The following is a 72,089-nucleotide window of genomic DNA, read 5'->3' on the forward strand; positions in this document are numbered from 1 at the left end:
TTTTAAACGTTATAATGTCAAATTGTTGGCAAAATTATATATGTGCATTATTTATTTTGGACTGTGCATTATGTACCATGATTTTTGCATTATGCTGTCTATATTAGGCATTAATACGAGTATTGTCTATGATGGTTAAGCAACTCAGTCAAGATTCAATATGGTTATTATTTGTTTTTTTGATGTGGGACATTATTGAGTGCATGCATTATTTGTTTGCTGTGGGACATTATTGACCAGATTATTGCAGGACCCTGTTTTGGCATATTTCAAAATTTGCTGTATAATAACTACTGTTTGATGATTGAGGTCTTGTTCTTGCAATCTGAGTCCATTATTTATGTTGTATTGTTGCATTATTTGGTTGGTGTGGTACATTATTGTAGTATGCGTGAAGGCTGAATGTTTATTTTCTAAATGTACATTACTGGGTTAATGTTATGCATTATTAGGTTGATGTTGTGCATTATTTAACTATTTCTATGCATTATATACATGTTTCATGCATCAAGCGTCTGCTGTTGTACATGGGTTAAAGAGTGAATGAAATACTTTTATGTTCATAACTAGCCTGAATTTGTACATTATGTAGCTAATTCTATGCATTATTTATCATGTTTTATGTATCGTTTGACTGCTGTTGTATATGAGTCTAAGAGTGAATGGAATATTTTTTATATGTTCATTACCTGAGTGATTTTGTTCATTATTTGGCTATTTGAATGCATTATTTATCCTGTTTTATGCATCATGTGACTGCTGTTGTACATGAGTCAAAGGGTGAATGGAATATTTGTATGTTCATTACTTGACCGGACCTGTACATTATTTATTTATTTTAGTGCATTATTTATCATGGTTTATGCTTTATGTGACTGTTGTTGGACATGAGACAATGGGTGATTGCAATATTCATGGGGCATTGTTGATTTATTCTGAACATTATTTGATTATTAAAATGCATTATGTATCAGTTTTTTGGCATTATTTTGATCCTTATGTACAAGAGTGCATAAGTGAATGCAGTATAACTATCCACATTATTTTATTCAGTTTGTACATTATGTAACTAATTGTATGTTATTATTCTGTATGTTGTACCACATCAAAGCAGCGAAGATTGGACATCGACGAGGCGGTCGATGATATACTGCCAGTAGGAATTGCCCAGAAATTCCGGGAGCGAGTATCAAAGGCCGGGACTAGTACAGCTTCGGAAGAGACGGAGGATAGGAAACCAAGGGGTAGGAACGTCGACCATCTGTATTGCCGACCGAGTTTCTGAATGGTATAAAGAGTTTAACTCCACGGCAGAAGGAAGCCGTCACGGAAATTGTACATGAGTGTAGGAGTGAATGCAATATTTGTACATTATTTAGCTATTTCTATGCATTATTTTTCATGTTTTATGCTTCATTAGATTGTTGTTGTACATGAGTCTAAGAATGAATGCAATATATGTATGTTCATTACTTGAGTGATTGTGTACATTATTTGGATATTTGAATGCATTATTTATCTTGTTTTTATGCATCACGTGGTTGCTGTTATACATACTAGCCCCTAGGATTGTTAAACCCTTAGGGAAAACAAGAAACGTGCGCCAAACTTCGAAACACAACACAACTTAAATTAAACGGGTCAGGATAAATATTAATTCCATATTACAAATAATGCATTACAGAAACTAAACTACGCATTATACTATACTAAATTGTACATTATGTATGTTTGTTTTAAAAAATACATGCATGTGCAACCCGAGATGAAATACTGCAGCTCGTGTATTTGGACAACGTTTTTTAGACTTAGAACATACTACACCCTAGCCCCTATGCTTGTTAAACCCTTAGGAAAAACAAGAAATGTGAGTAAAACATCGAAACACGACACTGTAAAAAAAACAAATATATCAGCTAATGCATACAAGCACAAACAAGCGCTTTTTGGAAACATTATCATTATTGTGTACGTACTATACCCTAGCCCCTAGCCTTATTAAACCCTTAGGGAAACACAAGAAACGTGTGCCAAACATCGTACCACGGTACATCTTATTCATATGCATTGCAGTTCATATACTTTGCATTATACAGTCATTAATATCCATTATTAGTAACAAATTGGTGCATTATTCGAATCGGTTTACATTTTGCAATTAATGTGTATGTACTATAGCCTTGCCCCTAATCTTATTAAACCCTTGGGAGAAACAAGAAAGATGTGCCAACATTGTAACACGGTACATCTTGTTCGTATGTATTGCATTTCACATATTGTGCATTATATGTTCAATTATATCCATTACTCGTTTACACTTGGTGCATTATTCGGTGGTTATTACAATTCATTATTACTGTCATCGTACTAAACCCTATCCCTTACATTTATTAAACCCTATCCCATAAACTTATTAAACCCTTAGGAGAAACAAGAAGGGTGTGCCAAAAAATGAAACACGGTGTACATCTTTAACGTATGCATTGCATTTCACATCTTGATCATTATATATTCAATAATATCCATTATTCATTACTATATGGTGCATTATTCGTATTTTGTTAATCTTCTAGCCTAGTCAAGTCTATATCTACACCCTCAAAATTTGATTCATACACGCGGTCCTCCATATTGGTTACGTTTCACACTCTATGTTACACACCTATCGCCCAGAATTGCAAACCTACACCATTAAACGAATCGTCTAGAACAACTAATAAGCATTGGGCGCAATGTTTAAACCAAATCGATACATTCAACTCACCAGCGCAACCTCTTCGCTTGTTTGCGCGTATCAAAGCCAACTGCGCGGGCGTATACCTCGTAAAAAGCAAAAGCGAATTCCAAGTATTGGAATTTCAGACCGACATGAGGCTTCAGCTCCGAAGAACATTCACGAACAACACTCACTATAGAGAAAAGCAAAAAAAATGGGTTAGCAAAAACGTACAATGCAGCAATCGAGTGTTCTGACAAGTAATGCAACATTTTCATAACTTTATTCGGTAAAATATGTAAATTTAAAAAATACGTGATTTATATATAGGTCAACCGCGCGCTATTTTACATCGTTGTTATTAATGTGTAAGTACTATACCCTAGCCCCTAGGCCTATTAAACCCTTGGGGTAAACAAGACACGTGTGGCAAACATCGAAACACGGCACATCAAAACACTAAATTCATGAGGCATACTCGCGGTCCATCATTAATTCCTCCAACGTATTATGCATTATACAGACAATAAATTTCATTATGCACTTTCAGTTGGTGCATTATATGTAACCGTGCACCTTTTTCATAACTTTATTCGGTAAAAAATTTTAATTACAAAAAAACGTGATTTATATATATAAGTACTATACCCTAGCCCATATGCTTATTAAACCCTTGGGGTAAACAAGTAACGTGTTCCAAACATCTAAACACGGCACATCAAAAACCTAAATGAATGAGGCATACTCGAGGTCCTTCATTACGTCCTCCAACGTTTTATGCATTATACAGACAGTAGATATCATTATGCATACTCATTTGGTGCATTATATGTATCCGTTTTTTTAGACGTAGCTACTAAACCCAAGCCCCTCAACTAATTAAACCCTTAGGATAAACAATAACCCTGTGCCAAAGAACGAAACACGGCACATCTTATTCGCATGCATTGCGGTTCACATATTGATCATTATATAGTCAATAATATCCATTACTCGTTACCATGTGGTGCATTATTCGTAGCGGTTTATAATTCGTTATTAATGTGAGAAAAGTACGGTCTCGTTTAACGCTGCGGTCGACGAACTGAACGTCCAGTTTCTCAAAACTGATGAACGAGTGACGGCGATTGGGTCTCAGCTCGAGACGTTCATCGCGGAAGTACGGGCGGCTCTTTCGTTCAAAAAATCAACCACCAAAACTGGATCCAACGACGACGACTCTTCTGACGGCTTGGGGTCACACACGGCGGTTACGGGCAGCACCGATTTCGATAACGAATCATTCTCTGGATTTCGAGAACAAATCACAGTAATTGAAGGATATAATTCACTGGTGTCGACAACGATATTGATGAATGAATTGATTGGCACAACGATTGCGTGAATATCTTCCTTCCACATTGAAGACGATTTTGAGATATTGTAAATAAGGAAACACGTGAATTAAGGGTGGAGAGAAACTGATCCAAATTTGATTTCCATTTTAGCCCTTTTTGGGTTTTTTAATCATTAAATTTAATGTTTTTACAAACAAATTTAGGCCATAGGATTTCGAAAATCAAGGGCTAAGATCAAGAAGAAAATAGGAGGAAATATGAGAAAAGGAAATGAATACATCCCTATATATATATATATGGATGTATTCATTTCATTTTTGTATATTTTATTCTATTGTTCTTTTTAATCTCAGCCCCACGATTTTGTCATCCGACGGTTAGATTGATGCAACGTGTCATTTAATAATGCAGATTTCAGTTGAATAATGCACACCGACTAATAATGCACCATTATAGTGTAATAATGCAGAAATTTAGTTGAATAATGCACATGCCTAGACAAATTCAACTATAGCCAAAAAAATAACGTAACTGCATAGTGTAAATTTACGTGGATATCAGTTACAACACATCACCCAAATTCCAATGGTCATTGTCTTCGGTTTATTAAAGAAATGCGTTATTAGTTAGTATTAGAGTTCTCCTAATCGTACGTTTTAACATTTAATCATATGTTTAGAGCCCCCATTATACATTTTTTCTTTAATCATATAATTTTTCAATTAAATGACATTTTCATAAATCTATATCTATATATATATATAAAAGGCGAGTTTTGGCAATATTTTGATATATTTAAAAGTTATGGGGTGAATTTGAATATTTATAAAAATATGTAATAATAGTTATAGGGTGGAATTTGTATGTGGCCGTTATAATTTCATCTTTTTATGTAATATTAGTAATAGTTAGAGTGTGGAAGTTTTACTTATAAATGTTTATGAATTTATATTTATGGGGCTGTTACAATTGTTGTGACTGACCCTTCTTTATTAGTTTGACAACGTGTTAAGCTGTTAGAATGTGCATTAGATGACTCCATTTATGAATATTTATTTAAATATTTTAATAAGTAATTGGCGGTTACAAATCTATAAATAGGATAAGGAGCACTTAAGAAATTTTGTAACCTCTATTCTCTTAATTTTATAACTTATGATGTTTTAATTCCATGATATTTTATATCCTAATTTTGTACCCATAAAAGCCATAGAGTTGTAGATGAATTACACATCAACAAAAACATTCTCCATTCTCTCTCAAACTCTCAACATTTTATTGTATATTTTAGGAACATTGTATTGCTCAATTTTTGGAACTCCATCAAGTTCACCGGTGCCTAGCGGGTTTGAGTTGTTATAGGAGGAAGTCGTTTCATCTTTGAGGATAATACGTCAATTCGAGAGCAATAGCCGTGATGTAATTTGTCTTGTGGAAAGAGAGTTTTCTTCGACTAGACGATAACCCGTAGATTTAGGAAAAGATTCAACCTTAGCTTGCCTATGTATCGCATATTGCTTTATTATCTCTGATTTTGTATCGCAGATTACTTTTGAAACCATATGCCGAGTTGTTTGCCTATGTAGTACAAATTGTTTGTCTAGACTATCATTTTAACTATGGTGTCATTATAGTGTAGGATGGAGGGAGTACAATGCAACCTCCTAGCTATAATTCTCAATTGTTGAACATCCAATAAAATTGAGAATATAATATGGAAGATGATGTTTCAGTTGGAGTGGGACGGAGATAGTAGTAATTGTTACTCGCTCCGTCCCCTATTAATTGACACTAATTTTCTTTTTCGTCTGTGTTTAATTAATTGGCACCCTTACTTTTACTATTATTTATAATATACTCTACATTTCACTATCTTTTTTCATCCACTTTCTACTACATTTCTTAAAACTCGTGTCAACTTGTGCCACTTAGTGGAGGACGGAGGAAGTGCGTGTTGACTTGTGAGAGGGATATAGAAATGGGAGTATCTAAGTCATTGCGAAGACCGGGTCAAGTCAACTGCCCAATCATGGATAAAACCAACACAAATGCATTCATAGCTAAAAAAGGTCATTATTAGTTACAAAGCTAAGGTCTTAGTTAATACTCCATCATCTATGTGACTATGTCTAGTTTCAACTTTCCTCCTCCACCTAATGAGAACGAAGGAAACACGGGCGCAGGTAAACCCATCATCTCATTCGCTACTTCAAATTCATCTTTATCCATCTCAAAACAAACAAATCATCTTCCCCTGCAGCTGTAGTCATCACCTTAGTAATCATATTAGTCATCGTCGTCGTCTCCTGCTACTGCGGCGTCAAGATGAAGCAGCGGATAGTGTCCGAGCTAAAGGCAGCAGTCGCCCCGCCAACCTCGTCGAGCCTCCAAGTCTGGGTGGCCGACGCCCCCACCATGGAAAGGTTCTTCCTCGATCTTGCTCGAGACCAGCCCTTCCGTTTCACCGCTCAGCAGATGTTCACCTTCACCGACAACTACTCCACCGTGCTTGGCTCCGGAGGCTTCGGAAAGGTGTACAAGGGGAAGTTCCCTTGGCGCAAGCAGCAGCATCGAGGGGCAGTTCATGGCGGAGGTGGGGACGATCGGGAGGACTCATCATATAAATTTGGTGAAGTTGTATGGATTTTGCTACGACCAGTTCATGAGCGCGCTCGTGTATGAGTTCATGGAGAACGGATCGCTGGACCGGCATTTGTTCAGCGAGACTCGGGAGCTGGAGTGGAAGAAGCTCCATGAGATCGCGATTGGGACGGCGAAGGGGATCGCATACTTGCACGAGGAGTGCCAGCAGAGGATCATTCACTATGATATAAAGCCCGGGAACGTGCTTCTTGACTCGAATTTCAACCCTAAGGTTGCGGATTTTGGACTAGCAAAGCTTTGCAACAGAGACGACACGCATGTGAGCATGACCGGTTGCAGGGGCACTCCAGGCTACCTGGCCCCGGAGTTTATGCTGAAGAATTTCCCCATAACCTACAAATGCGACGTGTACAGCTTTGGAATTCTTTTATTCGAGATAGTTGGGAGAAGGAGAAACGCGATGAGCAGGGGAGATTCAGAGAGTCTCAACTGGTTCCCGAAGAAGGTGTGGGAAGAGTACGAAAAAGGCGAGCTGATGGCGTTGGTGGAAGCTTGTGAGATTGAGGAGAAGGATAGGATAACGGCTGAGAGAGCGGGGAAGGTGGCGCTATGGTGCGTCCAAGACTCGCCAAATGCGAGGCCAACGATGAGCGCTGTGGTGAAGATGCTGGAAGGAGGAGTTGAAGTCATGCCACCTCCTAAACCGTTTAACTACCTGTTCCCGGTCGGGACCAGCGTGCTCAAACGGCCGAGTGGTTCCGGGAGCGAGTCTGAGTATTCGACAAGTGATACAGCAAACTCGTATTGGTACAAGGAGACCACCACTCCTACTATGTCCAGGTATGAAATACAAGTTGCCAGCACTTCATAGGCTGTGAGATACCTATATAAGTCATGAATCTCGTCAAATATTTCTATTTCTATGCTATCATTTCCAAGATCAAATATGATCACCTTTGAGTGTAGGATAAACAAATATGATCAATTGTTTTACATTGCAAAATTGAAAAAGTAAAATCTCACCTTTGAGGAACCCCTAACAAAGCTGTCCTACAAAACAAGGAACAAAATAAATTCAATTTCATTTCAAACTTCCCACACTAATCATTGCCAAGTTTTCACCAAAATGCCCTCATTTTAAAATCCACAACCACACACACCGAAATACGCATTCAGAAAGAGGAGTGCTGTGAAAAGGGCAAGCTCTGAGATGAAAAAGGGTTGGCGTTCCTGAAATGAAGGGCGATTCACAAATGAGGAGACTCTGTGGAAGACGCACTTAATCGGGCCGGGTCATTTTGGTTGTATTTTGTAAATGGGCCTTTCATAATTCCCTTATAAGCGCGGCCCAAACCTACAAAATCACTCAATGTTTATTTCATGAATGCATTAATCACGACACATTTCATTAAACAATTTTTATTTTTTATGCATATACATATATTAGCACTATTTTTGTATTTAATCCATAGCTAATAAGAAACACATTGAGAATATCACGTTGTCTAAATGATGAATAATAACATGACACATTATTTCATATGAGAACTTTAGATATTTCAAGCGTAGAAAGTGGTATATTGCTAACTCAATTGCTAACTACGATTAAATATTTAAATCAAGGGCCTAGATCATCGTCCCGGAATGTCAATACGATCAACAAAAAACGTCAATAAGGGTATTAAGGTCAATTTACAATAAATTAGTCGTAACTTACTTTTGAAAAATATCTCATAACTTTAAAACGCATATAACTTTCTCGAATTAAATTATTTTTTCGCACAACATATATCAAATTAAAGATAATTTCATAAGGATTCTAACGAGATCTCACTTGCATATGTTCCGATGTCAAAATTTGAATTTTTTTTTGAAAATTTTCATAAATTTCGTTAATAGCTTTATATCCATACACGACACATGATATGTCAATACAATGCTTGTACAATATCAATATGAAATAGTGCTGATATTATCATGTCTTTGTGTTGATGTATTTCATACACTGTATTGACATTGTATTTCTAAATCCTAAATTTGATAGTTGCTATTATATTTTTAATATTAAAAAATGAAAAATGAAATTATACATGGCAAATTGTAGACCACAAGATTTCTAAAATTATATGGTCTTAAATTAGTTTTAAATTAGTTATAGTTAGCAATTAAATGATGAGTTAGCAATTGATCACTCTTCTCTTAAGTGTTTGAATGATTTTGAAGCCCAGAAATAATACAATATGAAATAGATCTAAACTTATTCAAGTGTAAGCTATATGAATGATCCCAGTTTCATAGCATGTCTGAAACAACACTTCGCACAAAATCTCAAAAATCTTATCTTCCAATCTTTCATACTGAACTTCAATAGAAACAAGAAGGAAATTAGTTTGTTGAAATTTCACATTATGCTAAACACCTACAAGTCTTCTATTTACAAAGGTGGTACAAGTAGCGGTAGAGGATTGTATGGTCTACAATTAGAATGATATGTAGGGTTAGTAATGGTTTAAAACCTTCCATATTTAGAATTTGTCTAATTTTGGTGAACGACTCAAAATGATAAACTTAGTCTTTTTTTTTGTGGACGTTGGTAGTATGAAATACTCCCTCCGTCCACCAATATTCATCCCATTTTGCATTTTTTGGTCGTCCACCAATAAATGTCTCATTTGCTTTTTTACAACTTTTGTTAATAGATCTCATATTCCATTAACTTTATTTCACTCACATTTCACAATATAAAAGTAGGACCCACCTTCCACTAATATTTTTCATCCACTTAGTACATTTTTTAAAACTCATGCCCGATTAAACTTGATTGTAATTGTGGACGAAGGGAGTATTTAGTTTTATTATTATAATGAAAAATTCTACCTGCAAACCATAGATCTAAATGTTATTTCTCGTATTTAATTTGGACGAACCGATCAATGTGCACATATGGACCAATGTGCACACGTGGACCAACATCGTACTCAATTTTACTTTCCATCACCGTTAACCAAGATGTCATGGTATTAGGTGATAGAAACCTCGCATTAATTAACAAATTAAAGTAGCGTATAACCAACATCGTACTCAATGTCACTTGTAAATTTTAAAAGATAAATAATTACATAGATCTCACATGGTTAATCAAGCAAGAAGTTTTTATCTCATTGTGATCATTCAGGGGTTATACCACACTTCAGTCATCCATAATAGAAAGTGACTTCATATCAATACCACCAACTATTGACGATAAATTGTCCACGCCTATTTTAGTTGAAAATATCTATTACTTTTAACAAGGTACAAGTGAAAGATTTTCTTTAATCAGTAATATCCACCTATCTGCTTATAATGTAGAAAATGATTTTCTACGAACTTAATCAACAAATAATGATACATTACAAACACTGTGATAATTAAATTTCTTCTCTAATATTAGGAAAATAAGGAATTTACAAAATAAACCGCTAGAATTATGCTTCTTTGTGTTTTCCCTACATAAACTTTATGTAAAGACATATTACTTACCTAAGTCACCTAAACATGTAATACCCCACTCAAATTAACGCCATTAAATGTTTATAGAGTAAATAATTATATTAAAGCAAGTAGTATTTTAAACTCCTATGTTTAGTTGTATTAAAATCCTTGATGGGTTTTAATTGATAGTTAAGTGCCAATGTGAAACTAATTTTGACCAAGGACTTTATTGTGCAAGAAGATACGTGAAGCGATAAAATAATTGTCCATGTACATTTATAAATCAGATGGATATTAAATGTCTATTTACAAAATATAGTCATTTCACTTCAAATGAGAAATATACTAATTTTATTTAATTTATGATGTTACAAAAATGAGCTAAGTCTTCTTCACAAAGCTAGTATTCTATCTTCAGGAAACCCCAACTTCCTACAAATGATGGGACAAGTCGGAAAAGACAGTGCAATAATAATACAGTAGCAAAAACAACTCTTACCATCTTTAACCATAGTCAACATATGAATAGTGCGGCTCTATTCACTGAAAACGACCCGAAGTAATCACGTATGCATATCTACCTAATGGCAAAAGAATAGGAAGTGGGGAAGGGAGAAATAGTACCAAAATTTGTTATTTTACCAAATCCTACACCATCCCGGGAGCTCCGCCAACAAACACTCCCCTTAATTTTACCTTTGCAAAAATGTGATAAGATAAAAAAAAAGAATGATGATGTTGGGATATTAACCGATAAAAATGATGATGTTGAGAGAAACCATGAAGTAGAGAGAGAGTAAGAGAGAGTTTTAGCGAGGAGAGAGAGAAGGAGACACGGTGAGGGAAATAGAGAGGAATGGGATGTGCTGACTTAGATATGAGGACCCTCCCTTTTAACTTAGGTGGGCTTCTTTATTTAAAGGGTTGGACTTTCTATGGTTTTTGTTTTATGCTTGAACTAATATAAAGAAGCAGAAAAGTAAGCCCATTTCTTCTTGCAAATAAATCTTTTGGCTAAGATTTCTCTTGAATTAAGTTAAATAAGTGACTTTGTATGTTTTTTTTTTCAAGTAAATCCTCAAATTTATTAATTTAATTAATCTCGCGATTAATTAATGCCAATAATTAAATCTTCGAATTTAATTAAAGTGAATGGGTTTATGAAAGAGAGAAGAAAATAGGATGCATATCCTAGGAGCATATCATGCACTTTTATTTATTTCTCGACGCTAAATAGACTATTATCTTTTATTGGACAAGGTCCATCGCACGGAATTAAACTCCAAGAGAGTATATTGGTATACGGAGTCGAAAGCGTACGAGGTGAACTTTTCTATCCTACATACAAATGTGGATAAAAATATGAAGTATATTTGAGATAATATTTATTTATCCAAATGATGTTGTCTGGCCATAAAAGATGTTATTTTATGTAATGATGCCTATCTGTTTGGTTATACCGAATGTGCTATGCCAAATAAAGTAAGAATCGAATTCGGGTCCCAGCAAGGGGAGAGTCCCTACTCGGACTAGTGTACACGTGGACTGTGGGTCATCGGTAAGGTTGTCCGGTCCGGTGCTTGTGGAAAGTGGCCACTTTCCCGGCACATGAATGTTTAGGTGACCGTAGGAGAACACCATCTCTACGGCACAAGATGTTCAGATACGGCAAGAACAAAAAGACTTAGACTGTGCAGTCGAAAAATGATTTTAGAAAGCTCGGGTCTTTTTAATAAAACCCCTGAGTGTTACTGTGATAATGGCTTGACAATATTTTCAAATGTATAATTGTATTTTTCGGCAATGTGTTCACTGAGTACCTTTGTACTCAGCCATGTATGTATTTCTAAATGTGCAGGTTGGTGATGGAGTGGAGGGTGCTAATTAAACCAGACCTACTTATATTTTCATTCATTACTCTCGGAGGTTCGTGTCTTCATACATGGAACCGCGTTCAGTTCCTTCTGTTATGTATTGAAGCAAGTGAAATCCTTTTTGTCTCTAAAGACTCTAATAACTAGCTAGTATATTGCATGGTCCCCGATTCGAGTCATTGTGATCGAGCCATTCTATTCATGTATTCACTGTCTATACTCTACAGACAGAAATGTCAACCATTAAATCCTTCTTTTCATACTCAACTCACATTCTTAATATCCACCCCAGTCACGGTATATTGAACCTGCTATAATTAGCAAAGTTGGGTCGTGACAGAGTGGTATCAGAGCAGTTCTTTTCTTGTTTGAACCCGAGAGTCTTCTTTCAGCCATAGTCTAGACTTGTTTTGCTAGACTAACCCGGTAGCCTAATAAGGCTCAGCACTCCAACTCATCACGCTTAACCAAGAAAGAGGTAATTTCCTCTCCCAAGGTAAAGTTGATGATATTCGAACACGTGAGTAATAGAGATTTCTTGCTCTATTTGTGTGCATGATAGATGAATGAAGTAACTCGTACTCTTTAAAGTGAATCCTTGAATGAAGTAGTGTGTTTACTACATGGGCCTTAATAGTGATAACTACACCGTGCTGATAAATTCTGTCTAGGAGTCTGGATTTTAAGTGGGACAGACGTGACCCCTCCAGTTCTTCCTGATAATTTATTAGGAATGGAAATTCTATCAGGGGGATTGACGAATCAACTTGAGGAATTTCTGAATCGGTTCGTCACACTATTTAGAGATTTTATCTGCAATAGAAAGAATTCATTTCCGCCTTCCTGAGCGAGAAACAAATGATGAATAAAGTAAGTGAATGGCGTTGCTAGACATGCTTTAAGTGTTCTAGCCATGTGAATACTTCAAATCGATTATGATCTAAATGCAAGTACCACATATGATACCTTAGAGTATCACCCAAGCATTTTCCGATGCTTGAAAATAATAAATGATTAAGAATATAAGCCCTCTTAGATTTCTTCTATATGCAATATATGGTGAACGAGTGTTTTCTACAGATGACTAGTAAGGAAAGCGCTGAACGAAAACGTAACATCCCACGAGCTGCTCGCGTGATCGCAAGATACCGAAACTATGCTCCCAGTCCCAATGATGATTTAGGGGAATTCTTTTCACACTATCGCCGACTGTGGGTCGATGCCTATCAATACAGAGTAACCGGCTTTGATGGGATTTATCGATTGATCCTTCTACTACCAGTGGATTAGCAGTTATGGGCTGTAGGAATCGCTCACCGATACATTGGCTACATGGACCCCAGTTTGATCTAATAGGAGACCTTCTTGGATTCCTCGGGGAAGTCCATTATACGTAAATCGTATACGGTCAGGTTCCTCAAGGACCCGACGCTCGACCTGAAAGTCGAGTCCCAGTAATAGAAAAACAAGCAGCAAAGCAGCCTACTCCTCAATCTCAGAAGAAACCTTCAACAACCATCCAAATACGGCCAACAAAGAAAACGAATGAAGCAGGACCATCTCAAAGGAACATAGAGTTAATCATCGATTCATCATCATCATCATCATCGTCATCAACTTCATCCGATAGTGATAAGTCTATAGACATAGCGGCAAACATTCAACGACTCAAGGCTATATGCGAGGCACACCAACGGGGCAAGGCCACAGTTAAGTCGAAGCTAAAGAAGAATTCCTTCCCACGAGCCACTTACACTAGAATGTTGCTTTTACGGATCCTCGATAAACCACGCCCCTCCCTAGTTTGAGCAAGGACCAGCCCGCCATCGGAAGAGACCTCTGTGGGCAACATGAAGCGACCGAAGATGAAGCTAGACAAGAAGTATGCCTCCCCAAACCTTGCTGGTAGAAAGCCTAGACCACAGTCCCCTTGGATGGATCTCCTTGAACCAGAACCCAATGCACCCTCGAACTCCAAGCAAGAAACGAAGCATCTCGATGAGATTCCTTCTAATGAAAACATGGAGCCTCACCAGCGTGAATCAACTAAAGCCAAAATGGCACGTAGAAGGAGTAGTGCGACTATGACCAATGCAGATAAAAGCTCAGAGAAGGAGAATTCCGAAGAATATCCCAATGGCAATCCAGACATCAACCCCACCCAACCTGCACCAGAACATTGATATCTCAGAGTGTTTCCCAGTTGTGACCACGATATCTGTCTCCTTGTAACCAGTTGCTATGATAAGACCCTCATCCCCTTTGTGCCAGTTTCCTTTATATTTATTCGGTTATATTCTTTTCATTATTGTCTTTCTTTCCGGCAAGCTATATAAGGATATCGTATCTTAGTATCTAAAAGACCATATGTGTCGTCTACGATTTCATGTTAACATTCAGTACGCTATCAATTATGTTTCGAACAAAACAAAACACCACCCAAAAGAGTCGGACGACTCAAAATCCTTGAGTAAAGACATGGAAAGGAATAATAATTGAAGTAAGGTGAATGAAATGAGAAACATGAGAATACAACATTTTTTCTTTACCACCACTACTTGAACCGTTTCCAATAGTCGAATAAAAATGAACTAACTCTACGGAAAAACCTATCAATGTTCGATGAATAGGAGACCCAGCTAAGACCGATACGTAGATTACACGAGTTAAAGTGTATATTCTACTTTATATGTTACACAAACTTGAAATGTTTAGGCTGCGTACGATACCTTTCCAACCAACTAGATCTACAGAGTTATGATGGGAAGTACGTAGAAGGATAATGACATCGAGCAACCAACAGACATGACTTGGGAGCAAGCCAATGGAGGATTGTACGACAAGTACATTACTAAAACATATCGCGATAATAATAACAAATAAATAAAGATTGTTACAATCTGAAACGTAGAAGAATTTCAGTAACCAACTATGACCTACAGACCAAGATATGCCCACTCGAGTGGATACAGAAATATGCGCGAGATAAGAATGACGTTAATAAGCTACGTAGGACTATCATACCCCGAGCCCTCTGTCAAGTTTAGGCATCGAGGTGCCCACACCCGAAGTAAAACCAGCATTGGTTACAATACATATACCAGAACCTCGAAGCAAGAGGGAATGGAAGAAAATGTGACGTCAATAACGAAGGGAATTATGACCATGATAGAACTAAATGAAAGAATTAAGAAAGCCAACTACTTTCAACCTGTAAGGGAGGATTATTAACCTAATGTTACCTGGTGTTCTAAATATAACACGAACCGCTATAAAATCGGGACTTGCTTTATCAAGAATTATCACGTCTAATAAATCACCTAAACCTCCAAAAGTAGAAGCGAGAGCGAATCCGTGTCAACAGCTGGAAGCATTCTAAGCTCAACCCTAGATGAACACGCAATAACTACCTCGTTGACGACATCGATAAAGAGTCATGTCACAAACAGGGACATACGCACGAAGGTAAAAGCAGCCTGAAAAGAGACACGAAAGATTTGCAAATAACTTAAGACTCATAGTAGGATACTTTGAGTCGAAAATAAGAGTAGCTCCATCAGTAGGATGAATCGTAAAAACATCTTACACACGCCAAAAGCTTAAGAATCATGAAACGCTTGTGTCTGTCGTGTGAGCGTGTGTATGATAAATTCCTAGATCGAGCTGCCAAGTCCACTGAATCCACTAAACACTAGGTCTAAGAACTCAAGGCGACACGGAAGACTCTGGCTATGGACACACAAACTCTTGTGTTTCAAAGATCCCTCAACCCGTTATACTATAGACTAGAAGCAAGGGGTCGATCCCACGAAGATGGACGCGCAAGAAAACATCTAGAGATTTTGGTTAGAAAACGGCTGCTGCCACGCAAACTTTGGTTGAGGTATTCTACTTCTAGACCTAGGCACGAAATTAGACACTAGACCTAGTAAATTGTAAACAACGTGCAGTGCTTTAACATCCTTAGAACTACAGAATTTTTAAACCTACTTGCTAAATAGAGCAAACGATTACCAACTATAGTTAAGCAGAAACACAACTAAGAATTGGGGACCAACTTCCAGAAATATCAAATACGGAATTAAAGCTGCAACTAACTAACAAAGCATCCAATTGACAACGACATGCATCACATCAACTAAATCAAACACGAAGATGGAGAAAACAGAGCATATACCGAGATTCAAACAAAATGTAAAAGTTCAGACGTCGAAAACTTGCAAACAACCGGAAATAGAACAGATCTACGTATACTAGGCAGAATGAAATGAAAACACGAAAGTTAGGTATAAGTCTCAATCACTCTTCAGATCCAACGTCGGAAACTCAATCCACTCCGGATCCAAGCCTTCCGAACCCAAACAGCAACCAACATCAACTCCATGGTTCCCGATTCACCCAGATCTACTTCGATCAACACCAGATCCCAGCAATTTCACCAAACTCGTCAACCAACACAAAACTCAAACATCCAACTCACCAACTACAATAAACGCAAAATAATGAACACCCATAATCAAAATCATTAGAACTCGTTAATGGCGGAAAACAGAAAATTCATAAACTAAAGCAATTCGACAGTAAACAGGGCCGAGCTCCGAACGGCGAAGGTCAGTGAAATTCACGACAGAAAACTAAAATGAAAGCGATTTAAATTGTTTCTTCGCCCTCCACGAGGACGGTGTTACTCCGACGACTAACCAGCAACCAGTGACCCAGAACTGCCCTACAATTTCCCCATCAGAACCCAAAAAGTGTGTAGAAGTGAGGTGATCTGCAAACTAATCTGTTACTGAGGTCCCCACCGAGAGGATCCCTCCAGATTGCATGCTTCCTTCCGTATATAGGTGCGGTAGGATCTTCTAGAAACCTTCGTAGAAATCTCCATTCTGCCCTTCAGCTTCACGATCCCTCCGTCTAGTTGCTCACTTATTCACCATAATTGCATGGTCCTTGGAATCCACCTTCTTTGTTCCTCAACCTGGTGAATTCTTCTACACACCTGGCTTAAAACATGTGTTAGACCTTATAATTGTATGAATTCACCCCCTAGACCTATGCATGAAATTAGCCTTATCAAATCACGTTAAGGGAAGAACGTAAAGTCTTAACACATGACTTAGAATTATGGACATCATGTTACGAATGGATGAGATGACTGAAAATCACATTACAATCCAAGGAATGACAAATTGCTTTCCTAGCCATATGATAGAAAATAAGATCCTACGAGATTACCATGAATACGCATACAAGCACCACGCTAGTGATGTTTTCTTTACCTCATTTAACCAAACCAATAAGTCGAAAGAAGAAAGAAATATCGAAAATTGAAATACCATGTGAATGTCCAGGCCTATTTCTCAACAGTTTACCCAAGTTACCATTAGGTTAACAATTAGAGTTCACCTTCGACCTCTAGAAAATCGTACCGAACAAAGGAAAATAAAATCACACAACGTATAATTTGGTAGACCCTAAATTTAGGTATTCTCAAACCTAACGTATTGCCCGGAAGATCATATGTACTTGCTACAAAGGAAAAGATAGAACGTTGATAACGTACATAGACGAAGTGGTTCGATCAACTGAAGAGAGCTGACGTATTTCATAGATGAAATTGAAATATGACTGTCACCAACCAGAAATACAACCAAATAACGTATCCTGGAGCGCCCTTTCAATCTTTATATGATCATAAGGAATAAGTGGTAATAACATGTACCGACAATATACGTGAAACTTAGGAAATACGTATCCAACAAGTTTATCTACGTCTTCATAGATGACGTACCTACCTACCCGTATGATAAGAAGGAAAACGTTGGACAAATAAGTGCAAAAAGGCCCTGCGCTAAGCTTTACAAGTACGAATCGTGATTCAAACAAAGTGAACCTGCTAGCCACTGATGAAATCCCAATGGCTCATCGAAAGGGGGAGTCGTGCCATTTTTGAGACTACCAATACCCGAATAAATTCAAGGTTTCTTAAGTATAGTTAGCCCTATCGAAAATAAAAATAAATAAATAAAACGCAAGGCTAGTCCAGTCTTTGATGTAACGGTGTAGGCACCCTAGCTTGTTTATTGTACAATTATCGTTAATACTAGTACCGTCGTCCATTTCTTTTTGAAAGCGTTCTTCTTTTTACAAGGTCCATGAGAATATTAGCGCACATCTTTGAATTTAGTTCATAGGCCTTGCGTTTTATTTATTTATTTTTATTTTCGATAGGGCTAACTATACTTAAGCAACCTTGAATTTAGTTCATAGGCATTGCTATAAATGTGTACTTACTATACCCTAGCCCCTAGTGTTATTAAACCCTTGCGGGAAACAAGAAACGTGTGCCAAACATCGTATCACATTGCATCTTATTCGTTTGAATTGCAGTTCACATAATTTGCATTATATAGTGAATAATATCCATTATTCCTTACAATTGGTGCAATATTCGACTCGGTTTATAATTTGTTATTAATGTGTACGTACTACACCCTAGCCCCTAATCTTAATAAACCCTTGGTGGAAACAAGAAACGTGTGCTAACATCGTATCACGGTATATCTTGTTCATATGCATTGCAGTACACATATTGTGCATTATATGTTCACTAATTTTCGTTACGTGTTTGGATGTTGTGCATTACTCGTACAAGTTTATAATTCGTTAAAAATGAGTACGTACTACGCCCATAGCCCATAAACTTATTAAAAATTCAGTCGAATCAACGACCAATACGCCAAACAAGGAAACACCCTAGCCCCTAATAACAAATTATAAACCGAGCCGAATATTGCACTAATTGTAAGGAATAATGGATATTATTCACTATATAATGCAAATTATGTGAACTGCAATGCAAACGAATAAGATGCAATGTGATACAATGTTTGGCACACGTTTCTTGTTTCCCGCAAGGGTTTAATAACACTAGAGGCTAGGGTATAGTAAGTACACATTTATAGAAATGCCTATGAACTAAATTCAAGGTTTCTTAAGTATAGTTAGCCCTATCGAAAATAAAAATAAATAAATAAAACGCAAGGCCTATGAACTAAATTCAAAGATGTGCGCTAATATTCTCATGGACCTTGTAAAAAGAAGAACGCTTTCAAAAAGAAATGGACGACGGTACTAGTATTAACGATAATTGTACAATAAACAAGCTAGCGTGCCTACACCGTTACATCAAAGACTGGACTAAAATGTCCCTGATCGTGACGACAACCTAGACCACACGAAAAAAATCATGTGAACTAGATTTAACTTATGAAGTAAACGTGTTAAGGATCTAGAGGCATGACCTCTATGGAGATTCAATGCGAAATTCCGCAAATAACGAGAGTTTCCAATAATTTTTCCACTAGCAGAAGATCTTAATAACAAACATGCCTTATGCTCATCGCACTAAGTTACCGTTTACTAAAGGAGACTAAGATTCCTAAAAGTATCTCTTTTCCTCGAAAGAATAACTAAGATCGATAAGGCATTAAAATAGAAAAGGAAAAGAGCTATCGAAGGAATGATCATTTGATATTACTATCAAACCATGAAAAATGAACACGATTCTTTCGCGTGTACAACCTGAAGTGTTGTAAAGAGGAAACAATTAAATTTGAATTTGAGTAATGATCTTTGACCAGAAGCTCTTTGGGAGAGTTGCAATGGTTAAAAGAACAAAATCGTATAACACAATTAGAGCACTGTGAAAGTACAAGGTCCATAGTTGTTCATAATTAAATCGTGCAAATTTCGGGATGAAATTTCTTTTAAGGGGGTAGAATGTAATACCTCACTCAAATTAACGTCATTAAATGTTTATAGAGTAAATAATTATATTAAAGCAAGTAGTATTTTAAACTCCTATGTTTAGTTGTATTAAAATCCTTGATGGGTTTTAATTGATAGTTAAGCGCCAATGTGAAACTAATTTTGATCAAGGACTTTGATGTGCAAGAAGATACATGAAGCGATAAAATAATTGTCCATGTACATTTATAAATCAGATGGATATTAAATGTCTATTTACAAAATATAATAATTTCTCTTCAAATGAGAAATGTACTAATTGTATTTAATTTATGATGTTATAAAAATGAGCTAAGGCTTCTTGACAAAGCTAGTATTCTATCTTCAGGAAACCCCGACTTCCTACAAATGATGGGACAAGTCAGAAACGACAGTGCAATAATAATACCGTAACAAAAACAACTCTTACCATCTTTAACCATAGTCAACATATGAATAGTGCGACACTATTCACTGAAAACGACCTGAAGTCATCTTGTATGCATATCTACCTAATGGAAAAAGAATAGGAAGTGGGGAAGGGAGGAATAGTACCAAGACTTTGTTTTTTTACCAAATCCCACACCATCCCGGGAGCTCCGTGAAGAGTTCAAGAAAAGATAGTGCGTTGTGCTATTGATATATCACAAACCCCTAGGTCCAGAGGATTCGCTAGATCACGGGGTCTAAGAGATCGTGGAACCTTCAGAATCCGGTCGTTGGACACACACTTTCCCGCTTCAAAAACCTCAACCCATTACACTATTGGCTAGTATAGAGAAGTAAAGGATCGATCCCACGAGGACGGATGAGTTAGCATGCATTTGGACGGTTTTGGGAGAGTTCGGCTGCTGCCACGCTACAAGTGGGTCGAGAATTTTAAACTACTAGACTTAAGGAAATGAAAACTAACAATTCTATCTACTGGGTCCAAGAAACGGGTACGTACGTAACATGCATGACTCAAAATGTAAATCAGCTTAAGAGACAAAATCAACGAATTGGGACCATACTGGCTTTCCTAAAATGACCGAACAAACTAGCACAGAAAGTGGGGATCAAATTTCCCTAAATGTCCAGGTTCTGGAAAAGCTGCAGAAAAGTAAAAAGACAAAGCAGAGAGAACAGACAACTTGCAGATTTGATCCTAACTACTAACAAACTTCATCTTCTTCAGGTATCCAACGGGAAAACAGAATAGAACAGAGTAATAAACATCATGAAAACTGAGCAAGTTCCAGATCTGAGATTAAACAAGGAATTAAAGGCTAAGCTCAACAGATCTAAACTACTGGACCTAGCAGATGCGAGAACAAACAGTAAACAGTCATAATCATGCAGAATGTAAACCGCAACTTCAGATCCAGTACGATTCACAAAATCCAACGTCTCCACAATCAGATCCAACAATTCCAACAACAAACCAACAAACCAACAAATCCCAACTCCTAACATTCAACAAACAACCTTATATTCAACCAACCTTAACTCCGATTCAACAATCAATTGCGAAAAGCATAAAAAATCAGTAAAACCACATCAAGCATCAAAAACCAAAGTAAAACAGAAATTAGAAACTACCATAGCAACGAGAATAATATCCAAAACACAAAACAGTCGCCGAGCTTCCGGCAAGGAAGTTCACGGCGAGAATAAACATCAAAAAATAAAAGCAAATTGTATCTTCGCCCTCGTAAGGACGGTGTTACACCACAGAAACTAGCTAAGAACCACCACAGTAGCCGGAAGTCACCCCATAAGTGCCAAGTGCGTGTGAAGTGAAGTGAACTATGATTGGAGAGTGAAGCTAAGGAAACTAAACGTAAAAGATCAAAAAATGCTAAAAGGGAAGGCTCCCTCTTCTAAAAGGGGTTGTCCCTTTATATAGGCAGCAATCCCTAGGGCACTCTCTCTTCATAATTTATCTTTTTTACCCTTCATCTTTACATTTGCTCCTTGCTCCATTTTTATTCTGCCAACATTCCTTTTCATCTCCTAGGTCTGGTAAATTGCTGGTGTTTTCACTTCTTTTTCCTCCTTTTCCTTTGCCCCTGGTAAATTATATGTGCTTCCTAGGTCCGACAGATTTTACACACACCTGAACTTATAAACATACATTAGTGCACTGAAAACACAAAATTTTGATCTAAAACCAATGCATGAAACGAGCCTTATCACTCCGCCAACAAACACTCCCCTTAATTTTACCTCTGCAAAAATGTGATAAGATGAAAAAAAAAAGAATGATGATGTTGGGATATTAACCGAGAAAAATGCATAGCCATAACTTGTGTACGGAGTTAGTGTATAAGAGAAAGTATCAACTTCCATTATCAACGCCTACCCAAAATCTCTTTCACCTCTAAATTTTATTTTCAAGCAAGTAGACGGAAAACTTTCCAACCTTCCAATACCAAGTTTTCAAGTTTTCGTTAAGAAGGAGAATTTCAAATTGGAGTACACATCATAGAAATCTCTTATCATTCTATTGAGGTAAAGATTCTCAAACCACAAGTTAAATCTTTTCAAGCATGATTTTATCAAGCATGTCATGTTAGCATAGAACATAGAATCACAACTAAGCATGCTTCATAAACAATCTTTCAATTCTTTCTTTTCAAATTCATGTATGAAAACCATTTTATTCTATGCTGAGCCTAATTTACATACAACATATGCAAAGTCTTAGAATCAATAAAATGATTAGAAAGTAGGAAAAACTCTTAAAATGTTTTCTCCTTGGAAGATAAGCACCTTCAAATGTAATTTTCTTCGGTCAAAGTGAAGTTAGAAGAGTTGTTTACCTTCCTTTAAAATTTCAGAGCGATCGGACAACGTTTAAACTCGCGATAGTGTAGAAAATCGACACTGCTACTGTAGGAAACGACAGCCACTTCCGAAATTAATTTTAGAAGATTTAACCGTTAAAATTCGATTTCCTTTGGTTAAAATGATGCTTTATGAGTCATCTACCTTCGGTTAAAATGTCGGGACGATCAGACATTATTTGGACCTCCGATCGTGAAGGAAACCGAGACTATCTCTTGTTTGGCGAAAATGAAAAGAAAGAGCAAAGAGAGAGAAACCTGAAGTAGAGAGAGAGAGTTAGAGAGAGTTTCAGCGAGGAGAGAGAGAAGGAGACACGGTGAGGGAAATAGAGAGGAATGGGATGTGCTAACTTAGATATGAGGACCCTCCCTTTTAACTTAGGTGGGCTTCTTTATTTAAAGGGCTAGACTCTCTATGGTTTTTGTTTTATGCTTGAACTAATATAAAGAAGCAGAAAAGTACGCTCATTTCTTCTTGCAAATAAATCTTTTGGCTAAGAATCCTCGAATTTATTAAATTAATTAATCTCTCGATTAATTAATGCTAATAATTAAATCTTCGAATTTAATTAAAGTGAATGGGTTTATGAAAGAGAGAAGAAAATAAGATGCATATCCTAGGAGCATATCATCCACTTTTATTTATTTCTCGACGCTAAATAGACTATTATCCTTTATTGGACAAGGTCCATCGCACGGAATTAAACTCCAAGAGAGTATATTGTTATACGGAGTCGAAGGCGTACGATGTTAACTTTTCTATCCTACATACAAATGTGGATAAAAATATGAAGTATATTTGAGATAATATTTATTTATCCAAATGATGTTGCCTGGCCATAAAAGATGTTATTTTATGTAATGATGTCTATTTGTTTGGTTATACCGAATGTGCTATGCCAAATAAAGTAAGAATTGAATTCGGGTCCCAGCAAGGGGAGAGTCCCTACTCGGACTAGTATACACGTGGACTGTGGGTCATCGATAAGGTTGGACAGTCCGGTCCTTGTGGAAATTGGCCACTTTCCCGGCACATGAATGTTAAGGTGACCGTAGGAGAACACCATCTCTATGGCACAAGATGTTCAGGTATGGCAAAGAATAGAAAGACTTAGACTGTGCAGTCGAAAAATGATTAAGCTCAGGTCTTTCTAATAAAACCCCTGAGTCTTACTGTGATAATGGCTTGACAATATTTCAAATGTATAATTGTATTTTTCGGCAACGTGTTCACTGAGTACTTTTGTACTTAGTCCTGCATGTATTTCTAAATGTGCAGGTTGAGCTGTGATGGAGTGGAGGGTGCTAATTAAACCAGACCTACTTATATTTCCGTTCATTACTCTCGGAGGTTCGTGTCTTCATACATGGAACCGCGTTCAGTTCCTTACGAAGTGCATTGAAGCAAGTGAAATCCTTTGTGTCTCTAAAGACTCTAATAACTAGCCAGTATATTGTATGGTCCCCGACTCGAGTCATTATGATCGAGTCATTCTATTCATGTATTCACCGTCTATACTCTACAGACAGAAAATTCAACCATTAAATCTTTCTTTTCGTACCCAACCCACATTCTTAATATCCACCTCAGTCACGGTTTATCAAACCTTGCTATAATTAGCAAAGTTGGGTCACGACAAAACATCCTTTTATCGAGTTACATTGTTAATGAGACAAAGGAGATGTGGTACTGATTACACGTATATGTGAATTTAGTCTTTGCTTTGTAGATTTTAAAGTTACATTTGAAGTCTGTGGACTTCATTTCATGTAGAAAGAGACATAAAAAGATGAGAAATAATTGTGGGGCACAAGCTTATAAGTAAGATAGGAACGTCAATTTATAAATATATATATATATATATATATATATATATATATATATATATATATAGGGATGGAGTTGTGATCAATGTCGAATCAACTTTAAAGACCGAACTAGAGACCAAATCTGGGCCATTAGATCTAGTTTTTTTATGAGACGTGCTGCTGTGTAAATTTTTCGGTCTTCATTACAAGCCCATTTTACTTCATTGTATAGGTTTATTACTTCATTCTGTACGTAATACCTTGAAACTATAACATGTTTTTACTTTCTTCTAGTAGGTTTTGAAATGATTCAACATATGTTTCATTTGAATTCATTGACCTGAGTTTTTACTTTATTTACATTAAAAAATGCAATTTATTCAAGTGCGTTTATTACTTCATTCAGAAACGTTATTACTTCATTGGATAAGGTTTTTAATTTATTCCAGTAGGACTTCAAATGCTTCTACACATACTTCATTCCAATAATTTATTACATCATTCCATGTGTTTATTACACCATATCAGCGTTGTGGCGGTGGTGATTGATATTGTAGAGAGAAAGAACGGCACGCGACGGCAAAACCGCATTTACGTACTGGAATGAAGTAATAATCCTACTGGAATGAAGTAAACTGGAATGAAGTAAAAACCTACTGGAATGAAGTTAAATCTTCATAACATGTTAGTATGACTTATTTACCTTCGGATGAATTAAAATAGGCTCGCGATGAAGGCGAAAATAATTGATAAATTTGTGTCTCTCATCCATAAAAAACTAGATCTAAAAACCCTAATTTGGTATGGTTCGGTGGTTCAGTCTTTAAGAGTGGATTTGTGAATAACGGGACTCGGTATATATATATTAATAGGTTTCTATTAGGTTGAGATTTTTTAGCTTAATTGAGAATTGAGATGCATTTTCAGCCACGCATCCACAACATTTTCGAAATGTCAACTGCAAATAGATTATGTCAACTCGGGGGTATTATCGTCAATAACCTGCACATCAAATGTCAATAGCATGCACATCAAATGTCAACAACTTATAGTTGACATGAATTGTATATGAAGTTGATATTATATGTGTAGTTGACATGAATTGTATGAATTGTATATGTAGTTGACAAAAAAAAATTTAAATTTTTAAAAAAAAATTAAAAATTTTAAAATTAAAAAAATTATTTATTGAATAAAATGTACCATGAAATTACCATTCCGCCCTTTCATAATTAATTAATCTAAAAATATTTTCCATGTGGCAAATTCTGGACAACTCATTTAATAAAAATGAGTGGCTGATAATGCATCTCAATTCTCAATTAGGCTAAAAAATATCAATTGAGCCCAACCCTATATATTAATATATACTCCATATTTTTTCGGTTTTTCAGTTTTTTCATTTTGTTCGAATTTTTTAAGTTCGGTTTTCGGTTTCGGTTTTTTGATTTTTCGGGTTCGGTTCGGTTTGGATTTTGAACTAAATTCTGGTTTTTGGGTTTGGTTCGGTTTGAACCAAAAACCGAACCAAAACCCGAATGCTCACCCCTAATATGGAGCACAAATTTGCAAAATAATTATGGATTTCAGCTTCTAAGTACCTAATTTTCTCTCAAATCAAAATCCATGGGACAATTTAGAAATATGTTTATGGGATTGACCAAACTTCATGATTTTTTTTAATGCAATTTTCCATATATTAATATTTATGATGTATGTGTGGGTGAATAGGTGATCCAAGTAAAGTAGAGCATCTAAAGGCATTTGAAGGAGCGGAAGAAAGACTTCATTTGTGTGAAGCTAATTTATTGAATGAAGGATCATTTGATTCAGTGATTGATGGTTGTGATGCTGTTTTCCACACTGCATCTCCTGTTATACTTGATCATATCAATGACCCTCAGGTCCATTTCTAACCATCTTAATTATTTTGTTTTTGGAAAAAGAAAGAGAAATGGAAAAAATAAAGAATTTGGTGAGGGGATGCAGGTGGAACTTATAGAACCAGCAGTGAAAGGAACACTAAATGTTCTTGGTTCATGCGGAAAGGCACAGTCTGTGAAGAGAGTGGTCTTAACCTCTTATATGGCTACTGTTGCCTTCAAGAAACCCACCAAATCTCTAACCTTTTGATTGATGAAAATTGCTTTTCTGATCCAATCTTTGCTCAAGAAATGAAGGTCAGTATATCCTTGCTTCAGCTTAATTTCTGCATATCTTTATTAGTATGTACTCCCTCGGTGAAAGTCCGCCATTTATAGTCGCATTTTAACACGACACAAATTTAAAGAAATTCTTTGACTTTGTGAATAAAAATGAGAAAAAAAATTAATGGAAAGTGGACCACACTTTTATATACTCCCCTTGTCCCGTAGAAATAGGCTAAATTTCTTTTTTTGTCTGTCCCGTATAAATAGTCCATATCCAATAATAGAAATCTTTTCTCCTTCTTGTTTACTTAATCATTTATGGGCTCCATCATCCATTACATTATTTCAAGTACTTTTTCACCTTCTCAGTTACTTTACCAATTATACATTAAGACCTTTTTGTCATCCCTAATTAGCCTATTTCTATGGGAAGTGGAATATTGTTTTTATAATAGAGTATGAGCATAATGATTTAGTTATATATGAGATCCAGTTACCTAAAATGGAAAAAGCTAAATGCGACTGTTAATCGTGGATGTTCCAAAATAGTAAAATGGGACATTTTTTTTACGGATGAATGGAGTATATTATCACATGAGAACCACATCTAAACTGAGAATCAAGAACCATATCAGTTCGTTAATTCAGTAATATTAGTAAACATATTAGTTTACATCTTAAAACATATCTGTGCTTATCAGTTTGTTCCAATTTACTATATGTTTCGAAATTAATTTTCACTTCTACTAATATTCATGATTCAACGAACTGATATTGAAGTCATGAAAATCGAGATAATCCATTTTACGATCTACTGGACCAAAATGGTTCGTGGTTCTCATATAAATAATGGTCTTAAGGGATTAGGACCCTACATATATGTGAAAGTATGAAAATTTACAAACTTTTGTTTCAGCAATGGTATGTTTTGTAAAAAATATTGGCGGAGGAAGCTGCATTCAAATTTGCACAAGAAAATGGCATTGATTTGGTAGTCATGGGCTAGTGATTGGCCCTCTTCTCCAGCCAACTCTCAATGAAACCTCGCAATGCTTTCTTACTTTGATTACACAAGGTAATTTATACTAATAATTTAATATATATATAGGGGAGCCTTATTCTCCTTTTCAACTCTTACATCCTTTTTCCTTCTTAATAATACCCGTTAGATCTAGGGAATCGACGGATCATATTGTTTCAATAAATCAACTTCCGTGTTGCATTATAGAAGGTGGCGTTATGCATTACATGGGTAATATAGACATTTAACTGAAGATGAACCGCCATATTTTGGAATCTGCGACTTTCACGGGATTTGAAACGATCCTATTCTTCTTCTTTCTTCATTCATTACGGCCACAACCCATACCACTCATCCCACTCTCTCCACAACCGAAACCCTAGAACTCTCCCTCCCCAGCCCCGCGTCTGAAAATTGAGCATTAGTCGACCAAAATTTTGGAGGAAATTAGCTATCAACATTAACATCTACTCAGAAACACCGACTCGTTTCTACTAGGTATGTTTCAATAGTGATTTAGGCGTCTTTTTTTCGTGATTTTGCAGACCCATATTGTTTATGGTTTTCTCTTAATGGGGCGTGAATACGTTTTTTGCGATTGCGTGATTTTGCAGACCCATTTTGGGTTCGGTTAAACAATGATGAATTCCGGTATCATGATATGTTTTTGTGGTTTTTGCCAGATCGAAAATGCCTAAGAGGGGTCGTCCTCTATCTCAAGTAACAGAGGCTGCAGGTAAAATTTACATCGACCTGCTTCAATTCAATATCTTTTTTTTTAGATTGTGAGTAAGGGTATTAGTAAATCTGTTGAATCCGCATTATCCATGTTGTGTGGTGTGGTGTCTAAATACATGACAGAGTTCATAATTTCAGATATAATCAATGAATTGTGTAACTATAAGCATGCATTTTTTGGTGTTACTGTCTGCATTATATGAGGTATATTAGTTATAAAGTGTAATATATTTTGTTTATATGGAGCATAATTTATATAAACTAAGCATTATTTAACATATTTTATGCATTATGTTTACCACAATTTGCATTACAGAGGATACTAGGGAGTGTTGTTAAATATTCTCAGGCAGGATCGTTTGTTTTTTTATTTTCATTGGGAAATGAATTGTCGAACTGAAAATGTGCGTTTTTTATACAATTTTTGTGTAACAGATGTACACTTGCATTTTTGAGAAAATGCATTATCAGGTCATTGCATTTCGGAACATAATGTATGCATTATGTTTAATAATATATGCATCAGAGAGGTTTTTTGAAAAAATGTGCATTTCAATGATGTAATAATGCATTATCAGTAGTATCTAATGCATTATCAGTAATATTTAGTGCATTATCAGTGATGTTTAATGCGTTATGCGAATGCATTACGCAATCATTCATGTGATCTGATTAATTACGTTGTTTGCATTAATATGTAAACATTAATATGAACACATCATTACACAGAACGTAGTCTACTTTATTGAAAAGGTTGTGATTTGGTACTTTGTTTGTGCAATTTCAGAGAAGCGAGTAAGATCTGAACTCGACTATGCTGTTGATGATTTAATTCCGGTAGCGTTGGCACAGAAGTTGAGGGATCGGTTGGCAGCGGCTGCCCCTAGTACCTCAGTAGGTGATGTTCAACAGACACAAGTTAAGGGAAGAAAGACTGATCGTCTTTACTGCAGACGAACACCGTCGGAATTTCTGAACTGCTTGAAGTAGTTAAATCCCAGGCAGAAAAGGGCTGTAACGGAAATTGATTTTGGTGCAGTACTCTCTTTCGACATTAAAGAAATCCCTAGCTATCTTGCGTTTTTGAGAATAGTCTTTCTGATTTTGATCTTGTGAACACTCAGCCGAACCGTATGTGCATCATGTTTACTCCGACGGCTTAAAATACTTAGTGTGTAATTGGTGTATTATGTTATTTGTCTTGTTTGTATTATGTTTTTTGTATGTATAGGTGGCCGATTAACTCTTGTAATGCTTAACATATATCAAATAATGCACCAATTCTTGTGCGCAATGCAATGGAAACACCAAATAATGCATTTGTATATTATACACCTAATATATTAAGCCATGTATGTAGTACGCCTCTATTTTATGTGCATCATATCAGCATATAATGTAAGTATTCGTATTAGATTATGCATTACAAAACGTTGCTTGTGTATTTTACCCAAATAATGCACCAATTGTTGTGTGTAATGCAATGGAAACACTAAATAATGCATTTGTATATTGTACACCTAATATATTACACCATATATATAGTACGCCTCAATTTTATGTGCATCATATCTGCATATAATGTAAGTATTCGCATTAGATAATGCATTACTAAACTTTTGTAATGCTTAATTCAAACCGCATAATGTTTTGGAATCTGCGACTTTCACGGAAATTGGTTTTGGTGCAGTACTCTCTTTCTGATTTTGATCTTGTGAACACTCAGTCGAACTGTATGTGCATCCTGTTTACTCAGACGGCTTAAAATACTTAGTGTGTAATTGGTGTATTATGTTATTTGTCTTGTTTGTATTATGTTTTTTGTCTGTATAGGTGGCCGATTAACTCTCGTAATACTTAACATATATCAAATAATGAACCAATCCTTGTGCGTAATGCAATGGCAACACCAAATAATGCATTTGTATATAATACACCTAATAATTAAGCCATGTATGTAGTACGCCTCTATTTTATGTGAATCATATCAGCATATAAGGTAAGTATTCGTATTAGATTATGCATTACAAAACGCTGCTTGTGTATTTTACCCGAATAATGCACCAATTGTTGTGTGTAATGCAATGGAAACACTAAATAATGCATTGTACACCTAATATATTACACCATATATATTACGCCTCAATTTTATGTGCATCATATCTGCATATAATGTAAGTATTCACATTAGATAATGCATTACTAAACGTTGTTTGTGTATTTTTACCAAATAATGCACCAATCCTTGGGCGTAATGCAATGGCAAAACCAAATAATGCATTTGTACATTGTACGCCTAAAATATTAAACCATATATATAGTACGCTTCGATTTTATTTGCATCATATCTGCATATAATGTCAGTATACGTATTAGATTATGCATTAGTAAACTTGGTGTGTGTATTTGGGTGAATTGGTTTTGTGGAAAGTCACATGGACGTAAATCTATACTTTCTGTCGTTAATTGTGTTTGGTATGTTAAATTGGACCACAACAAAATGTCAACACGTACCAAATTGAAATCAATGTGCATTACGATAATTGTATATATAGGTTCAGTAAACTTTTGTAATGCTTAATTCAAACTGAATAATGTATGAAGCATTGTACATTGAGATCAAATAATGCTTATTCATAGAGTTAGGGACCGATGTATAAGGCTCTAATAAACCCAAAAATTATTCCCGCAAACAAAGTAAACCATGGAATTCTATGACAACCATTCTACAAAAAATAAAAAATTGACCAAATAACGACCAATGTTGTTTTTTTATACGACATGATTCAAGCTGGATTTTTCCCCTTCCGCCCATCTTTCTCCATCGTCATCTCTTTAAGTACAGGACAGTTCCTAGAGTCGTGATGACCCAACTCATCGCAACCCTTACACCGTCTAGGAGGCCTAGTCGCATCCTTTATAGCCTTCTCTCTCTTTGAAATCAGACGGCTCGCCGAGCTGCTGGCGTGACCCTTCGTCTTCACGACATCGGGAGGATGCACCGCAACAGATTCAGGCCTTACCATTCCATACTACACCCTAGCCCCTAGGCTTATCAAATCCTTAGGGGAAACAAGCAACATGCGCCACACATCGCAAACCAGACGACATCTTTTTACCCGAAACATTGCCGCTCACGAATTATGCATTATACCTAAGTTCATTATGCTTCGTCAATATGTGCATTACATGCTTCGTTTCAACCTAATACCCTAGATATGCCTATCTTAATTCGTACAACATACACATTGCAAATAAGATACTATGCATTATACATACAATATATAGCATTACGCATATTCACTTTATGCATTATTTTTAAGAACTTTATTCAGTATACTATGTACGTTGAAGACTTGCGTAATATAGTTATAGGTCAAACACAAAGATTTGTTAAACGTTGTTATTAATGTTTACATACTACACCCTAGCCCCTAGGCTTATCAAACCCTTAGGGGAAACAAGCAACGTGCGCCACTCATCGCAAACCAGACGACATCTTTTTACCCGAAACATTGCCGCTCACGAATTATGCATTATATAGACACCTAAGTTCATTATGCTTCGTCAATATGTGCATTACATGCTTCGTTTCAACCTAATACCCTAGATATGCCGAGAGCGAATCCATGGAGGAAGCTTTCATAGCAAGCGCTAATGTTATACCATGGCAACACAATACACGATTTAATTGCTGATTAAAAATCAAATAATCAAACTACTACAACTTGTACTGAAACATCCGCAACATAAACAAAATCAGGCTGATTCGTGATTTACCTTCTTCCATTGATTAAGAACAACAACTGGTAGCTACAACGCCAAGTAGACAAGCTTGAACTGCCGAGGATTGATTAACGAGAAAATTGAGAATTGTGATAATTGAAATCTTGCAAAAAACTAGCGGAGCAAAATAATATACGCCTGAGCCTTCCCTTCCTTGTTCAACGTGATAGAAGTAAAAAAACCGCAATATTTGCCAATGAGAGAATCTTGGAATTTCCATAACTAACAAATAATTATCTACCAAATCTGCCCTTAATCGATTTTTAATTGATTATAATTAAATGTCATCAGCGAATATTTTAGACCATCCGATTGATGTAATTAACAGTTGAGATTAAGAAGGAAAAAGGAGGAAATATGAGAAAAGGAAATGAATAATTCCAATTTGTGTGATAACCCTATATATATGGACGCGTTATAATGATAATTCCAATTTGTGTGATAACCCTATAACTAAATCTCCACCACACATTTTAAAAATATGTGGTCTGGATTTAATCTAACAAAACTATCATTTTATCAAATAAAACTATCATATTTCGGATATATTAAGGGCAAAATCATCATTTCGTTATAAAATTGGGCGGGTAAGAAGAAAACGTGAATCAAACGCTGCATTCAAATGATAAAATGATAGTTTTGCCAGATAGAATGATACTCTGAGTTGATAAAATGATAGTTTCAGGGGATAAAATGATAGTTTCAAATGATAAAATGATACCAGGGATATCATTTTATCAACTCAGAGTATCATTCTATCCGACAAAACTATCATTTTATCATCACAGAGTATCATTCTATCCGGCAAAACTATCATTTTATCAACTCAGAGTATCATTCTATCCGGCAAAACTATCATTTTATCAACTCAGAGTATCATTCTATCCGGCAAAACTATCATTGTATGCAGGAACGTAAATATCTATAAATCAATAAAACTATCACTTTATCAACTCAGAGTATCATTCTATCCGGCAAAACTATCATTTTATCAACTCAGAGTCCGACAAAACTATCATTTTATCAACTCAGAGTATCATTCTATCCGGCAAAACTATCATTTTATCAACTCAGAGAATCGAACTGAGAGAGAGTGAAAGAATGGAGCGAAATTCAGAAATTAAATGAGGGAAATGACATATTTACCCTCTGCGCCTTTTTTATGATGTAAATCTAAGTTTGAATCTCAGCCACAAGATTAGAAAATATGTGTGGTCCAGGTTTGGTTATAGGGTTATCACATAAATTGGGGGTTATTATATGATCACAGCTATATATATATATATATATATATATATATATATATATAGGGGTGCATTATTCTCCTATTCATCCCTAAGATCCTTTGTTCTTCTTATTAATAATCGTTGGATCTTATTCATTAACGGCCCAGATTGAATTTGTCATTCTGTTTCCCGTTGCATTATACACGTTATGTTTATGCATTATGAGGGTAATGTTGTCAATTCATTATTGAAGTGAACCGCCAGAATTTGGCAAGTCCGATTTTGGTGCGATTTACTCACGTCTTTTCAACTCTCTTCCACTCTCATTCAATTCTCTCTCAACCCTCTCCATTCTCTCCACTTCCACAAACCCTAGATCCACCAGCCGTAGTCAGAAATCGGAAGCCTCTCACAAATTTGACGACCTACGCCCACCCAACGATGAATCAATTCCGGATACACGATTTCTGGTGTATTCAAACATTCATCATGGTATGTTAGCCGTAGTCAGAAATCGGAAGCCTCTCACAAATTTGACGACGTACACCCACCCAACGACGAATCATTTCCGGATACACGATTTCTGGTGTATTCAAACATTCATCAAGGTATGTCTGTGAAGCGAATCTCAGTATTAGTGTTCTGATTTTGTGTAGACGAAATAATTTAATGTGGAACTTCAAATATGTAGTGTCATTTGGAAATCAGAACTATAGAGTTGTTTGTTCATGTTTTGCTTTGTATCCAACGGGTAGGCAATGTCGTGGGTTTGAAATCATGGTTTCGTGTATCTTATAGGTTTATATTTTATGATCTCTTTTTTGTTTCTGTGGAAGGTAAAGTGCCTGCATTATTTGTTTGCTGTGGGACATTAGTGACCAGATTATTGCACGACCCTGTTTTGGCATATTTCAAAATTTGCAGTATAATAACTACTGTTTGATGATTGAGGTCTTGTTCTTGCAATCTGAGTCCAGTATTTATGTTGTATTGTTGCATTATTTGGTTGGTGTGGTACATTATTGTAGTATGAGCGAAGGCTGAATGTTTATTTTCTAAATGTACATTCCTGGGTAAATGTTATGCATTATTAGGTTGATGTTGTGCATTTTAAAATTATTTCTATGCATTATATACATGTTTCATGCATCAAGTGCCTGCTGTTGTACATGGGTTAAAGAGTGAATGGAATATTTTTATATTCATAACTAGCCTGAATCTGTACATTATGTAGCTATTTCTATGCATTATTTATCATGTTTGATGCATCATTTGACTGCTGTTGTGCATGAGTCTAAGAGTGAATGGAAAAATTTTATATGTTCATTACTTGACTGATTCTGTTCATTATTTGACTATATGAATGCATTATTTATCCTGTTTTATGCATCATGTGATTGCTGTTGTACATGGGTCAAAGAGTGAATGGAATATTTGTATGTTCATTACTTGACCGGATCTGTACATTATTTAGTTATTTTAGTGCATTATTTATCATGGTTTATGCTTTATGTGTCTGTTGTTGGACATGGGGCAATGGGTGATTGCAATATTCATGGTGGACTTGTTTATTTATTCTGAACATTACTTGATTATTAAAATGCATTTTGTATTAGTTTTTAAGCATTATTTTGATGCTTTTGTACAAGAGTGTATAAGTGAATGCAGTATAAATGTCCACATAATTTTATTCAGTTTGTACATTATGTAACTAATTGTATGTTATTAGTCTGTATGTTGTACAACATCAAAGCAGCTAAGATTGGACATCGACGAGGCGGTCGATGATTTACTGCCAGTAGGAATTGCCCAGAAATTCCGAGAGAGAGTATCAGAGTCCGGGACTAGTACAGCTCCGGAAGAGACGGAGGATAAGAAACCAACGGGTAGGAACGTCGACCATTGGTATTGTCGACGAACCCCTTCCGAGTTTCTGAATTGTATAAAGAGTTTAACTCCACGACAGAAGGAAGCCGTCCCGGATCTTGTACATGAGTCTAACAGTAAATGGAATATTTGTACATCATTTAGCTATTTCTATGCAGTAATTATCATGTTTTATGCATCATTAGATTGTTGTTGTACATTCGTCTAAGAATGAATGCAATATTTGTATGTTCATTACTTGAGTGATTCCGTACATTATGTGGCTATTTGAATGCAGTATTTATCGTGTTTTATGCATCATGTGGTTGTTGTTGTACGTACTAGATCCTAGCCCCTAGGCTTGTTAAACCCTTAGGGAAAACAAGAAACGTGCGCCAAGCATCGAAACCCGACACAACTTAAGTTAAACGGGTCAGGATAAATATTAATTCCATATTACAAATAATGCATTACAGAAACTAAACTACACATTATACTATACTAAAATGTACATTATGTATATTTGTTGTAAAAAATGCCTACGAGCTATGCATGTGCAACCCCGGACGAATTACTGCAGCTCGTGTATTTGGACAACGTTTTTTAGACTTAGAACATACTACACCGTAGCCCCGGGGCTTGTTAAACCCTTAGGGAAAACAAGAAACGTGCGTAAAACATCGAAACACGGCACAACCTAAATTAAACGGGTAAGGATAAATGTTCATTACATACCACAAAATAATGCATTACAGAACCTAAACTACGCATTATACTACAGAATATGTACATTATGTATAACGATTTAAAAATATACCTGCGCGTTATGCATGCGCAACCCCAGACGAATTACTCCAGCTCGTGTATTTGGACAACGTTTTTTAGACTTAGAACATACTACACCCTAGCCCCTAGGCTTGTCTAACCCTTAGGAAAAACAAGAAAAGTTCACCAAACAACGACACACGACACAACTTAAATTAAACGGGTCAGGATAAATGTTCATTACATATCACATATAATGCATTATAGAATCTAAACTATGCTTTATACTATACAAAATATACATTATGTGCAACCCCAGACGAATTACTGCAGGTTGTGTATTTGGACAACATTTTTTGGACTTTGAACATACTACACCCTAGCCCCTAGGCTTGTTAAACCCTTAGGGAAAACAAGAAACGTGTGCCAAATATCGAAACACGAGACAACTTAAATTAAATGTGTCAGCATGAATGTTCATTACATATCACAAATAATGCATTACAGAAACTAAACTACGCATTATACTATACAATATGTACATTATGTGTACATTATGTGGATCGACGACCGAGTTCACGTTCACCAGCACTTCAAAGTCCCCGAGTTGAACCATTCAACTCACCAGCGCAACCCTTCTACCGCCGCGTTTCGCTCTACCTCAGGTACAACCACCACTGTAAAAAAAATCAAATAGATCAGCGAACGCATACAATTACAAATAAGCGATTATTTTAAACATTGCTATAAATGTGTACTTACTATACCCTAGCCCCTAGTGTTATTAAACCCTTGCGAGAAACAAGAAACGTGTGCCAAACATCGTATCACATTGCATCTTATTCGTTTGCATTGCAGTTCACACAATTTGCATTATATAGTGAATAATATCCATTATTCCTTACAATTGGTGCAATATTCGGCTCGGTTTATAATTTGTTATTAATGTGTACGTACTACACCCTAGCCCCTAATCTTAATAAACCCTTGGGGGAAACAAGAAACGTGTGCCAACATCGTATCACGGTACATCTTGTTCATATGCATTGCAGTACACATATTGTGCATTATATGTTAACTAATTTCCGTTACGCGTTTGGATGTTGTGCATTACTCGTACAAGTTTATAATTCGTTAAAAATGAGTACGTACTACGCCCATAGCCCATAAACTTATTAAACATTCAGTCGAATCAACGACCAATACGCCAAACAAGGAAACATCTTCACTCTAATTCGTAAGCATTACATTTCACATATTTTGCATTTTAAAGTCAATAACATCCGATACTCAGTGTCATATGGTGCATTATTCGTATTGTATAACACTTCTAGCCTACCCAGGTCAATATCTACACAATTAAACATTGTTTCATACACGCGGTACTCCATAGTGGTTACGTTTCACAACCTATGTTACACGCCTATCGCCTAGAATAGCAAACCAACAAATTTAAATGAATCGTGAAGAACAACTACTAAAAAATGGGCAGGTTGTTTAAAGACAACCAATACAATCACAACGCTATTTTTATGGGACTACTCGGATTTGCACAACAAAAGGCGACTAAACGGACATATGTTGATAGATATTAAAAAAATCGATACATAAACTAAGGACGTCGTATCTTATTTACCTTCTTCCATATTTGGCAGAACACCGATCGCTACGACACAGTCAACAATACATATTAACGATGAGGACGCGTGAACGTATATCCGATAAATCCAAACAGTGGTGACTGAAAAAAATCGATTGCGGCGCAGTGAGTGTGGCGAAATTCAAGTCTGAAACTTGTTACAGGGATGAATAACCGTCCAAATCTTCATAGCGTAGATTAAGGAACTTCCATAACCAACCCACAAATTGATTTCCAAGTTAGCCCTTTTCGCCTATTTTAATCATTAAATTTATTGTTAATACAAAAAAAATCGACCATATGATTTCGAAAATCAATGGCTAGGATAAAGAAGGAAATAGGAGGAAAATTAGGAAAAGGATTTGAATACAACCCTATATATATATATATATATATATATATATATATATATATATATATATATATATATATATATATATGGATGTATTAAAATGACAACACTCTTTATTATGCTACCATACCACCATTTTAGGCCATTGGATCTGAAAATCGTGTGCTTGTCAAGCTGCCATGTCGTAGCATTATGCTGAATCAATTAAAAACGTGGAGGGGTAAAATAGGAAATCTTTAATTATTACATTACCAGATTGCAGTGTTATTCATTGAATATTGCAGTATTACCACAACAATATTGTAGTTTACCAAGACTGCAATATCTAATACATTAGACTGCAATCCGTGTTTTGTTCATGAAATTTAATCCTAGGCGTGCATAAATGAGATCTAACAGACTATATTGGTGGTATGGTGTTACCCTATCTATGGTGGCACCATAGTGCTCCCCTATATTTATATATATATAGGAAAAAGATCAATACAAAAATTGATTTCAATACAAAATTCAGACCAAATCCTGACCATGAAATTTGGCAATCTAATGGTCAATAATTAAATAAAGAGGGAACATCTTTTTAGGTCCACGAACTTTGTCAAAATATCATTTTAGGTCCGTCAACTACAAGTTAATATCATTTGCGGTATTTTAAACTTTTTCTGGACGAAAATGCCCTTAAGGCCTTCAAAGGGCAATTTGGACAATTCTTTTGCCACTAATCTTGCGTCAAAGATATAGAATCCAACAATTTCTTTTACTACTATTTAATTTAATTACCATCCAAATTGAATTTAAATATAATTACAATTTAAAGTAAAAAATATGTGTTAATTTTTCAATTATTAGATGACCAATTATTTAGGGATAGTGAATTGAGAGTTGATACTTTATTTTATTTTTTCAATCTAAACTGCATTTTAAGAACTTACTATAGGTGATTTGTGAATTATATTTAGTTTATTTGTTTTGAAATTAGATAGCTATTAATTTGGATTGTCATTCGAGGTATTATTTATATGAATTTCAGAATTGAGAACAATTAACATCCAAATTGAATTTAAATATAAAAATTTGTGGTTAAAAATTGTTGGACTCTAGGTCTCAGATGCAAGATGAGTGGCGAAAGAATTGTCCAAATTGACCTTTGAATGTCTTAAGGGCATTTTCATCCGGAAAAAGTTTAAAATACCTCAAATGATATTAACTTGTAGTTGACGGACCTAAAATGATATTTTCAAAGTTCACGGACCTAAAATGATACTTTGGAAAAGTTCGTGGACCTAAAAAGATATTCCCTCTTAAATAAAAACACAGAGGGTCATTATAAAGTAGTTTTAGGTCATATTATAAAATTCGGGTTTGAGGTCATGTTAAGATCATTTTATGTCATCATTACTATAATGACGTAAAAATAGCTTATGATGACTTAAAAAATCACCTTTGTATGCTTGGTTCTGCATTTTTGTATTAAGAATGGACTTTGCATAGATCAAAATCCTATATATATATATATATATATATATATATTAGGTTGAGATTTTTGGGCCTACATGAGAACTAAGATACATTTTCAGTCACCCATTTACAATTTTCGCGCGATGTGAACTACGGAGATATTATGTCAACTAGAGGGCATAATTGTCATTTTCGCGCGATGTCAACTACAGAGACATTATGTCAACTATGATGTTAACAACAAACGTTATTTATGTCAACTATTATGTCAACAACAACATTTTTACAAATAATTAATGTCAACAACAAATATTTTCATGTCAACGACCTTTATTATTTATGTCAACAACAACGTTTTACATATAATTATAGATATATGTAGTTGACATGGATTGTATATGTAATTGACATGGATTGTACACATAGTTGATATTATATGTGTATAGTTGACATGAATTGTATATGTAGTTGACATTATATGTGTGTAGTTGACATGAATTGTATATGTAGTTGACATGGACTGTACACATAGTTGACATTATATGTGTGTAGCTGACATAAATTATATATGTAGTTGACATAAATTGTATATGTAGTTGACATAGATTATATATGTAGTTAACATTATATGTGCGAAGTTGACATTAAAAAATGGAGATAGCTAAATCTTGAATCTAACTCTTAACAACTAATTCCCAACTAGGGAATATCATCAAACAGCTAGAGTGCATTATGATTAAACTGATCCGGCCAGCCTATATACACCTTTGAGGAGTGAAGTTCGCTCTTTTCAGTCCCTATTCTTCTTTCTCTTTTGTTTATATCGTTGTGGCTTGCTCAAGTTGGATTGTCATACTGATCCGGCCAGCCTATATACGCTTGCTACCTGCAAAATGCTGGTGAGTGGATCTAGTGGAAACTCAGGTTGATCAACTCGACTTACTCCGACTCGAGTGAGAAGAATGGAAGAACTCAAAATTATTTTTTCAAAACCTTAACTCACAATACTATTAACTAGTATAGGGAAGTAAGGATCGATGCCACAGAGATGAGGCGTTTGACATTTGTTTGCTAGACACGACTTGGGGATGGCTGCTGCCATGCTTTCTAGAGGGTGGGTTAAGTTAACTACTGGACTGGAGAAATTAAAAATAACTAAACTGATCAACTCATGAAAACTTAACTAGACTACTTGATCAAGTTAACTGAACTTTCCATAAATTGACAAATAGAATAAACGAGGAATGTTAGTCCCCTGCAAAGTGTACGATAAAGTAAAAACGGAGGTGGAGGGTTTGTCCATTTTTTTGGCTGAAAAGATACTTTGCGGAAGGTTGAGGGCGAGAGGATCAGGGTTTGATGTTAATTGTTTCCTTTGAGAATAGACGGTCTAATTTGGGTTGGGATATGAATAGACTGGAGGAAGTACGTTTAGATATCAACGGAGGAAGGTGAAACGGTCTCCGTGATGTCAACGCATGTTCGCCTTCATGCGCCAAAATTCAAAATTCGGGGATTTATAATATTCCTTTGATTTTTTCCTTTTCTAGCTTTCTCCCTGTTAAAAGGCAAAAATTGCACAATAACTTTCTTTTTCACTTATTTGCTAAATCCGTGCTAAAAAATAAGGTAAAAATAAAAGGTCTTGTGAAACTCTGGTAGAAAATCTTCAAGATTAATTTTCATTTAAATCTCTACTAGGTATGTCAAAGAATTTTGAAAATATTTTTGCCAGTTTCTAAAAATTAATCCTTGAGCATTTTCTTAAAATAAAACAAGAGATAAAATAAAAACATTTATTTCAGGTCGTAGGCAATTCTCGAAGTTCACTTGAGCAAGTAATTTGTTCACACATGTGTATTGAGCCTAAGCAATTTCTTAGAATTGTCTAGTGACCACTTATTTAATTGATCAAGCTGAGTATGCATAGTGGGATTTCTCCCACTACACATACTGTTGATTTATTTATTTCTTTTCTTTTCAGATGGATTGACAAAGAGAAAGTTATAAGGCAGGATACTCCCTAAAACTTTGTAGCTCCTAGGATGTGGTGGATCAGTTGAGTTGCAAGTTTGCACTTGCTCTTCTGAATTTGATTTGCTTCGACTTCCACCAAAACTTGAGAAGTAGTACTTTCTGCCCAATTAATCTTCTCTACACTTTTCTACTTTGAATTGGCAGCTTCCTTTCCTCCCCATAGTCATCCATTCTCTGGTTCTCATCACCACTTTTGCAGTTGACTGGATCGAGTGAATCCGAGTCCCTTTTTAACTTGATCAGTTCAGACGTCGGCAAACTTTCTGTCAATCCTCATTCGACCATGTAGGAAAGTGATCCCCCTATCTCGGGAGGGTAGGTCTGACAAGGATGACTTGGGAATGAAGGGTAATGACTGGAAGAGTCAGGTGGGTATGTGAGTATGTTGGTGGGCTAAACTCATGGTTTTGAAATTCAGGATAAGGTTGGTAGTGTGGATATCCCATTTGCAGAAGAGGGGATCCGATACTTTACTTTCCGTCTAGTTTAGCTTAGCTTAGTTATCTAGTTTAGTTCAGCTCTCTAGTTTAGTTTAGTTTAGTTCAGTTCTCTAGCTTAGTTTAGCTCTCCAGATATCTTAGTTAAAAGGGCGACCGAAGGAAGCGTTGCAGAATACTCATTTCTGTTAGCGTTATCTTAAGTGTCCCGCTAAGATTCATCTCAGTTTTTACCGCTTTCTTAGTTTCCGAAGTGTTAGCTTAGTTTAAATTTCACGCTGTACTCAGTTTTAGTTTAATCAAAGTTATTTTCGCTTTTAATCCGCGCATTTACTTTTTCGCTATCACCTGCAATTCACTTGACCCAGTAGTTAAAGTTCTGTTGATCAAGCTAGCTAGTTTAATTCTGTCTAGAGTAAAAACAGTAGTTAAAACTCCCAAGTTAAAGCGTGGCAGCAGCCAACCCCCCTGTTCACTACTCACACACTCGACACACCAACTTCTATGTGGGATCGACCCTGAACTTGCCGCTTTACTGTTAAAGTTATGCAAAATTGGGAGTTTACAAATTACTTTGGTAAGGAAGGAAGAGCGGGAGCAAGACTGCAGTGATTAAGGGGCAATGACATTTGCTAACTGATCTGATCGGTTCGGTTATCATTCCATATAACTTGATCCGCATTCTAATCGCGTTTTCGTCTCTTTCCAAGCCCTTCCAAAATGGCACCGTTGCCGGGGAAGCATGGTGCTACTTTATGTTTGTACGTAGTGCGTAGGTGTATATAGTTTTATTTCCTTGTTTTCTCATTTTTTTCACTGTTGATGAGAAGGTACCAACGCGGTGGACACTGGAATCATCCCTTTCTATACAGAGAGACTAACGCTCATTGGAGAGTCCAGGAAGCCGGAGTTGTCACCACTCGTTACAGAGCCGTATTATAAGCAGCAGCAGCCGCCGAGCAAAATACACAACCTCCACCACCTGAACAAGCAGGAGCAAAGATGGCCTTCGCCGACAATGACTCTGGAATCGGTTCTTTACACGCTCATGACGACAGCGAGCCTACACAGGCCGTTGCCGCTACTCCTGGGATGCGGACCATCGCGATCAAATCGGGAGTACTGGCCGTTTTGTCCCACTTCTACGGTCTTTCGAAGGAGTGTCCGTACGCTTTTCTGGAGAAATTATGCCGATACTATGATATTCAGCCTGTGCCGGCTGGATCCACATCTGAAGATTACAGGCTCAAAGCTATTTCCTTCGTTTTGAAGGGCGATGCGGGTGTCTGGCTGTCAAGGCTGCCAGAAGGTTCCATCAGGACATGGGCTGAGTTCTGCATGATATTTCTCGATCGATTCTTTCCAGCATTGAAGACAAGTGCCCTGAAAAGGGAGACTACAGAGGCTAGGCAGGAGTATGACGAGCCCCTCCGCCAGTATTGAGACAGATTCCAAGGTTTGCTTCAAGCATGCCCCAACCACAAGATGGAGGAGAAGGAAGTCTACTCTGTTTTCTACAGTGGACTCACTGTGGATAGAAAGAACGACCTCAACCTGGCAGCTCAAGGGGATTTCTCGAAAACCGCATTTAGCCAAGCCAAAAATATCCTGGAGAGGCTTATTGAGGCCAAGCGGTCGTACGAAACATCTCAAGGGCAGTACAGACGAGAGGCAGTACACGCAGCAGAAGCGAACAATGATGAAAAGTTGGAAGCTCGATTTGAGCAAATGGAAAAGAAGCTGCTGGAGGAAGTAGAGAAAGCCAGACCGCTTCCACCACCTGCACCAAAAGAGCCGCAATATGTGCCACAGTCGTCACCACCAAAAGAGCATCATTATTACTACTGTGAGTTTCCCCCAGAGGTAGAGCCGCAGGCCCAAGTAAATGCCGTTGGCCACTGGAACGCAAATGGCAACTGGATCCAGGGGAAGCAAAGGGATGCTCCATGGAGGGACCACCCCAACTTCAGGTGGACTGATCAGAATCAGAGCCAACCATCGCAACCTTCTGAAGGGCAGCCCAACTGGCCTGCTCGAATCCAGGATAGGCCGAACACTGGAGGGAACACAATGCAGGGAGGTCAGGCAGGGTGGTCAAGTGGACCTCAAAGGAACTGGTCAAGTGGAGGACAGTCTAACTGGTCAAGTCAACAAGAGGAAGGAGACTGGGGGTACCAGCATCAAACCCCTCAGTTTAGCAATCAGGGAAGACAGTCAAACAATCAACTGGTGAATTATGTCCCGCAGTACCAAAGAGGAAACCAACAAGGGAACTCACAGTATTACCAAGGGAACCAGCAAAATCATTTCCCCCAGAATCAACCGGAAAAATATGGATTGTCTGGCTACTACCAGCAAGGCAATGGAGGAGGCCGATTTAATCACAGGTATAACAGGCAGCAAAATGAAGGCCCAGGAGATGTGATAATCTCGCATCAGCCCCAAGATGCAATACGAGAAGTATAAGAGACTCAGAAAGAACAGAGGGCTGCACTCGAAATGCTTACAAAACAGTTATCTCAGGTAGCCATGTCTTTGGGCGAACTGAGAGGGAATAAAGGGAAGCTTCCAGCCACAGTACAACAACATACAGGACGAGAGATTGTCAATACAGTCTCTCTGAAATCAGAAACAACTTGTCAAAGCTCATCTGTGAGTTTTCCAGCACCTAGACTCGATCATAACGGAAGCTTTGAACCCATCACCTTCAATCAAGTCGAGAAAAAAGAAGAGTCGAATGAAAAGGTTACTGAGAAGGGGAGGATGGTCGAAGAGACCAGTGTAATCCAACCTAGTGATCTCCCACCAAGGAAGACTGACCCAGGGGTATTTACACTCCCAATTTCCATCAGGGACGTTCTAACGGAGCAAGCAATGTGCGACCTAGAGGCGTCCATCAATGTTATGCCATATTCTATGTATAAAAAGCTGGGGAAAGCAGAGCTAGTCGAAACCGACATGGTGATACAACTGGCAAATGGGACTTCCATTTACCCCCAGGGAATTCTGGAGAATGAAATCGTCAAGGTGAACAAATTTATGTACCTCGCCGACTTCTTTTTTATAAAGATGACGGAGCCAGAAGCGGAGGAATCCATTGGAATCCTCTTGGGAAGACCTTTCCTATCCACCGCCAGCACAATCATTGATGTCCGCCATGGGACAATAAATCTGGAGTTTAATGGAGAGCGATTTACAGTCGGACACTAATGAAGCTGCAAGGAAGCCACAGGACATCGAAAACATTCAATCGGTAGATGATGTCAGACCTCTAGAGCAAAAGTATCTGGAAAAGGAACTCTTTATTAAACCGCCCTCTGATCCCACTAATGTTGAGAAGCTTAAGAGGGAAGCAGCTGACTGGTTACAAGCAACAATGACTGGGGAAATGGATGATGAAGCCACTGAAAAGGCAATTATGGAATTCTGCCAGCCATCACAACCAGCCAAGCGAAATTCCAGCGTCATTCCAGCGTCAAATCAAACTGTTGACCAGAAAGCGGAATTTAGAATGGGCAGATCCTGAAACCCTCAAGGCAAACACACACCAAGGAGACACTCCCAATTCGTTCTTTTTCGATGTGAAGGGTTAAATGGTTGAGCCCTAGAGGGACAAGACCAAAGCGGAAGTGGTGGAAGAAATTCCACTAACCTTTCCCAATCTCAACCAGTGACCAGGTAGAAGGAGTGATCGGGTACTCCTGGGTAGTATGCTTGATCAAACAACAAATTTTAAATCCATTAAATTAATCAAGTGACAACATAGGAGAACCCAGTCAAGTCCTTATAGTTAGTGTAAATAGTTTTTCTTGTGTTAGTTTTTTATTTCTTAGAATGTTAAAGGACGAAAATAGAGGCGAGAAACTGATCAAGTAGAATTATTGAGTTTTCATCTGGATATAATTGACCACTTGATAAGTGCAACGAGGGCTAACCAATGGCCACAGGTGGTGATAGGACATATGTAGTCATTGGAGAGGTGTCAGGCTCGCCAACTGTCTCAATGAAAGGACGTCCTAAGGAGAAGGAGAAAGCGTATCAGAGAAGCTAAGCCAGCTGGCACTCTGAAAAGGTGCGCTCGTACGTGAACAGTCACATGGATTTCGACAGTCAGAGATCCCAACAGTCGTAGCATCAGTACAATAGACAGATCCCAGAGCCTAATTTCACGTTCAACCAAAAGCGACTACAGTGCATTCCTTGTACTCTTCCCATACCACTTCAAGTTTTGAAACTTTGCTTTCTCCACCAGCACTCATCACTATTACCAACAAATATGTTAATCAAGCAAATTTCCACTCCTTCATCATCCCCCAACGCCGGAGCTGACGGTGGCGACCAGAAAACTTCATCCCAAGTTCGTCAAGAAAATCCTAAATTGTGTATGTCAAACACCGCACCACCACAAACCAGCACCGCTACTCCAAGTCCCGAAATAGATGAAGAGACCCTCCAGCACCTCAATAAAGTCCTCCTGAGTATACCTCGCGAGTTGGACGATGCAGCAGCATACGCCGAACTCAAAGCTAGACTTGGGATTTCCCGGTCTAAAAATCCTGCTTTGTCCCCTAAACCAAAGATCCCACCTAGCTCTCCTACATCACCCAAACCTTCGTCCCCAACCCAACCAATGCAATGTAGGTGATAAGTCGTATTCTAGGCATTGGTTACTGGTCAGTATGTTGTGCAAAATTGATTATATCTGCAAAACAGTTGCTCAAAGTGTGCAGGTTAAGTGTTCTAGCCAGTAGGGAAGTTTCGGAATGTTCAGGTGAAAAAGGGCGCCAGCATGATCTCATACTGATCAGTATTCGTGCTGAAACGGCTTGAGATGGAGAAGACGGATAGCTGGGACGGATTACCCATAATTGAGGGCAAAGAAGTCATCTCACCGCAAGGTTTTACCCTAAAATCAAGGGTAAGCCTCCCTATAAAAGGAAGCCACTTGGAGAGAGAAAGGAGAGACACATTCACTCATTCACCACCATCTTTAGGTAGAGAGTTCTCTCGGTAATACCAGTCTTTCAGCCGTGTCCCACTTCTTGCCTCGCCGGAGCCATGATCACCTGACGTCCAGATGTTCCCGGAGTACCAGTCATCCTTGTTCCAGCCAGCAAGATCATAGTTTAGAGATTCCATCGCCCGGAGTGGCAAAACACTTTTATTTCGCTTTCGTAGTTTAATTTACTTGCATTTTCCTTACGTTGGATCTTTGTTGCTTTTGGGATATTTTCTGCTTTTAAAGTGCTTGATGAAGATCCGAACGTGTTTATGCTATGAAGTTAATTTCCGTTTCGTTTATGGTGTTGTTTTCTTTTCCTTCCGTGCCTAGTTAGCTTAGATCTAAAGTTTCTTGGTGTTTTAAGTGCTGAATTTATAATTTCTGTTTTACGTAGCAAGTTTCTCTAGGATAGTATAATCTGGCACTGTTTGATTGTGAATCGTCCGAATCGTTCGTCCATGTTGACCAATATGTAGAAGTCCAGCTCCAGTGTTTGATTTCAGATCTGATTTCGTTGATTTAGATCTGTGTTCGCGAGTTGATAATCTGTGTTTTCCGTGTTGAATCTGGATTTGTTTTCTGATTTTAGTTTGTGGTTGTTGAAGAAGATGATGTCCATATCCAAGTTTGGGACCATTTTTGCTTTTTTAGAAGCTTTTTGCTTTTGTCCTTCACCTTTAGTACACCCTGCAGATCTGTCAGCCTAGTCACCACAACTACCACTTATTCTCTGTTTTTTTGTTTAGCCTTTTATAGTAACCTAGTACTTTCCGCATATTTTCTGTTACACCGTATCCACCATAATTCCACGTACACTACTACATGTCGACCACCATTCACCCTTCCTAGTCAGTAGGACACCATCTTAATTTCCAGTCTAGGTAGAGACTCAACCCAAGCGTGGTAGCTAACCAAACCTTCCAAAATATCACCGCGGTAGTTTAAACGCACCATCTCTGTGGGATTCGACCCTTATCACCACTATACTGATCAGTAGGAGTGGGTTGAGGAATCTTTGAAACCAGGGTCTAGGCTTAGTTAGGATCTCTATCCTGACTATTAGGATATATCCTTGCTTGAACGACACCTACGCACCCTGAAGACCTTTCAAATGGCGCCGTTTCCGGGGATGGATGGCGTTTTTGAGTTGCTATTGTGTGTGATACTTTGGTGTATATATTGTGTATAATTTTCTTTTTTCTTTTCATTTCAGTTTATGAGCAGTAGCTCGCCTCCTGATCAGTGGAGGCCGAAAATACTCAAGCGAGGAACTATACTCGTAACCACTCGTTCTAGCCTGTCGACCACCTTGTCTGACCTAGGCACGAGTAGTGACGAAGAGAAGGGCACCATAGAGGGACCAATACCAGAAGAGAAACCATTGTTGGAAGGCATCCCAAGGGAAATGGCCAACCAGGGAGATGAACACCCGGAGATCGGGACGCTGAACGCACATACTGAAGGAGAGCCCCCGCAAGCCATAGTCGTTACTCCAGGGCAAACCGCCTGCGATGTGAAACCTCATGTGATCGCGATCCTACCTACATACTGTGGGAAGAGCTATGAAGGGCCGTATGAGTTTCTTCATGAGTTTTGTAAAATTTGTAGGGCGCAGAGGAGACCAGCAGGAGCGACTGAGGATGATTATAGGCTGAAGGCTTTGCCATTTGTGCTCAAGGGAGAAGCTAACACCTAGTTCATGCGCCTGCCCCCCAACTCTATTGAAACTTGGGCCGATTTCAAGTCAGCATTCCTGGGCGAGTTTTTTCCGTCATCCAAGACAAGCGCGCTGAAGAGAGAAATAACTAATGTGAAGCAAGGGTATGATGAACCCTTGAGTGATTATTGGGCAAGATACATGGGTCTTTTGGAATCATGTCTCAACCATCGCATGGCGGACATTGAAGTACATCATACTTTCTACGAATGTATGAATGCGGTAACCAAGAACCTGGCAAATTCATCGTCAGGAGGAAGCTTCATGCAGCTACGGGTCAGCGAAGCGAAGAGAGTCCTAAGGAAGCTACTGAATGCAAAGAAAGAATATGACCATTCAAGGGAAGGATACAACCGAGAGCGGGCTGCTGTTGCCTCGTCTACTGATCAGGAAAATAAGCTGGAGCAGAAAATGGATTTGAAAATGGAGGAGCTGAAGAAGTCACTTCTGAGTGCGATCGAGAAGAGCACTCCATCACCTCCCCCAGCTGGGAGTTACAAGGGTGCAGAGCAGGGAAATCAAGGACCGAACTACGATCAGCCTAATGACTTCGGGAATATGGAGCAAGTTAATGCTGCGGGGTACATCAATTCTAGTGGGCATTGGATTCAAGGTAGACAACGGGATGCACCATGGAGGGATCATCCAAACTTCCGATGGGGTGACGGAAGCCAAAATCAGAACCAAGGTCAGAACCAGTACAACCCCCATCCGAACCAAAACCCTAACCGTGGAACAGCAAACCCAGACTACCAGCCCAACTGGTCAGGAAGAAACCAACAATCCCAAAACCAAAACCCACAAAACCAGAACCCGAACCCTGTCTATGTGCCGCCCCACCAGAGATACTTCCAAAATTTCCAAAATCAGCCGAACCCAGGACCCCAACACCATCAGAACCAAAATCAATTCCAAGGCCAGCACCAGAATCAATATCCTCAAGATCAGTACACCCCTCCTGCCCAGTATAACCAATACCCGCCTAATCAAGGCCAGCAAAACTCCCAGAACTATCAACACCAAGGGCCGAGTCATTTCCAAAATTTGAACAGGCCAAGGAGATCCGTTGAGGACATGATGGGTGAAATGCTAGCGTCACAACAGAGCATCAAAGGAGAATTGCAATCCCATAATGAGGTCATGCAGGGGATGCAAAATGCCCAGAAGGAACATAAGGCGAACATGGATATGATGAATAGGCAGTTAGCTCAACTGGCCAGTTCGGTGGGTGATTTGAAGGGAAATGCGGGGAAGCTCCCATCTACGGTCCAAGTGCACAAAAAGGCAAATGTGAGTAAGGTTACGTTGAGGTCAGGAACTACTTATGACGCGCCTCAACCGAAGCGACCTAGTGGAGGATCCAATGGAACGAAGATAGGAGGAGATACCATTTCAGCGGAAGAATTAGGGAGACCTATGCCTCGGATGCAGGATCCATTCTTCTTGGATGATACACCAAGTGTAAGAGGTGAACCCGACACCCTACTGACCAGGAAGGAACCTCCTCAAGAGGAAGAGCCCAGAATGGAGGCCCAGACCCAGGAACTACCCAAGAAAGACTCCAAGAAGGTTGCTGAGGGACCAGGAGAGGAGAAAAAAGGGGAGAAACCATTCCCATTCTGATTTGTTACAAAGAGGAAGAAAGAGAACCCGGTTGACTACTTGTCGATTTTTGGGAAGTTGGATGTCACCATACCATTCCTCCAAGCCGTGAAGCTACCCCCTCTCGGGAAATTCATAAAGAACTTCATAGCCGGGAGAGCCCAGAAGGATGGCAAGATTATGGTGGAAGGGATAGCGTCAGCAATAGTGCAAGAGAAGTTACCACCCAAGAGAGCCGACCCAGGTATGTTCACCCTACCCATAACTGTAGGAGATGTGAAGGTCGAACATGCAATGTGTGATTTGGGGGCATCTATAAATGTCATGCCATTGTCTATCTATAACCGGTTGAAAGGAGTGGGGCTGTCAAATACTAGGGTGTTGATCCAACTGGCTGATAGGTCATGCATAAGTCCTGAGGGTGTTTTAGAAAATGTGTTAGTAAGAGTGCAAGATTTTACATACCCTGCTGATTTTTATGTGATCAAAATGAGTGAGCATGAAGCGAGGGAGTCTAGTGGAGTCTTGTTAGGAAGACCTTTTCTGAGAACGGCCAAGACAATAGTGGATATGGCTGAGGGGACTATTTGCATTGATTTTCATGGGGATAAGTTTACCTTCGATATAAATGATGCCATGAAAAAACCCATCGATTCTGAAAATCTATGCTATGTTGATGTGATTGACCCCCTAGTCCAAGATTTTCTTGAGACCGAACTATTGCAGGAGAAACTCCAGGCTTTAGATGTTTATGAACAGGCTGACATAGAAGCTGCTGCATGGTGTGATCTGATCAGTAGCCAAGGGTTGACTGATGAAGAAATAGAAGTAGCGATCAAGGAATTCTGTCAGAAATCAGAGTTCATTGGAGCCGCAGGGGCTCAGCTACCAGTCAGTATAGAAGAACCATCAGAGGGAGATTTAGAAAAAGAAGGAGAGACTGAGAAAAACCCTCTACCCGAAGACACACTTCCACCCCAAGTTGAGCTGAAGAAGTTGCCACCGAATTTGAAGTATGCCTTCCTTGGAGAGGAGAACTCATATCCAGTGATCATCAGTAGCAGCCTTACGAAGGAACAAGAGGCTAGGCTACTGACCGTGCTGAGCAAGAACAAGAAGGCGATTGGATGGAGTCTTACAGATTTAGTTGGAATTAGCCCCGACGTCTGCATGCACCACATTAGGTTGGAGGAAGGAGCGAGGGCACATCGAGATGCTCAAAGGAAGGTAAACCCTAACATGTGAGAAGAGATATTGAAGGAAATCTTGAAGTTGTTGTCGCTAGGGATTATCTATTCAGTACCGGATAGTGAGTGGGTCAGCCCGATCCACATGGTCCCAAAGAAGTCGGGCATCCAAGTAGTTCAGAATGAGAGGAATGAGCTGATCCCAACGAGGCTAGTCACTGGCTGGCGAATGTGCATCGATTACCGTAAGCTGAACAATGCAACCAGAAAGGACCATTTTCCCCTGCCTTTCATCGACCAAATAATGGAAAGATTAGCTGTGAAGAAGTTTTTCTGCTTTCTAGATGGGTACAGCGGGTATTTCCAAATTTACGTAGATCTTTAGGACCAGGACAAGACCACTTTCACTTGCCCGTTTGGAACCTATGCATACCATCGCATGCCTTTCGGCCTATGCAACGCTCCAGGGACGTTTCAACGATGTATGGTGAGCATATTTTCCGATTTGATTGAGGATTGCATAGAGATATTCATGGATGACTTCACAGTTTACGGAGACTCGTTCGACTCTTGCCTTCGCCATTAGGATATAGTTTTGGAAAGGTATCAAGCAAAGAGTTTTGTTTTGAACTTTGAGAAGTGCCATTTTATGGTCACCGAAGGGATAGTTCTAGGACACGTGGTCTCAGAAAGAGGTATCCAAGTGGATCGAGCCAAGGTGGATGTTATATCAAAATTGCCATTCCCTACTGATCAGAAGGGAATAAGAAGTTTTCTGGGGCACGCCGGATTTTATCGAAGATTTATCAAGGATTTCTCCAAGATCGCCCAGCCCCTTACCAGATTACTTCAGAATGACGTGGAGTTCGTTTTTTATGAGCAATGCAAGGCTGCTTTCAAACTTCTCAAGGAAAAGCTGATATCCGCACCTATCATAAGGGCTCCTGACTGGAACCATCCTTTCGAAGTAATGTGCGACGCCAACGATTTTGCGGTAGGAGCCGTGCTGGGTCAGAAGATCGATGGGAAGAGGTACGTAATTTTTTATGCGTCCAAGACTCTAAATCAAGCCAAGCGGAATTACAATACCACTGAAAAAGAGATGTTGCCAGTAGTGTATTCTTTCGAGAAGTTCCGACCATATTTGCTGGGATCCAAAGTCATAGTGTATACTGACCATGCAGCGATTAAGTATCTGATTGCCAAGAAGGAATCCAAACCACGCTTGATCCGATGGGTACTCTTGTTACAAGAATTTGATTGGGAGGTGGAAGATAAGAGAGGAGTCGAGAACAAGGTGGCAGACCATTTGAGCAGAATAATGCAAGATGGAAACGGTGAGGAAGTACATGACAAGTTTCCGGAGGAACATTTGTGTGAGGTGATTTTTGCGCCCAGAAAAATTGATTGGGAAGAAGTTTTCAACCTTACTGGTCAGAATGATACAGCAAAAGGAAAAGAGAAGGTAGGGCAAGAGCCATGGTATGCGGACCTGGCCAACTACCTAGTAACTGGAGAGCTTCCAGAAGTACCGAGTGTTACCAAAGCCCAAAGAATGAAGGTCAAGAGTGAAGCAAAATACTACTTTTGGGATGACCCCTATCTGTGGAGAGTGGGGTCCGATCAAGTGATAAGGAGGTGTATTCCGGACTGGGAGCAACGGGATGTTTTAACACACTGCCATTCGTTAGCATGTGGAGGGCACTTCGGGTCCAAGAAGACGGCCAGGAAGATTCTGGATAGCGGCTTTTACTGGCCAACTCTCAACAAGGATGCGTACAAGTTCTGCAGGAGCTGTGAGCGTTGCCAACTGACCGGTGGAATATCTGCCCGGGATGAAATGCCGCAGGTACCTATAATAGTTTGCGAGCTATTCGACATATGGGGAATGGACTTCATGGGTCCGTTTCCTTCATCCTATGGGAATCTGTATATCCTAGTTGCCGTAGACTATGTCTCCAAATGGGTAGAAGCCAAGGCCACAAGCACGTGTGAAGCCAAGGAGGTGGCCAAGTTCTTAAAGAGTCATATCTTCAGCCGATTCGGTGTGCCCAGGGCGATCATATCCGATCAAGGTACACACTTCTATAATCGCACAATTGAAGCCTTAATGAAGAAATACGGCGTGCACCATAGACTATCCAGCCCTTACCATCCACAAGCAAATGGTCAAGCGGAGATTTCTAACCGCGAGATAAAGAAAATTATGGAGGAGACTGTGAACACTTCTAGGAAGGATTGGAGTGTAAGGTTAGAGGATGCTCTCTGGGCGTATCGAACAGCCTACAAAACCCCCATAGGCATGTCCCCTTACCGGATTGTTTTTGGGAAGATGTGCCACTTACCGGTTGGGATCGAGCATCGAGCATACTGGGCAGTACAGAAAGTGAATATGGATGCTACAGCCTGTGAAGAGGAAAGGAAGCTGCAACTGCAGGAGCTTGAGGAACTTAGATTGGAGTCATTCGACTCAGCCATGTGGTACAAAGAGCGAATTAAATTGTGGCATGATCGAAATCTGAGAACTAAGGAACTCCATGTTGGCCAGAAAGTACTACTCTTCCAGTCAAGATTGAAGCTTATGCCAGGGAAACTCAAGTCCAAATGGAAAGGACCTTATACCATCACTGCACTCCGATCTAATGGAGCTGTAGAAATTTCAGGGAGTTTTCCTAACTCTGAACCTTTCATAGTACACGGACATAGGCTAAAAATTTTTAGGGAAAATAGTGAGGTGGGTGTAGTGGATGAAATTCCACTGCAACCACGTACTACGGTGGTCTACTGATCAGTAAGATAGGAATTTGGAGTTCCACGTGGCTAGTTCTTTTTGAAAATAGTTTGCATATACTGGCCGAGTAGAATTCCAAATTGCCTAAGGAAGATGTAAATATTGTAAATACGTAGTTAATCTTTGCATGCAAGATAATCTCTCAAAATCTAAAAATATTTTCGGGCCTTAATTTTAATTTGGATTACACATTGACCAAGGGATTACTTATCTGGTGCTATTTCAATTTTTATTTAGGTGCCCGTTTGATTTAGTTTTTTTTTTAGGTAAGTATAGGGGAAATTATGGAGGGGACGATAATTTGAATTAAGGCTTGTGCAGCTTTTGCAGGGTGACAGCTGCTAAGAGTGGCGCGTGAGCAGAGAGAAGGGACACGCTGACCAATCAGAGGCAAGCAATCTCAACCGCCTCCCTTCTGAAGCTTCGCGACCGGCAAGCCCTGATAGCAGGTTACAACCACCTACAACTGCTCTCTCTCACACAAATTAAACTCACCGTCCCAACACTTTTCCCTCACAAACCCTCATTTTCAAATTCGCTTTCAAGAAATTCTTAACCCTTCTCCTTCACAAACCCTCATTTTCAATTTCCCTTTCACGAAATTCTCAAACCCAACTCTCTCCCAGAAATCAAAACCCAAGACCCCACCAACAAATCACCACTGAAACCATGGGGAAAAAGGCGTTCGCTACTAAGATTAAACCACCTTCGTCTCGCCGTGAAGAAAAGGCTGGAACGCAACCACCGCCAAACCCTCAACCTTCGGCACCAACTCTGCATGCCCCACCGATGATATCTCTAGACGCAATGGCGGAGTTTCTCCGTTTACAAGACCCCACTAGGAACTGGGCGGCGGAGTTGGCGAATTTCAGCCAAATCAGAGGGCAGGGGAATATAACCGCACCCAGTGAAATTCCACCTGCACCGGTCAGTCACGCGGAGGAACAATCAGAGGAGGGATCTTCATCGGCGACCGTGCCGTCGGAGACCTCGGTGCCAGATTCGGTGGAGCTCGACGCTGTCGCCGCCTATTACGACTGCGACCCTGAGGAGCGTAAGAAAAGGACCAGCCAAGAAGAGACAACCCAAGAAGGGAGTGGCGAAACGGAGAGAACACCTACTGTGGAGACCGTCCGTCAAGAAAGGGTTAGGGAAGAAATAGATCTGAACGAATCGGCACAGAAGCGCAGCCTTATGACCGATACGGAGTTTGAGTCAATCGTGGAAGAGGTAAACCACAGAGAAGATACTGCTTTGATGGCTGAGGGTCTAGACCTCGCATCAAGGTCAGTAGGAGGGGTTGAGAAAGCCGTTACAGGAACCACACCGGAAGGTCATACTTCCCAGTCAGTAGAAGGGAAGGAGGAAGTACACGAAGAAGAGAAAGAGCCGGAGCCAGTAGATCCCCGAGTGGAAGTAGGGGGTGGTGGAATGCAGGTAGGAGAGGAGGAACCAGCTGCAGAAATCCTAGAGCCAAAACCAGAGGCGCCTCCAGTAGTGAAGCCCAAGCCCATAAAGCGGAGCTTAATATTGAAGGCTGATCCTAAGGCAGACCGGCCTAAACCGCAGAGGGTTTCGCAGAGATGCTTGGGAAAGTGGGCAGCTAGTAGGGCGAAGCCGAACACAGAGGTAGATCCCGTGGAAATCTTGGGCGAAGAGGAGAGGACCACTCCCACAAAACCTGGGGAAGAGTCTTTACCTGTTGCTGACCTAGAGGATACTGCAATGGAAACCAAAGCGGTCTCTTCAACACTGAGTGGCCAAGGTGAAGAGGCTGAAGGGATGGCTGAGGGTCTGGACCTCGCATCCAGGTCAGTAGGCCACAGGGAGACCGGTCCTACTACCCAGGATCCATTTTTATCACAAGCTGAGAAAGAACCCGAAGAAGAAAAAGACAAAGTTGACAGAGAGGAAGTGAGATACCGTGAGGAGAGAAAACGAAAGGGGAAGGCCCCTATGAAGAAGAAGCCTAGCACCAAGAAACCGCGTCTCGTGAACACTGGCATAGTGATCACTGAAGCTGCTCAGAGGACCCCATCCAGCCGACGAGAGCAGAGTGATAGTGAGTATGAGTTCAGTGAGGAATCTGAATCGGCCAGTGATACGTCCATGGAGGATGAGGAGTACAAGGAACAGAAACTTCCGAACGATCATCAGGAGTTATTACATCCGCCGGCAGAGAGACTCCGATATAAGCGCTGGACAGTGGACCTTACTGATGAACTGGTGGAAGAGATGAAGCTTTTCGACTCGAAGTAGCTACAGAAAGCTTTCAATAGTAAGGATGAAGGGAGTAAGCAGGTGAAGAGCGGAAAGGTACTTCACATTTCTTCTTTGGATGAGTTAGGTGTCCGCGAGCAGTTTCTATCTTATTTGCACGCGTTAGGATTCGAATGGTTGTTGGAGAATGGGGATCCTAGTGTCCCGGTTAGATTGGCAAAGGAGTTTTTCACGACCTTTAGATTTAAGGTCACCACTGATCTAGATGAGGAGTGTATCAGTTTTAGGCTGTTTGGATGAGAGATACGGATGAGTTTGATTGAGTGGACCGTGCGTCTGGGAATGTGCAGTCTAGAGGAGGCCATATGGCCTGAGTGGAGAAATAGGGAGCGGGGAATTCCCCGCAGACATGTGGTATTTAAGCCCCAGGAGGCCTGGGGGGAACTTACTCACCCTGATGCAGGGCAATTCCAGTCCACTATTTCTCGCTCCGTTCATTTCAACAACCCAATTCTGTGTCATGTACAACTTTACCTGGATTTCAATTTATTGGGGCAGTCGAACTCCGCTGTTAGGACATCGACGACGGAGTTATATCTTCTCTGGTGCGCCAAGCAGGGGAGGAAGTTGCATCTGGGTTTTTGGACCGCCTACCAATGCCATCTAATTGCCACCCACCCAGCGAGGTACCTCACTCTCTGCCATATCTTAGGAGTGTTCGTCAGAAACAACATCATCATCACGGAGGCTGAAGATTTATCCGACCAGATCATGGTGGATCCTCCTGGTCTTTTTGATACACCTTTATTCGTCCGAACGAATACCATTTACATGAGGCAGGGCGCACCCCAATTCTACGCAATGGGAGAAGAAGCTGTACAGACTGGGAGATCTGCAGTACATCCGGGAACACAGGATCAGGAGCAGAGACAAGAAAGGATGGAGAAAGCGATGGAAGAAGTGAGAGAAGAAAATCAACAGTTGAAAGCGGAGGTGATGCGATTGGCATCGGTGGTGGAACGAATGTTGAAAGGGGCTGCAGAGCAGAAGTTGTTGGCTCAGAGGTAGGCCTCGATGGAGGTGATAGTGACAGATTTAGGAAAGGAGAACTACAAGATGCAGCAAGCAATGAATAGGATGTTATCCAATATCGATAGCATCCTAGGAGAGAATACCAACCAGAGGAAGGAACAAGCTGTTGAACCAAGTGGCCATGGAGGCCGAGCTGATGAACCGCAAGTACCTGAGACAGAAGAAAAGGAGACCGATGTGCCGGCGCATGCTGAGGAGCCGGCGGACTTTGACGAGAACCAAGCTGGAACTGAAAAGGAACCACCTGCACCGCCTGCGCCGCGAAGGAGCAGGCGTCACCGATAGACCACCCCACCTGACAGTTAGTTTTCTTTTTATTTTTTTTTTCAGTGTTTAGTTTTCGTTTTTTTAATTGTGTTTTGTTTGTTTAGGTAGTATAAATTCTGTTTGTGCGCAAACCCCATTCATAACACTTAGCCTATTTTATAGTCTAAATGTGAGAAGTAAAGGGTTTGTCTTTTTTGGCGCATGTGTTTGTGTTTTCTGTTTTTCGTAAGCATGCCGACTAACCCATTGCATGGCCTAAGTGTGAGGAGTTTTGTATATATGTGTGTTTTGTTTGTTGGGTTCTGTTTAGGTTTTCAAACTCTCCCACTTAGCCTATTCCATAGTCTAAGTGTGAGAAGTTTTAGTTTTAATTTGTTGTTTTTGTCTGTTTGTCTATGTGTCCATCATACTGGCCTTTACCTTTTCCACTTCACAGCCCTATCTGAGGGCAGACACTTGTGAAGTGGGAGGGGGGACGCAATGACCAGTATGATGAGTATGTATATATGTGTAGTCGTTGTGTTTGTGCTTGTGTTAGTGACTTGTTAGGTCTAGTTTTTTTTCTTTTGTGTGTTGATTGGGCTTAAAACTCAACCGTCTTGAGCTGACGGTGAAGGGAATTGAGGGAGATAGGACATGCTGGAAAACCGAAACCACCCCCCTTAGTACCTCCTAGCCAGGATAGATGATGCGAGTATGAAAGAAAAGCCCATACTTAGAGCCAAACAAGAAAGCCCTCTTAAAATGTGAGTTATAAGATTTAAGTGGAACCACTTTCCACATGTTTAGAAAAGAAAAGAGCGGCTGCCACAAATTGCCTAGGGTGAAGTGACTGCGTGTAGCAACACTGAAGGCAGTAGGAAACCCCCCCCCCCCGAAAAAAAAAAACCACCTTTAGAACCCATTTTCTTAACTCTTTATACCCAGATATACACCCCTGGCCAGAAGGATGTATGAGAAGGCAGGAACCAGCTGGGCAAGGAAGTTCAGAAGAAAATCGACCAGGGAGTCATCCCAGGTCCCAAAAAGAAGAAGGTATAAGGGTGGCGAAGCCAAAAAAAAAAATGGAGAAAAATGGTCAGAAAACTTGACCACAAAAATGAATGAAGGAAATAAGGGTGGCGAAGCCACAAAGATGCTACTGACCAGTTGGAGATCAAAACCAGAAGCGCCAGCTAAGAAAAGCAACTAACCAGAGGCCCAAATGCACACAGTTCCCCCAAATCAAATAAAATAGCAGTTTTTTGAACCTTAGAGCCTTAGGAACATCCACCCAAAGCACTACAAACCAATAGCCCCGTTACAAGCCTTTAAGCCCTTCAGTAGCTGCACGTGAGATCTAAGTTCGAAGCAACTGTGGTTGAGCATAATGAGAGAATGCAGTCCTAACATTCCTGGTGAGGTATGAGTGACTGAGTGAACCTAGTGTTTGGCCGAAAGTTTGGGCGATCTTGACGAGCGGATATACTGACTGGGAGAGAAAGGGGGGGCGGCGGAAGTTCAAGGCTGTCTGAGGCCGGATTGCACCTGATCCCGAGGGGAGGGATGGTTTAAAATATAGCCCAATCTTTGTGTTTAGTTTTTCAGTGTTTCGTTTATGTGTTTTCTTTTCTGTGCTTGTTTTTGTGTTTCTTGTTTTCTCTTGCCGTTGTAGTATAGAGTCTAGTTTAGGTAGAGTCGGTCAGGGGAGTAACCAGGCTAAAATTCGACTTATTTCTTTTTGTTTGTTCTTCACGCTTGAGGACAAGCATGTGGTAAGTGTATGCAGTTTGATAAGTCGTATTCTAGGCCTTGGTTACTGGTCAGTATGTTGTGCAAAATTGATTATATCTGCAAAACAGTTGCTCAAAGTGTGCAGGTTAAGTGTTCTAGCCAGTAGGGAAGTTTCGGAATGTTCAGGTGAAAAAGGGCGCCAGCATGATCTCATACTGATCAGTATTCGTGCTGAAACGGCTTGAGATGGAGAAGACGGATAGCTGGGACGGATTACCCATAATTGAGGGCAAAGAAGTCATCTCACCGCAAGGTTTTACCCTAAAATCAAGGGTAAGCCTCCCTATAAAAGGAAGCCACTTGGAGAGAGAAAAGAGAGACACATTCACTCATTCACCACCATCTTTAGGTAGAGAGTTCTCTCGGTAATACCAGTCTTTCAGCCGTGTCCCACTTCTTGCCTCGCCGGAGCCATGATCACCTGACGTCCAGATGTTCCCGGAGTACCAGTCATCCTTGTTCCAGCCAGCAAGATCATAGTTTAGAGATTCCATCGCCCGGAGTGGCAAAACACTTTTATTTCGCTTTCGTAGTTTAATTTACTTGCATTTTCCTTACGTTGGATCTTTGTTGCTTTTGGGATATTTTCTGCTTTTGAAGTGCTTGATGAAGATCCGAACGTGTTTATGCTATGAAGTTAATTTCTGTTTCGTTTATGGTGTTGTTTTCTTTTCCTTCTTTGCCTAGTTAGCTTAGATCTAAAGTTTCTTGGTGTTTTAAGTGCTGAATTTATAATTTCTGTTTTACGTAGCAAGTTTCTCTAGGATAGTATAATCTGGCACTGTTTGATTGTGAATCGTCGCATACAAAGCTTTGTTTTAATTTCCGAATCGTTCGTCCATGTTGACCAGTATGCAGAAGTCCAGCTCCAGTGTTTGATTTCAGATCTGATTTCGTTGTGTTAGATCTGTGTTCGCGAGTTGATAATCTGTGTTTTCCGTGTTGAATCTGGATTTGTTTTCTGATTTTAGTTTGTGGTTGTTGAAGAAGATGATGTCCATATCCAAGTTTGGGACCACTTTTGATTTTTTAGAAGCTTTTTGCTTTTGTCCTTCACCTTTAGTACACCCTGCAGATCTGTCAGCCTAGTCACCACAACTACCACTTATTCTCTGTTTTTCTGTTTAGCCTTTTATAGTAACCTAGTACTTTCCGCATATTTTCTGTTACACCGTATCCACCATAATTCCACGTACACTACTACATGTCGACCACCATTCACGCTTCCTAGTCAGTAGGACACCATCTTAATTTCCATTCTAGGTAGAGACTCAACCCAAGCGTGGTAGCTAACCAAACCTTCCAAAATATCACCGCGGTAGTTTAAACGCACCATCTTTGTGGGATTCGACCCTTATCACCACTATACTGATCAGTAGGAGTGGGTTGAGGAATCTTTGAAACCAGGGTCTAGGCTTAGTTAGGATCTCTATCCTCACCATTAGGATATATCCTTGCTTGAACGACACCTACGCACCCTGAAGACCTTTCAGTAGCGCAGACACTGCCGATGAAGAAGGGTTGGGGGAGAATTATGGGCAGCCGTTTGCAATTTCGTCACCAGCAGGCGGTGGCGGCTCCACTTCGCTTCATACGTCGCATTCGACTGAGGGCGACGGCATCAACAATGAAGGGGAAGAGGAATTCCGCCCATTGTTTGACTATGGGGAGACGGAGGAAGAGGAACCGCTACGTCGTCAGACGCGCCGTATGACAACGAATCGGCTCCTGGAGGTAGCTGAAAACCTGAAAACACAAGGTGAGGAGGGAACGGTGGTGCAGAGGCCACGCACAGTACGGAGGCTGGTGGATGAAGAGGAACCAGAAGAGCCTCAGATTCAGGAGGCTGGAGAGGAGGAAGAAGCTACCAAGGGCAGCCTGGCGAGGGAAAAGAGAGAAAGAAAGAGGAAGGGGAAGGAGAGTATTCTCCCTACTCCGAAGAGAAGCCGCCCCACTGACACAGAGGTCACCATTGCAGATGCTTCTGCGCCCGCTTCCTCACAACCAGGAGATGAGGGCAGCGATTCGACTGGAGAGGAATTGCGTTGAATCAGAACGACCAGGAGACAATAAGGGGAGCCTGAAACCTCTCCTTCCATCGCCTACTCTCCTCAGTATGTGGTGTTGACCCCAGCTCTTCACCAACAGATGATGGAATTCGATGATCCTAAGATGCAAAATGAGGTGCACCAAAGGGTGACCTCCCAGAAGAAGTTAAAGGCGGGAAAGATGCTGCACCAGCCATCCCTGGAGAAGATAGAAATGAAGGAGAAGTTTTTAGCCTACATTGCCGGCATCGGTTATGAATGGTTGCTAGAGGTCGATGAGGCCCCTTTGCCTGAGGACCTAGCCAAGGAGTTTTTCACATCCTTCCACTTTACCGGAAGTTCAGACCTGAACGAAGAGAGTGTTTCCTTCAGGGTCTTTGGCCAGGAACAACTAATGGGCCTAAACGACTTCTCTATCTGGATGGGCCTCTACACGGAACAACAGGTGGCTGACGGGGTCTGGGTTGGGCGAGATATCGGTCTCCCGCAGAGGAAACCAGAATTCGATCAGCAAGCCGTCTAGAAGGTAATATGCGGAGGACGCACCCCTACTTTTAGAACTTCTGAATCCAGAGGACATCTTATTGCTGATCCTTCCCTCCGCCTAGCCTGGCCTCCAATCTCCTCGGACAAGCAAACACACTGGCGATCCTCACTCTGGCTAAGCTCTATTTCATGTGGAGTATGAGAGAACAGAGGAAAGTCCACCTGGGGTTTTGGCTGGCGTATTCCATTAACCAGATGGCTACCCATGCTGCCCGCCATTTGAACATCTGCCACCTCCTCGGGGCCTATCTGAGGAGGAACTGGATCGTGAAAAGAGTCGGACGCCTTGTCCTTTGCCCTAGTCCTGAAATGTTTGACCTTGACTTCTTTATTAGAATTCAGATTTTAGAAAGGACGAAGGGAGGGAATTTTCAGCTTTACGCAGCAGGCCGGCGGGAGTAGCAAAGAAGCCAGCCCCAGAGGAGAAGAAGGCTAGAGGAGGCCTCAGCAAACCTTGCCGATGGAAAATAAGAAGATACACACCAGGCGCCCACTCCAAAGATGGAGCAAGAGGAGGCTGCAAGCACTGACAATGCATGGAAGCTCCAAGTGGAGCAGACATTGATGCAGCTGGTGGAGAATTCAAATGCTCAACTGGTTTTGCTGGCCAGGATGGTGGGAAATACCCAAGACCAGACCCCTGCCAAACGACCACCACGTCCCTCAACAAGCTCTCCTCCGTCTCAGCACCCATTTTCCTTCAAGCACACCTCAGCCTCTCCCAGTAATCCTCCTGGAAAGCATTGAGTACTACCACCATCTCAGCTCACGTTAATTTCAAAACAATTTTAGTTTTAATTTGTTTATAGTATGTATAACTGTCATTCTATTCCGCATCACACTTAGACCTGTGTTGGGTCTAAGTGTGAGAATTATGCATGCCATTTTTCTTTGCTTACCTGTCTTATTTGTATGTTTTTTATTTGTTAGCATGTGTTGATCGCTGGCACTGTCTCACACTTAGCCCAGTGTCTGGTCTAAGTGTGAGAAGTTTCCCTTGTTTGTTGTGCCGTTGCCTGTGCCTAACCCTTTTTTCCACTGCATCCAGTCCCTCGAGGACGAGTTCATATGCAGTGGAAAGGGGGGACGGGTTAGTTACAGTAGAATCATACATGCTAAAATTTTTCAAAAATAACAAATTCCAGTTAGTAATAAATTAGGCAATATTCATGAAATTGGATAAAGGGAAGACTTAATTACCTTTTGGAAGAGTTAGAAAAAGGATTCAGTATGCTCGCACGTAAAAACTTGATTGCAAAAACTTGATCAATTTGAACGACGCAAGTATGATGGAAACGCTCAATTTCTAAACCAACTGTGAAGCCTCTCTATATGTGAGTTATAAGCCAAAAGTAGAACACTTTCTACTATTTTTACAAAAGATATTTTTACGAGAGGCTGACTTTTAGTATTGAGATGAAAATTGCACAAGTAGTAAGGACTAGAGGTATTAGGACTTAACCACTTGAGCCGTTTCTTTTCCTTCGTTCCACAAACCACCGCCACACTAATCAAGGCACCCCTTAGTTAACAACATTGAGCCCATACACTTTTACCCATTCTTTGAAGCCTTAAAACCAAATTTTACGTTTTACATCACGTGAGAAAAAGGGTCAAAGAAATGAAATATAACAAAAGGGGATGGCGATAAAATGTTCAAAATAAAGGGTAGTCGGGTTGATCAAGTTAGACAATCGGGTTGATCATATAAAAAATTAGGAATGAAGAAAAGGTTTGAGAAAAAGAAAGGGGCAGGAAATAGTTGTAATCTGACCCAGAAAATCAATAGTCAGAAAAATAAAAAAAATAAGTCGAAAGTTATAAGGCTAAAGGTCGAAATTTGACCGAGAGGAGCATCAAGAAGAGGAAGAAATAAATATCCCAAATATGGTCAAGCTAGTTTAGTCAAATCATTGGCTTTTTGACTCATGTGATTTTTCTTTTTAAATTTTATTTTTGAACTTAGAACCCCTAGGACCCTACCCTAATACGTTACTACCCTTGAGCCCTGTTACAACCCAATACAAAGACCTTAAGGAACTATCTTGTGCATTCCGATTCAAAGTATTAAATTTATGTCAACATCGAGTGAACAGTCCTAACATCTCTGGTGAGAAATGAGTGACTGAGTGAATCCAACCGTGGTTTTAAAATTGAGCAATCTTGACAAGCTGATACCTTGATCAAGCAAAAGCGAAAGAGAAGGAACACAAGCTACTAGAAAATGGATTGACCTCGACCTCGGGTATGATTGTGGAAAATTATTCGGTCTAATGCATGCATGTGAATACGTGTTTTTATCTTAAGGTCTTGTTTCTCTTTTAGTTTTTTCTTTTACTTGTAAAAAAGTAAACCATGCCTGAAATTTGCCATATCTTTTTCTTTTCTTTTTCTCTATACTTGAGGACAAGTATGTTTTAAGTGTGAGCAGTTTGATAAGGCTCATTTCATGCATCGGTCTAAGGGTAAAATGTATGCTACTTGATCGGTTTATCGCGCAAAACAAGTGTTAAATGTGCAGAAATGTCACTTGACCAAGGCAGCAAGGCCGAACTGATCAAGCAAGTACAAAAGGTGATAAAAGGCCAAGAATCGGGGGAGTTGATCAAGGGGGAGTGATCAAGCAGTTAGGCGGGGACCGCTGGCTTCTAGAAGAAGAACACGTGATGAAATGAGCTGGATATGGCGCACCATTCTGTTATCAAGGACGATGATCTAGAAGGGGACACGTGCTAGCTTATGAGACGCAGGGACGGAGCTGAGTCAGGAATCTGTTACTCAAAAGCGTCGTCATTCTAGAAGAAAGGGCACGTAGCTATCAGTGAGTCGCTCATTCTCAGCATGAGCGAATATTCCCTATCAAGATCGTTATCCAGGTGGATGCCGAATCGAACTTATAAATAGAGGGTGTGCCACCACAAGAAGAGGGGTCCGATACTTTACTTTCCGTCTAGTTTAGCTTAGCTTAGTTATCTAGTTTAGTTCAGCTCTCTAGTTTAGTTTAGTTTAGTTCAGTTCTCTAGCTTAGTTTAGCTCTCCAGATATCTTAGTTAAAAGGGCGACCGAAGGGAGCGTTGCAGAATACTCATTTCTGTTAGCGTTATCTTAAGTCTCCCGCTGAGATTCATCTCAGTTTTTACCGCTTACGTAGTTTCCGAAGTGTTAGCTTAGTTTAAATTTCACGATGCACTCAGTTTTAGTTTAATCAAAGTTATTTTCGCTTTTAATCCGCGCATTTACTTTTCCACTATCACCTGCAATTCACTTGACCCAGTAGTTAAAGTTCCGTTGATCAAGCTAGCTAGTTTAATTCTGTCTAGAGTAAAAACATTAGTTAAAACTCCCAAGTTAAAGCGTGGCAGCAGCCAACCCCCCTGTTCACTACTCATACACTCGACACACCAACTTCTCCGTGGGATCGACCCCGAACTTGCCGCTTTACTGTTAAAGTTGTGCACAATTGGGAGTTTACAAATTACTTTGGTAAGGAAGGAAGAGCGGAAGGAAGAGCGGGAGCAAGACTGCAGTGATTAAGTGGCAACGACATTTGCTAACTGATCCGACCGGTTCGGTTATCATTCCATATAACTTGATCCGCATTCTAATCTCGTTTTCGTCTCTTTCCAAGCCCTTCCAACTAAGTGGGCATAGAGTGACCCTATCTCCAGATCTTCTTCCTGATTACACACCATGGTGGGTTCCTTCTTATCTGGGGTGGCTATGGATTCAAGCGGACTCACAAAGGTGAAGTCCTCACTTTCTTCACAGTTGGCACTCGAGTCGATTGGTGGAGTGGGAGGTGATTCGTCTTGAGCAGTTTGTGGCTCCACTCCTTCTTCTCCTTTTGTTTGCCCCCTGGACTCGGTGCCTTCGAACTAAGGAAAACAGAAAACAACAAAAAGTTTATTTACAAAATTTAAACTAAAATTCTTAAATAAAACTTGAGACGCTATTCCCATCTACGTGTTCCCTCGCTCCAGTAGTTCCCTTGGTTCACACCAGCAGGGAAAACGCGTGATCGACATAGATAAGGACATTGATTCCCCACTATTGTTTCCTTGATTGTCTCTAAGCTGAAATCAAAAGAAAGAAACAAAGAAAATATCAACGATATTTACACCCAATGTGTTTCACAACAAATGTATGATAAACGCCATCATCCCCGGCAACGACGCCATTTGAAGTTCGCTCTTTTCAGTCTCAGTTCTTCTTTCTCTTTTGTTTATATTGTTGTGGCTTGCGCAAGTTGGATTATCAAACTGATCCGGCCAGCCTATATACGCTTGCTACCTGCAAAATGCTGGTGAGTGGATCTAGTGGAAACTCAGGTTGATCAACTCGACTTACTCCGACTCGAGTGAGAAGAATGGAAGAACTCAAAAGTGTTTTTTCAAAACCTGTCACGACCGCACTTCCTAAGGATAGAAAGTACGGTGGGTCGCGACTAATGGGGGAGTTACGAAGCAGGGAAGAAAGGGGAAACAATCAAGGGGTTCGACATATAGATCCAAAAGATGAAACTTTATTACAAATCATAGTCTGCAAACACGAAAGCAACAAAGTTTGTACGAAAATAGTCCAACAGATTACGGAAACATAAGAGTTTTTAAAACTTAGAGTAGCGAAAGTAATCGAAAGTTAGCTACTACTATGTATGAAGACACAATAGCAACCGGAACATTTGTTGAATATTGTCTTTGTCCAAATGCTCAACATACTCCGTCCCCCATCCACGCTCAACCTGCACATAGGGAAAACATATGCAGGGGCTGAGTACTTGATGCACTCAGTGAACTCATGCCCAAAATACATTTTATCAATAAAGTTATGTCAAGCCCTCGTTGAGTGAAACTCGGGTTTTACTTTAAAATGCCGAGAAACACTAAAATCATTTCCATAAATAAATGGTGTTTGCGTGAACAATTATCATCGTCATCCTCCATCGCATACCATATTTGAACCATCATGTGAAACGAGAATGTGGCCACAAACTCGATCACTGGACCGGACGACCCAAAGGACGGCTCACGATCCCCATCAGTGCACTAGCCTAAGTAGGGCTTAGACCCTAGTTAGACTCGAATTCATTAACCATCAAAGTCTAGTAGATCATTACTCTAGTAGACAATCAGATAGGCAATTCAAAACATAAAATACGGCATGACATAACATTTAAACCACTCTTATCTCACCATATACACATCATTACCAATAAAAGAGTTTAAGTAATAAAGCCCACCTCAAAAGCTTAGTAATTTCCTTAAACAACTTCTCGATTCAATTTTAGCGGGCGTGCGAACCACCTTTTCGAAAAAAAAATATAAAGTATACATCAATCTCAGTAACGAAGACATTTAGAATGCATGCACTCTGATTAACGTCTTTTATCTCGTTTCTCGGTTTTCATGCATTTTCGATTATTCGGCGGCCGCCCAAGGCGTCGTGGGCGACGCCGGTCGGCCGCTTTCACCAATATTTCCTCTATTGGCTCCTCGTATTTTTTTTCCTCCATGGTATCGAATTACGAAGCCTCAAAATTATTCAAGCGCATAAGTAAATTATCGCAATTATTTCCATTCAAAAATTTATATTTATTTCGGACTTGAGATATATTATTCATCCTTGACATTAATCAAGAATTACTTAAGAAATTCCCCACAATTAATTATTGGCCCAAAAATTTATTTAAAAGCCCCAATGCTTAATTATTTCCACATCTCATACCTCCAATTAATATATTAAAGCCCAAACAATTAAATGGAGCCCATCTTTAATAATTACCCCAATTTAAATTAGTGAGGCCCAATTCTAAAAAAAACAAAAGACTCCCACTCATACTCCTTCCCTCCTTCACGCCCCAATCTTCTTCTCTCTCAATCTTTCTAATTCTCTCTCTACCGAACATCACTGTTGTTCTCAATCTGTCGTCGTCGCCTCTCCTTTCAGTGCTGCTCGTCGTCGGCTATTGCTCCGATTCACCGCTGTCTGTCATCACCAATGGAGCGGAAGTGACCCAGCCGCCGCGGTTCCTGCTGCTACTGCCGCTGGCGTCGCTCGACATCGCCGCTGCTGTCACGATGCTGTCGGTGCAGCCGCCGTGGAGTCACCGCAGCCGAGCAGCAGCGTTGAGTCAGGCGCCTACTGTCGCTGCTCCGTATTGTCGCTGTCTAGAGTCATCATCGTCTCGCGGTTGGCTGCTGTCGTCGAGCAGTTATGCATTGCTGGTCGGTAGATCCTCCGTCGCCCGACGCCGCTTGACTGTCGTGCTACCCCGAACGTGTTCGAGCAGCCATCGTTCATCACCGGACTCACCCGAAACGTCCCGTAACCAGCCCGAACAGCCCCGCACAACCCCGAAAGAAAAGTTTCTTTTACAATTATGTTACTTCGATTAATCACAGCGAGAGTTCCATTATTGATGTCCGATTGGTGTGTTCGATTGATTTAGTTATTTGTGGGAGTTATGTGTGATGATATGCTTTGTGTAACAATGATCAAAGGGAAGGGATTGTACCTTTGTTGCTATGAACTTGGTGGGATCGAAAGGGATGAGCTCCTTGGCTTGGCTGATTCATTTCTGTCAACAATTTGTTGTATATGTTGGAAACTGAAATGGAATTGAGTAGCTTGAACCATGGATTTGTGAAAAGGAATTACCTTGTCTTGTGTGAAATTGAAAAAAAGGCAGCAGTTTTTCTTCAACTTCTCACTCTCTCGTCTCTCTCTCTCTGGACTTGCTTGAAATTCGCAGATGTGAAAATGTATGTGGAAGTGAAGAAACTGATATTTAACTTGTGACCTTTGATTGTAGAATTGAAGATTGGAAGATGGAAGGTTGGGAGGTGGAAGATGGAAAATCCTGGAAGGTTGAGAGGCTTAGAGTTGGCGTGGGGGAGAGAGGGAAGGATTTTGGGCTTGTACAAAATTTTAGGAATAAATTGGGCCCAACATATTATTTGTGGAGTTGGGCTCAAGTTGGGAAAAAAATAAGAGAGTTTGATGGCCCAACACTCTTTTAAATTTGTTAAGGACATTGGGACTTTAATTTATTTTTACTTGGGTCGGCCCAAGTTCTTATATATTTATTTTTGTTCGTTTCCTTTCGTTTAGACAAATTATTATTTGCCTCGCAGTAGCTTGGTGTTGTTCCAAGTACTATAAAATCCATCTCATTTAATCATGCCAAGCATAGCAACATCAACGTCATTACTTCAACGGAACTTTCGAGCACGTCTCCTAGAAAAACTCCACAATTAACTAAAAGGGACGTTTCATTCCACATCAAAACACCTAAATACTATACTCCATTCCAAAGCAAATTAACGACAATCATAGCATGACGATAAAATTTTATTATTATTTTTTTATGACATATACTAATTTAGTACTTTAAAAAGTACGGGTGTTACATTCTACCCACCTTAACAGAAATTTCGTCACAAAATTTACTCATATCTAACGAACAACTCCGGGTATTTCTCTTTCATTTTATCCTCGAGTTCCCAAGTAGCCTCCTCGTGACCATGATGTTTCCAAAGCACTTTCACGGATGCAAATGATTTATTTCTCAATTCTTGCACCTTCTTGTCCAGAATAGCTTCGGGCTTCTCCTCATAACTCAAGTCGGGATTCAAAATCATTTCTTCTTGGTGAACCACGTGTTTGGGATCGAACAAGTACTTTCTTTATTGCGACACATGAAAAACATTATGCATGGTCCCAAAACTCGGTGGTAGTGCCAACCTATACGCTACGGGTCCCACCTTCTCAAGAATTTCATAAGGCCCTACGTAACGTGGTTTCAACTTACCCTTTATACCAAACATCGTTATCCCCTTCGACGGAGATACTTTCAAGAAAACTTTATCTCCAGCGTTAGACTGTAAATCGGTACGCCGGACATCAGCATATGACTTCGGTCTGTCTTTAGCTTCTTTTATCCTTTGACAAATTTGTCGAACAATCTCAATCATTTCTTCTACTGAATCTGGCCCAAGTATTCTCCTTTCACCAACCTCATCCTAGTAGAGTGGTGATCTACACTTCCTCCCATACAATGCTTCATATGGGGCCATATTTATCGTTGCCTAGAAACTGTTGTTGTAGGCGAACTCGATTAACGGCATTACGACTTCCCAATTTTCTCCTCTGTCAAGAACTATGGCTCTCAACATATCCTCGAGAGTTTGAATCGTTCTCTCGGATTGTCCATCAGTTTGTGGGTGAAATGCAGTACTAAAATTCAATCGAGTACCAAGCTCTCGTTGCAGGCTTATCCAAAATCTCGAAGTGAATCTTGTGTCTCGGTCTGACGTGATTGTCACTGGCACTCCATGTAGCCGAATGATTTCTTTCACATAAATCTGAGCGAGCTTATCAGATCCATGAGTTATAGGAATGGGTATAAAATGTGCACTTTTAGTGAGGCGGTCTATAATTATCCAGATGGCAGTATTTCCTTGTCGAGTTTTTGGTAAACCCGTCACAAAATCCATGGCGATGTGTTCCCATTTCCATTCCGGAATCTCTAGCGGTTGCAACTTCCCATAGGGTCGTTGATGCAGAGCTTTTACTTGCTGACAAGCCAAGCATCTCTCCACAAATGAAGCTATGTCTCTTTTCATTCCATCCCACCAGAATGACCCTTTCAGATCATGGTACATCTTTGTACTTCCAGGATGAGCGGTATATGGAGTCTCGTGTGCCTCAGTCAAAATTTCATTTCGAAGTCCTTCGTCATTCGGCACACATAGCCTTCCCTCGTAGGTGAGGGCATTGTCAGCCTCTTCTCGGAACTTCTCTTGCTCACCTTTCCTTACCTTTAGTCTAACCTTCACTAAATCTTTATCATTTCTTTGACCTTCTCTTATCCTTGTCCACAGATCGGGTGCAATTACCAAGGTGGCGATCTTTCCTTTTACGGTCTCAGGGGCTCTCACTACTTCCAATCGCATCTTGCTAAATTCACGAATTAGATTTCCTTCTTGAGTGAGAAAGTAGCCAGTTGTGGTTGGGCTTTCCGGCTCAGTGCATCTGCAACTACATTTGCTTTGCCCGGATGATAGTTAATGCCACAGTCGTAATCCTTAACTAGCTCGAGCCATCTGTGTTTCCTCATGTTCAAGTCTTTCTGCTCAAAGAAGTATTTTAGGCTCTTATGATCAGTAAAAATCTCACACCGAACTCCGTAGAGATGGTGCCTCCAAATCTTCAAAGCATGCACAACTTCTGCTAATTCCAAATCATGAGTGGGGTAATTTAGCTCGTGTGGCCTCAATTGACGCGATGCATAGGCAATCCCCTTACCGTTCTGCATCAATACACATCCAAGTCCAACCTTAGACGCGTTAGTGTAAACTACATAGTCTATTCCCGGTTCTGGCACGGCTAGAATAGGTGTAGTGGTTAACTTCTCTTTCAACAACTAAAAACTAGCCTCACACTCCGGTGTCCAATTGACCTTAATCCCTTTCTTCAGTTGTTGGGTCATCGGCCTTGCAATTTTGGAGAATCCTTCGATAAATCTTTGGTAGTATCCTGCAAGACCCAGGAAACTCCGAATCTCATTTGGGGTCTTTGGCGTCTTCCACTGTTGTACGGCCTCCACTTTTGCAGGGTCAACTCGAATCCCTTCAGCCGTCACAATATGTCCCTAAAAGTTCACTTCCTTTAGCCAGAAATCACACTTACTGAACTTAGCATACAACTTCTCAGTTCTCAGTGTCTCTAGGGTGATCCTTAGTTGTTCCTCGTGTTCTTTTTCATTTTTTTAGTAAACTAGCACATCATCTATGAACACCAAGACGAACTTGTCCAAGTATGGGTGGAATACTCGATACATTAAGTCCATGAATACCGCAGGTGCATTTGTTAGTCCAAACGGCATTACTACAAACTCAAAATGCCCATATCTTGTTTGGAACGCCGTCTTGGGTT

General features: G+C 39.6%; 1 protein-coding gene and 2 pseudogenes across 1 annotated transcript; all 3 read left to right on the forward strand.

Annotated features, from left to right (window-relative positions):
* Window positions 1-6,136: 6,136 nt before the first annotated feature.
* LOC121796928 lies at window positions 6,137-7,727 on the forward strand (annotated as a pseudogene).
* Window positions 7,728-13,855: 6,128 nt separating this feature from the next.
* On the forward strand, window positions 13,856-28,187 carry LOC121742349 (annotated as a pseudogene).
* Window positions 28,188-54,876: 26,689 nt separating this feature from the next.
* Window positions 54,877-57,495, forward strand: LOC121742438 (trichohyalin-like). Its single transcript, XM_042135609.1, has 3 exons — window positions 54,877-55,972; window positions 56,075-56,412; window positions 57,343-57,495. The coding sequence occupies exons 1-3, from the start codon at window positions 54,877-54,879 to the stop codon at window positions 57,493-57,495; spliced, it is 1,587 nt and encodes a 528-aa protein (XP_041991543.1).
* Window positions 57,496-72,089: the final 14,594 nt, after the last annotated feature.

The sequence above is a fragment of the Salvia splendens genome, chromosome 1 (genome assembly GCF_004379255.2).
Source record: "Salvia splendens isolate huo1 chromosome 1, SspV2, whole genome shotgun sequence".
Lineage (NCBI taxonomy): Eukaryota > Viridiplantae > Streptophyta > Magnoliopsida > Lamiales > Lamiaceae > Salvia > Salvia splendens.

Coding starts and splice junctions, on each gene's coding strand:
- LOC121742438 (XM_042135609.1), top strand. CDS start 54,877: ATGGGGAAAAAGGCGTTCGCTACTAAGATTAAACCACCTTCGTCTCGC. Junction 55,973..56,074: donor TTCAACACTGAGTGGCCAAG/GTGAAGAGGCTG, acceptor TTTTATCACAAG/CTGAGAAAGAACCCGAAGAA. Junction 56,413..57,342: donor TCCGATATAAGCGCTGGACA/GTGGACCTTACT, acceptor CCGGGAACACAG/GATCAGGAGCAGAGACAAGA.